The following is a 72089-nucleotide window of genomic DNA, read 5'->3' on the forward strand; positions in this document are numbered from 1 at the left end:
GCCACATTGCCACTCAGTCATCGCTTGGCAAACTTCCTGATCATGTATCGCAGTACACCGCACACTGTGACAGGTTGCACACCAGCAGAGTTATTCCTGAAACGTCAGATCCGAACCCGTTTCAGTCTCCTCAAACCTGAACTTGCTCAACACATTAAACAGAAGCAGTTCAAGCAAAAGCGACATCATGATCGCAGAGCTCCATTCTTACGTGTTTTTTCTGAAGGAGAGACTGTTCGTGTCCGAAACTTCAGAGGAGGATTTGTGAAGTGGACTTGTGGAACAGTTCTGAAGAAGTTGGGAAGCGTCACTTATCGGATACAAGACGGACAGAGAACGCGCACCATACATGTTGACCACATGTTACCATGGAAACAAGCTGTGGAGAAATCTCCAGTTATGTTTTCCCCAGTGCTCGTAGAGGAACCTGAAGAGATCAGAGACTGTTTTGTGCCAGGAAGTCCGAGAGGAACACTAACAGAACCACCGTTACCTGCTGCATCACCTGGGCAGACAACAGAAGAACCTTCAGTATCAACCCCTAAAACAACCCAAAGCCCATCAGCGGAGCGCAGATACCCGGTGCGGCACAGAGTTCCTCCAAAGAGACTGAATCTTTGAAAATGTGTATTGTATGATTAGTTACTGCTAGTTGATTTTTGAAGTAATAAGGCAGTAAGTACAGTTAAATTGTTAAATTCTTAGTAAGGCAGTAGGAAATTTTATTTGCTGTTGTTATGCATCTTTCCCTACTATTTAGTTGCAGTAGAAATCTAAAAGGGGAGGAATGTAATAGAGTGGTTTGTTGCCCCTAGTGGTAGAAATGCAGATATACCTGTTCTAGGTATAGTTCTTAGTAGGCCAACTTATTAGCGTTAAGTTAGCAAGAAAGCTGTACTGAGTGGCTGTCTGTTTTCCCTGCGTTCCACCATTAAAAGACTTCGTCTCCACATTCCCTCTGCTAACTTCTTCCAACCCCAGAATATCACAGTTGGCTTCTGTTGTTGCAACACAAACAACTGAGTGGGTTTGTTTCCTTTTTAAAAAATTGCTTTCAGGTGTATTTACGTGTCTAAATCAGAAGTAAATTACAAAACAAATATTTACCAAGGTCACTAAAAACTTGGAGCACAGCAGTACCTTGGAGATTTAGATCTAATGTCAAGTCATTTAAGTAAAACCAGTTGGACAGCAACTGTGGGTCTCATGTTTTGAATAAATGCCAGAAGGGAAAAACACGCACAGAACCATGTTTAATACTTAATATACAGCTTTTCATTTCTGGAAAAAAAGTTTGGAAAAACATAAGTACACTACCATTGAATCTTTAGCTTTTATATGTCAGGACAAAAAAAATCTCTGTGTTGACATTTCATATGTCAGGCGAAGTAAATCCTCCCTGCAAATAGTTCAAAATGCTGCAGCTCGTCTTCTAACTGGTAAAAAAAAAAGCACGTTAATCAAGTTTTAAAAGCCCTCATTTAGCTGGCTCAGTTCTCAAGTTTTAAATGGTCTAATCCCTTCGTAGCTACAAGATCTGGTCAACCAGCCACTTTCTACTCGACATAACAAGATCAAAGATTAAAAACCCAGCGGTGACTGAGCATTCGCCGTACAGAGCATATCACACAATTTAACACCTAAGAGATCACAGTGTTGTGCCATTACACACTGTTTTAAAGGCATACTATGCAACATTTTTCAGTTAATTAATGTGTTCCATACCGTTTTGGATGAATAAATGAGTCATTTCAGGTCGAACAAAGGTTTTCTCGGCCGTCCTGGTGGTCTGTAGCGGAAATACCGTACTTGCAATTGCAGGAGCCCTCGGCTCGCACCCACAGGCTCAGAAGTCTGGTGCATCACGAGAGTCGGTCTTGCTTTACAGCGAGAACTGCTACACGCCCCCAGTGAAAGGCATGCTCGTTGCTAGCGCAGTGGCGATATTTGTGCAGTTATCATGGCGGAACCAGCGAGAAAACAGCGAAAGCCCATGTCGGAGCAGGCAAGAAAGAGGAAAAGGGCTCTGGACAGAGAGAGGAGTCGTACACGGGTGAACATCGGGCAAGCTTTTTCCAAATGGCGAGAGCTAAAAGATAAAGAAGGCTGCAAGGCTGACGCGGACCTCGCGTTTCTGCTGATGCGATTGTAAGTAACATTGGAATGGTTTCTCTCTCTCTCTGTGCATGTTCATACTTTCACTGTGTTAGTCATTGTTTGTACTGCCGTTCTTTCGATTTTTCGTTGCGTTCGCCTGTCTGCTAAGCTCAAAACAACCGCGCCTGGCTTGACGGAGAAACCAGGAGAACAGCTGAGCATCTTTACGACAGTGCACTTTTACTTTCGCCCTCTGAGGGGAGCCTCGCTGGAAAAATCAACCCCGGTTGCATAGTATACCTTTAAGATATCTAATGTTTAATGAATAACTCTCGGCCTGTTAGGTATTGTCCTGTGAATATTAGCCCAAACAGCTGATAATTAGAACAACAGTTGAAAGAGTGATTCGAGCGCTGGTGTTCTTTTAACAGCAAACTCCAGTCGGATCCTCCGCTCTACAGAGGAAGATGAGCGGGTTCTCCCGATGCTGCTACGAGGGCAGCGGGTGAAAGAGGTTGATAAACGTGGCCAGCAAGTCTTTATACAGTGAGCTCCTGCTGTGAAAGGCAGTCTCCTGTGTGCCTGTAAAAGTCTCATGTTTCATGTGACTTTCAACTCAGTCTGATTTATCCCACATGGCTTGATTGCACAACAACTGACTGTTTGGAGCAAGCGCAAAATCTTCTAGGGAATGCAGTGGTGGTTTATTAACTTGATAGCAGCATGTTGGGGTCCTGGGTGAGGCATAAGCTGGTTTGGTGGCAGTAGAGCCAAGTTTATCTATACATAGGGATGTCATTCACCTGGACAGCTTGTGAAAAATAATTAGAATAATACCAATAGTTTTCTGAAGGTGCTACATTGTCACACCTACAGGCCTGGCAGGGCTCCAAACAAGTCAATATACCGCCCTTGGCAGTTCAGCTGCAGTTTGCATCCAGTTTAGTCATTGCTCTTGTTTTCTTTTTTCTTTTTTTTCTCCTAGTGTCCTGTCTAGCAATGTGGCAATAGGAATTGATGTCTCAATGCCAGATAGAGCTCGGCAGATTTTACTTTCACAAGTGGAGCGAACAGCTTTCGCTATAGTGCTCCGCTTGATTTATGCATGTAAATAGCTTTATTGTGATTCCTGCAGGGAGAATTTCAAATTATATGGACACTACAATGGGGGAGTAAAGGAAGAACAAGAAGAGGAAAAAAAAGAAACAGAAGAGGTGAAAGAAAGAAGAGATAAAAGGGAGAGAGTGATAAAACGTTCTCCATCCGCTCCATCACCTGGAAAGAGAGATGCAAAAAGAACAGCACAACCAACAGACATAAAGCAACAGATACAATCGAATAACACCTAGATGCCATTGCTAAATCATATGTACTATTATTTAAGCTGACATGTGTAAAGTGAAACCTGAAAAAAGAAAGTGAAAGAACATAAATAAATAAATAAATAAATTACAGGCTTTCTGTATATAAGTGAACACTTAATACCTGGAACCCTGCCCCTGTGGGAGTTTGTGAGAGTGCACTAGTTTAGGTGAAAATTATCCAGAAGGAAATAGCTCGATAGTGGTTGTGGAGAACCAAAGGCCCGCCTTCCCCGAGCACAGAGGCAGGAGTCAGGGGACTCATAACCCCGGACTCCCAAAGGGGCCCCCAAAGCAGGGCACCCAGGAGGGGCCGACACAGGATATCTGCAACCCCCCCCCCCCCCCAAGGAAAGACGAGAGATGACCCTGAGGAAATCCCCCAGCCACCGCAATGCCGACGCTTCGCCGGCAGCCAGCCGCGTTGAAGTGGTCCTGGCTATGGGCCCTGAGGGCCAGAGGCCGCCCCCCCGTGGGGCCAGGCCCCGCGAAGCAGCCGCCGGGAATTGGCCGGCACACACCCGGGAACCCGCCCCAAATCCGAGGCCCACCAATGCGCCAGAGGGCCAAGGCGCCTGCCAGCGCAGCGGAGGAGGGCAGGACGTAGGGGGATGGGCTCCGCACCTAGCGGAGACTTGAGATGTTCTTGGGAGAGGGAGCGGGAGAGGGAGAATGAAAACTCATTCACACCATCCCTCCCTAGTGCCCCACTCACCACACACAGATTTACAATAATAAAAAAAAGGACGCTGTACACACATTCCCACATAACACTCGCATCCAACACTCACAAGAGGGGGGGGGGGTCACCCCAATTCAACTATACAACTACTTGCGCCCGACCCTGCCCCCGGACCAGACGCCCCCCGGACCAGGCCCCCCAAAGAGGGGGGGCCAACACGACCAGTACGGGCCACCCAGCCAGAACCCCCCTCACCCCCTAAATACCTAATAAACCCCCTCCCTCTTCTTGCAAGCAAGAGCTTTCAAGAAGAATAAAGTCACTGTAGAGAACTACCAACACTTCCCATACCAAAATGTAAAACACAGCACACAAGACCCCCAGCTGTGTGAAGCTCCCACACCTCCAAATTGTGCCCAAGCTCAGCTGTGCTTGTTGCTGGGACACTGAGGGAATCTGATAGTTTCGACAGTACACCTGTCAGAGTGTCAAAGACAACGGCATGCTATTTTACAAGATTTGAAAAACGAATAGGTAGAGAAGCAGCGGAGGATTGGATTTTTAACCTCCTAAAATAGACTCTTAAACTCAAGTTCAGTAATATATATATATATATATATATATATATATATATATATATATATATATATATATATATATATATATTTTTTTTTTTTTTTTAAGTCTCCCTAAGCGCACAATTCCAAAACTATTTTCACTGGTGCTTCAATCCCTAATTTACCCATGTTATTTAGTAGAATAAGTCATTATTCTAATCTTGCGGTTTTATCCATTTAGGTCCTTAACCTTTGTGGTACTTTATTAATGTCTGCTGGAGTGGCAGATTTTACAGGCGTCCTAATTATTTGGTTTTTATTTGCACCTCTACCTACTTCAAGATACCCAGTAAGTGCGATGTTCGCAATTTCTCCATCACTTCAACAGGTAGCTTAAAGGTTCAGGTTTATTCTGCTTATATTGAAAAATGTATCTGCTCACTCGTTCATTCATTGATTGGTTTATCAAATTAACTGTTGGTGTAATGCCTACTTCAACTTTTTCGCCCACTAGTTTTCTCTTGTTCATAATTATCGCTCATTGATGTAAATTTACTTTTCCCATATCGTCTTAATTGCATACATTTTTCTTTAACGCTTAAAACGGCCCCCCTATGTATCCCACTTGTTGTTTTAATTACCAATATTCATACGTTGTCAAACCTGGTTATGTTTGGCATAATTTATTAAGTTGCTCTATGCTTTCATCACGTAAATTAACATTTTGGTGCAAAATGATTTTCTTTTAGCGGTGTCCCCTATTTCTTTTCATGCATGTTATATTTTACGAAAGCTTATTGTATCTTAAAGGTGCCTCCTTGAATCTTATTCAAACCCCTTGTGGGATTAATAATTAATATATATATATATACATACAGAGAGAGAGAGAGAGAGAGAGAGAGAGAGAGAGAGATTAGATGATTTCAATAAAAACCTTGTTAGGAAAGTAAAAGAAAATCCCTCATATTAGGAGCGCTAATACTCATTTTGATTGGGCCAGAACCTCTCTCCTGAATGCGTTTGACCTTCTTATAGCTCACTAATAACAGCTCGGACTTAAAACTATTAACATCCTAGGGATTTAATAATAGTAATCTTGATTTGTTTTAATTTGAACGTTTTCTCCTATGCTCATCCACCAATGTATTTTGCTAATGTGTGTTTTGTTTTTTAATTGTGTACAGGAAAACCTGAAGTGAAATGCAGAAGGGGCCATTACCATTTTGTCTGTTTGTATCTTGAAGTCCCACAGGATCTTAGCTCTGTCATTCTCCACCACCTTGGGAGGTGATTCCCATTTTGACCTGGGGGTCTCTAGTTGGTTTTCTGAACAGATGTTTCTGTACGCTATACTAGCCACCTGGTCATGGCGTTCTATGTATTCCTTCCCTGCTAGTAGAAGAAGATGGTATGTTTACCCGTTGTGCACAGAAAGAAATGAGGACGTGAAGGTGGGGAAAACAGCCTGTCTATGAAGTCCATATGGATCTTTTTTTTTAATAAAAGATTAAAAAATGTTGCTGTATTAAATAAAAACTGAATGCTTTACATAAAGTGGCTAGTGGTTTTAGACTTTATTTATGCTGCAGGTAACAGAAACCAGATTCTGGAAACAGAAACCAGAATCTGTATTTGTACCCACAGGCTTGACCAATAAACTCACCCTTGAAAGGCTGCCAGTATCGGCGAGGGCTATTATGAATCCCCCCATTTTGAATGAGGCACGGGCCAGGGACAGCATGATTGTGTCACTTTTGGTGCTCGCACCCAGTGTTGTAAAAAGTACTGAAATCTCTGAGTCAAGTAAAAGTATAGGTACCTCTCCAAAATATGACTTTGGTAAAAGTCCAAGTCACTGACTGAAATGTTACTTGAGTAAAAGTCTTAAAGTATCTGAAATGTCTTGTACTTAAGTATGAAAATTACTGTAAAAATAGATGTACTCAAGTAATGTAATAAAAAAGTAAAACAAAGCAAATGCAGTTTGAATGAAATTTTTTTAGATTTTGGTAAACTTTGAAAGTCAAATTCCCTTAGAATAATTTAAACAACCAAGTGCAGGAGAAATTTAGACCAAGTTTAGACAGAAAATACAACTTTTTGTAAGCTTTCAGTTTTCCTTCTTCAAGTAAGGTCAGTGCTATACATTTCGAAATTGTACACAACCAAGTGCGGGCAAAATTTAGACTAGGGGTTGTATACTAAGAACATGGTTAAGTGATAAAAAAACAGGCTTAGTTAACCTACAAGAAGTGGTAAACCTGCTAGTAGATACACCTGCAGGCCGGCCAGACGACAGCTTTGCTAGGACAATACAGTCTTTTTGGCCCCCCCCCTCTACACCTGCCGCCACCACACACACACACACACACACACACACACACACACACACACAAAAAAAAATAAAAAATTCAACTTAACTGTATACTTCATTCCCGGGAAATCTCTGCAATTTATATTGGATATTTTCAACCCATCTATTGAATTCAGTGCACTAGTTGATTTTTTCTTCATAAGAGAACAAGAAGCGCTGCAGCCAAAATATGGCTTTTTTTTACCTGCTGTATATCAGCCAGTCCCTAACAAATTTTTCCCTTTCATTGCAGGAGGTAATTCTCTGCCCTCTGAATTCGCTGGCGGTTCATTTGCCATCTCTGAGAAAGGCTTCCTTTTTGCCATTAAACGCATAACATTCATTCAATCAGAATCATTTTTGTTGGCCATAACGCGGTGTTACGGCCCCTGGCCTCTTGAGACTGTGGACTTCCTGATTGGCTGCCGAAGAGCTGCGACCTTATTGGACCAGCAGAGGATTGCCATGCCAATCAGACCGCTGATGAGGCCCACCTGCACCATTTACTCTGACTCTTGGGCCGTTTCTCAATATGCGTTCTTGAGCGTTCTCGTGTACTCGTGTACTCGTGACACGTCATCAGCCTCAGCCCGAGCACTGTTCCAATGCTGAGAACGCCAAATCGAGAACGCGCCGAATTCCCCGGATGTTGTTCTCGCCCGCCCTCTTTATCGAGCATGCATCAGAGCAGACTTGTGCGTTCTTCAGACTGACCGCTTGCCCAGAATGCACCGCGGCCGCAGCTTGACTCGAGACAGCGCAAACAGAGCTCACAGCGGTAAGTTAAAAATTCCCTTTTCTGCTGCTGTTGTTCTTCAAAAGTACCTTTTCAGATCGTTTGAGGCGAGAACATTATACTTTTAAGCTTCCCTATGTGTCCTGTTTACAGAGTTAGTGCGTAATTAAAAAAAGTAGTGTGCATAATATCGCTGGTTATGATTTATTTGTTTTGTGTTTATCTGACTGACATGTGTTGCTTTATTAACTCAATACTTGCTGGAATAAATTGTAATTGTCTCCCTTGGACGGCAGCAGCATATAAAATAAATAAATAAATACATTCTACAAATGTTTTTCCTATCTAGGTGAGTTTATTCTGAGTCAGGACACGGATAATTGAGAGGAGAAAGAGGGAAAGAAAATAATAGTAATAATAGTATATGAAAAACCAGACATTTATTTTATACAAATGCTTAATCTTTGGAAAAGAATGAAGGTGTAATATATTCAACAAATTATTAACAGTTACTAACATGGTTTAAAACAAAGAAATAACTCATTAAGATCTTATACAAATAGACAATGCCTATAAACTTACAATTAAAAATAGTTGGAATAGAAATTAATTTATGCATTATTTTATGTATTTTTCCAGGTGGTGAAAAAAAAAGAAATGAAGCAGCATGTGAACATGACTCCAACTGATCTACATTAGGTCAGGTGTAGTCATGTTCACTTAAACATGCAGCCAGCTGGAGCCGCTGGATGGTCATCCTCCTCTGGATCAACCTCCTCCTCCTCCACGTCAAGCTGGTCCCCTGCCTCTATACTAATATTGTGAAGGATGCAGCAGGCGGCGATTACTTTTGGGGCAAACGTCGGCCAGCCAGCAGAGGGTCACCAGCACCTCTATCTCCTGTGGCCATCCATGGACCTTCTGGATGGGCAGCAGCTGAAGGAGGAGGACGATGGTGGCCCTGTTTAGCCTGAAGGCTGGTTTCAGGTCCCCTTCATTAAAAAATATTTGGAGGATCGGCACAGAAGTGTTTATCCTCACATATTTTGTTTCTGTTTCTTCCTGTAAATAAAAAATGCCAAATGTTACCATCATTGTTTTTTGTCACGTTTTCTATGCATAAAACTATACCTGTTTAACATGCAGATTATTATAGTTCTCAAGAAAGAAAAGATAAAATGTATAGTGTTGTAAAACTAGTCAAGTATAGTAAATGTAACAAATGGCTTCCCTTCTCTGGTCCCTTCCCTTCCACAAAGAAATTCCCGCTATTGCTGGTTTTATACCCACAGTTCTGTAATTATTTTAGATATTTTTTATACTTTTTAGAAATTAATTTAAATAAAAAACGTTTTCAATAAGATATGATGGTGTAGTGTATAAATAGTTTTGAACGTTAAAGGAATGCTCAAGCGCTGTGGGTGTGATGACGTCACGAGTATACTTCTGTTCCAATGCACAATACGTGCTGCGTGCTCGCATTCTCGTCAAGTCCGATCTTCCTGTGTTCTTACCGAGAACAGACTTGACGAGAACGCGAGTATGGACTCGCGTTCTCGTGAATTGAGAAACGGCCTTGGACTCATTCCTTCAGGGGGAAGATGGCTAGTAGGAAGCTGCTTGTGAAGTTGCCTCCCCCCCCCTCTGGTGCTTGCTGTTGCATTGGGTTGTATAAACCAGTTGTGCTTGCTTTGTTTGTTAAGCTGTTTTGCTTTGGTTGAAGCTTGACTTTGTAGTGGCTCATAGCTCATGTTTGGGAGGTTATGAGGCTCTCTTTGTGTGTACTTTTATTTTCTCTATTAGTCCTCTTGGGTGGTTTGAGTTATCTTTAACCTGACCCGTTGAACCTTATGTATTTTCTTTTGTATTCAAACATCCCTGAAATCATTAGCCCTTTTCTTTGGGTCTATTAATTGAGTTAAGAGTATTGTGTTTTGGTTATTGTAAAACCCTTTTTTGTTGTAAATAAACCCTTTCACATGCCACCCCACTTCTCTGGACACATTTTTATGTTACCTCCTCTGAATCCCTAGACAGAGGAGGCGTAACATGTGGGATCATTGAAATTAACGCTGTGATCCATCTCTGATGGATAGTCAGTATCCCTGACTATGCTCAGACGATCCGATCGGGCAGTAAGCCCCTCCACCTGCGCTGTCTCTGTTATCGCTAGGGATGGTTCTCTCTGTCTCCACCTCAAACACACGCTGCGTCCCACCCAGCTCCCCGCCTCAGCTGGCTCTCCTGCTCCGCTCTGTCTTTCAGATTGTACCTGGACCTCTGCCATCTCTCTGTTTTCTGCTCTTTTGGCGCCAAGCTTAAGTATTTCTGTAAAAGAAAAGGTGTTTTCCCCCTTACACTAGCTAGCGGATGCTATACTTTAAAATCATTGCTTCTTACCTGGCTCTGGATGGGCATCATTCATCTGCATTTCTGTCCCTAGACCTGCTCCTGACTCATCCTCAGTTTTTTTTTTAAAAATATTTACTAATAGAATCCCTCAAGCCTTTGGTGTCATCTTCTCTTTTTCTCTTTTCTGTGCACCAGTGATTCTTAGTTTGCAGTGGAACGAACTTTCAAAGTTGCAGCAAGCCGTTGTCCTAATGGTCAAACCATTTTATGTTGGGGTGAGGGGAGTTCTAATAGCCCCTTATTTAAAGAAAACATATACATATACCTAATGCAGAAAAAAAAAATATATATAGTTACTCTAATATTAAATACTTTTCACACAAACATTTTCAGAAAAATTACTTCTCCCTGTATTTTAATGGTCAGTCCTAGGCCTGGAACAATTGACCCGTTTGTTCCCCCCTGTCAGCGGGCGTGCCTGCAGGTATCATTTTGTTATGAAAATTAGGTCTCTGCTATTAGATGCTTTACCACAAGGTTAATTTAATCTGCTTTACTACTAAACCAGCTTCTTATCCTGTTGGTGGTGATGAACAAGCCCAGGCAAATCCCGACTTTGTTGCAGTCAAAACACTTGCATGCGGGCGTCTCTCTCTCTCTTTCTCAGTAGCTCTCGTCATGACAGACACGGATTGGTTTCTGTTTAACTGGCATTTATTTTGTCTTTTCTCTCATGTCGTTCAACATGACACTCTATTTACGCCATTTATGACGTTCATACTTTCATGCCGTGAGAACTGTACAAACACAAATATATAAATCAGCTCAAACAAAGAGTGTACAAGTACAAATAAGTGCTAAATGCTGTGCTGCATAAGTATAAACAAATGCATCACTAAAACAAATAATAATACCTCATTAGCCGCTTGTCATAAAGAGAGGTTCTTGACATGCTTGGATCAGGCTTCGCAATCTAGTTTCATAGTGTACCACTATGGTAAAATTAGTGGTGCACTAATTTTACCATAGTGGTACACTGTGGCTGAAACATAACAGCGCCGATAAGAATAAACTTGTATAACACGCACATGAATTTACTCATTTAAAGTTTTTACCTAAACTATTTAACAACATAAATTATGAATTATGAATTTTAATATGAATTCAACAGCTCTCTCTCTCAACTAAACCAAACATTAAAAAAATGTATTGGAGTGTGCAATTAAATTCGAAAATATAGTGAGGTGAAAGTAAAAGTTATCAAAAAATTTTATACTCCAGAAAAGTATAAAGTACTCCAAAATATACTTAAGTACAGTAGTGAAGTATTTTTACTTTGTTACTATACAACACTGCGCAAGATCGTAGGTCACATGTTGTCATAGTCGCCATCTTTGAAAAGGGCAAAGTAACACTAGGCTGTCAGCTTAGTTTGTTGTGGAATATAAGAGGTCTTCCATCTAGCAGGTCTGTTTTCCCAAAGCTGCAACGTCAAAGTGCCAACGCCATGAATGTGATGTTTAAACAACTGAGTTGAACTAAGAATTGCTACCTCTTAATTAATCCATTTTGACTTTTTTTGATTTTCATTTATTTTATTTAGCATTTTTATTGTTAGTAGCGAGTAGTGTTTACTAGCTTTATTGAATTAGAATAATTATTGTAACAGGGAATTGTTTTGTGTTTAATAAATAATAACATGTGGAATAGTAATTGTTTGTGTTTATTTTGATCCAGAAGTTAGATGGTTTCTAAGAGTACAGAATTACCTGTTTTTGAGTTAACTGAAATCAACTGAGACATTTTCATTGGTTTGTGATAACAAAGCAAGGGTTAAACTCCAATTGCAGTTATAATTTGTGTTATCAGCGTTTGCTGGATAAGTCTGATTGGTGTTGACCGATCAGATCACACTTTTCCCAGTATAAATAAGTTAATAAGAGCTAATTAATAAAGGCATTGTTAGTGTTAGTCATTACAAGCTTGTAGCCCTTGGATCGCAACCATTTTAATTACATTTGTTATAGCTGCCATTTGAGTTTGAATGATCTATTATTAAAATTATAATAGCAAATTATAATTGATAATAATACTCATAATCAAACAGGTTTCTGGCACAACGATAAACATCAACCCTTTTACAATGCTTAACAGACAGAGAGTTATTTAATAAAGATTAAGTAACTTTAAACAGTGTATAATTGTACACTGCATTAATATTGAATATTAATGTCAATTTAAAGGTAATCGGGATAACTTTATGCTTTAACCGATTTAGCAACCGATCGCTACAGCGACCCCTAGCGCCCGAAGGAAAATCGCATTAATAAGATCGGCTGTTCATAAGGTTTAAATGATTTTACTGAGCAAATCAGTCTTTAGAATGTTATTTACTTAAAATAATTTTCTGGTTAACTTGTTATTTGCATTGTGAATGGGTTGAAACACGTCAAATGTTGTTCTGAATCAGATAAGCTAATTTAACCTCAATTCACACTGTTTAAGATGAACCTTGTTTCTTTAACTTAAACGAAATATTATTTCATTAAATAATGTTTTGTTTAACTCAGGATTTACATTGTGAATGGATTGAAAACATTCCAAAGGTTTTTCTAAATTAGTTAAGATAATTTAACTCCATTCCATGCTTTGAATCAGATCTGCAGTGAACAGGATTCACTGAATTATTCTGATTATGACAAACCACTTTTGTTGTGTCTTTTGTTTGTTTGTTTTGCATTTAAATAGTTCCTTAGCTTAGCTTTTTTTTTATCTTTATTTTGCTTAGTAGTTTAGTTAAGTTTCACTAGCCTAGTAGAAAGGATTTGTTAATCGAAATATAGTGTTAATTCAGATAAACAGTATTATATAGTGATGTTTTCTGGATGTTAATTTTCTTTCTGTTAATAAATTTTGGAACTTGAAAGAAGTTGTCACTCCTTCATTCTATGTGTGTGCAGGGTTTGCTGTTAAAAGATCGCTAGGGCTCGAATTCATCCCTTTCAACCATTGTCTTGATATCACCTTAACAGTTGATTATCACCAGACAATACTTAACAGAGTTATTTAATAAAGATTAAGTAACTTTAAACAGTGCATAATTGCACAACAGTACAATGTAACATGACACATGGCCCGAAATTAAATCAAATTAGACTTGTCTAGTTCAATGGATTCTTATGGTCCAGCTATATCTTACAAAGCATAAATTTGGGGTCAGATGTTTTGGGTATCCTTCCACAAGCTTTTCACAATAGTTTGTTTGATTTTTTTTAGCTCAGCCCTGCAGTAGTACTTGTGTATCCAATCCACAAGTGCTTGTGTTTTCCTTTCTGTGGGTATTTTTGATAATTTCCTTGTTGTTTATGTTCTATGTGGTCTTGCCAAACTTAGTTCTTTCTCTTGTGCCCATTAGTGTCAAAAAGAGCTTGCCATACTAGTTAATTCCTTTAGGTTTAGTTATTTATTTCTTAATTTGTTGAGTTATTTTCCTGTGTATTCTGTTTATTCTCTCAGGTCAGTATAAAGGATGCTTAACGCACTTACATTTATGTTCCGCACGGAAATGAGACATGCAGACACATTAAGATATTTCAAGTCAGTTAAACTTGCAAATGAAAGTTCAGCTGCCTTAAGGACGCATGCTAACTCAACTAGTGTTTTATCGTTGTTTCAACTTAGAAATTAAAGTTTAAAAATTGTATTGTTGTTGTTGTCTTAATGTTGTTCTTTAAGTTGTCAAAGTAGATTTAACTTCTTATCACTTGCTGTCTCATCTTGATGCTTTGAGTTAAATCAAAGATTATTATACATTATGAATACACTTTTTAACTCTTGTTTCAGCCTAATATTGTATGTCAAAACAATAAAATCTTAAACATCATCAATATAATACACTTTCTTTACCTAGTTGAACAAACAGACATTTCTACACAGTTGTACCTGTTTGATTTAACTAATTGTTTTGAGTTGAAATAACGTACTATATGAAATACAACGTTCGATTTCAAGTTAAAAAATTAGTTTTAACTTAGATGATACTCGACAGAAAACACTGAATGCTTGCATTTATCTAAAATGTATTAATAAATGGCTTGTATTTGTATAGTGCTTTATCAACCCAAAGCACTACAGTTACTCATTCACCCACAGGAAAACTACATAGTAGCCACAGCTGCCCTGATGCAGACTGACAGAAGCGAGGCTGTTATACATCGGCACCACCGGGCCCTCTGACCGCTGCCAGCAGGCAATACGGATGAAGAGTCTTTCCCAAGGACACGACTGAGATGGCTGGAGCAGGGGAGTGTCCTTGTTTACATAAACTTAAAGGAACAATAAGTAATAATTACACCTAAGACCTGATTTTTAAATACTCCAAATAATGGACCGCTAAATTGCGTAGCCTGAAAAAGAACTGTCAGAGCAAATTAATTTAAAAATGTATATAAATTAGGGCTGACAGTTTTAACGCGTAAAACCACAACGCCAACATTTTTTTGTCGCCGTTAATTGCGCGTCAAAACACACACACCGTTCCCTAATGTTTTTCCCCGCCGCGCTCTCCGGACTGAGGTTTCTTTTACCCTCGGCGCCTTCCGTAGTTTCAAGAGCGCTAGAGAACTGTAGCAAAAAACAGACCCACGCTCACTGTTGAACAGGCTGTTCATTTCATGCGACTTTGGGCTTGTTTTTTTCTAAAGGCGCTTGTAAATTTTACAAGTCACGGGTTGCGGTTTTTTTGGGCACGTTTCTGAAAGTGAAATCGCTTATTTGGGCTCTAAAATAAGTGACGAAACAGCGGTTATTAAGAGACCTGCCTCCACTAGACAGTTTGTATCCAGCTGAAATATCCCTCCGCCATAGGAGCCGACGGTAGTAAAGGCAGACAGAGCAACGTATTTTCTGCAGTTTACTGTGCAATAACCGGTGATAACTGTTCTGAAGATACATTTTTAACGTTGCCAAACGAAGGACCTGGAGTTACTAAACAGTTGCTAAACTATTAATGCCTAATACCATGTCTATCTTTGTTTAAGAGGCAAAAAAATATATCGGCATGGTATTTATTTACAAATTGTGTAAACATCAGGGCGTCATGATTAGTCATTTAGCCATCATAGTCCAGAGTTTAACATTTGGCACTAGGATGTCTTCATTCCAATTCTCAAAAGTGCTTGAAAAATAACAAAATAGAAATATTTTTTGTACAAGCATGTATTTTATTAGTGTCATTTATTGCAAATTGCATATTAAAATGCCCAAACAGGCTATTACACTTTCAGAAATAAAAGGATAAAACATACAATTAATTTGCAATCAATCTCGAGTTACCTATCGACATTATGTGATTAATCGAGGAAATTATCCCCCCCCCTGTTTTTTTTTTGCAAATCGCACATTGTTTCTCAGGGAATTTTTGTTTTCACATCCATGCAAATTGCACAATTCTTTACCTTGGAGATTACAATTTTTGCTAATGAGTATTTACACACCTTTAACTTCTATGGGATTGTTTGTCAAATACATGCATTCAGTTGTACAAGAATCACATCATCTGTAAAGCAACTGTTTTTTTTACTTGAGCATAAATTAACTTGAAATTTTCAATCTTACTAATGACTATTTGCACACTTTTCAACCTCTCAGGGAGTCGATGTCGGATACATTTGTGCAAGTGCACAATAATTTACATAGTCTGTAAACTGACAGGTATTTGTCTTTTATGACTTGAACATTTGTCATGTTTAGGGGTTAGGTTGTGGTAGGACCCAAACGCAGAAAGACCAGGGCAGGGAACGGTTATGGGTGAGTTTAATATAAAAGATCCAAAAACACCGGAGAACTCAGCAGCGCAACACAAAACGTAGACCTGGGAGTCAGAGGTAGAAGCGATGACGCATGGTGAGTAGTGAAAGCAGTAGTGGTGAAAGCAGTAGAAACCAGCAGAGAGTGGACAAATGAGAGGAGCTTAAATACAGGGAGAAAGGGAGCTGGAACAAAGGCAGGGGTAGATTGGTAAATGGGACACAGGTGTGGAGAAGGAGCTGGGAGAGAAACCGAGGAGAGAACTAGTGGCAACAGGGGGCGAGAGAGAGCAACAAGAAAAGACACACTGTAAATAAATAAATACATACAAAACCCCAGAAATGAGTAACGGTAACCTCTGACAATATTCAAACATTTAAATCTTTATATCAGTTGCTAAGGACCATTAGCATGTTTTCAGCTTCTCAGGATGTGTTGTCTGTGCATGCAACTATTTGAACATTGTTGTGTTTTTGTGTTGTTATCTGTGAATTTGTGTAAATCTGAGCCCGTGTCTCACCAGAATTTCATAATTGTGACATGATGACAATAAAGATCCTTGATACTTGGGTGTTTTTAAAGGTTAAAAAAAGTGGATTTTGCATGACATGTCCCCTTGATTGAAAGACAATATTTATATGTGTGAAGTAATGTCTGTGTGTGTCTAAATTTTTATGCCTGCATTTGTCTATATATGTGTGTGTCAGTCACAATATATATCTATATGAATATTTATGTCTGTGTGTCTATACGTGCAATATAATTGGTATGTCTATAAATGTATATAAATTGTCAATGATTGTGTGCATCTGAGTGTGTGTGTGTGGTTGTGGGGGGGGGGGGGGTTATAATAATTGTACATACGGCCAAAAGCCTAAAATGGCATACGGCAAAAAATAAAAAAAAATAAAAATTCATATTTATGAATCCATATTTATTTGCTGGTGTGCATGCACACCAGCAAGCAATTTTGGCTTTATGAATCACATCTCTCACCCTCTCTAACCCTACCCCTACCCCTACGCCACCAGCAGGCTCTAATTGTTACTTTTAAATACATAAATTATGATTATGACTAATTCCATGACTACACTTTTTAAAATCATAATTTATGTATTTAACAGTAACACTTAGGTATGGGGGGCCGTTTAGGACAGAAACTATTTTTCCTCTCACATACACCTATAAAACCATGCACACACCTCAAAAGACACACACACACACTCAAAAAGACAGTTTTTTCCTCTCATACATAGTGCACATAGTGGTATTTCTGATTTAGTTAAAGCAGTTCTGTCAAAAGGACATGGCCAAAATTTAAGCAATGTACTCGGGGACTCTTGTGGAAAGATACCTAGTTCGATTCTAGTTATATAATATAAAAAGTTATTAATAAAGGATACTACTACATTTACTATATTAGAAAAGGAAAAAGCACAATATTACTTTACCTGTATTTCCTGTTGACACCGCTGAGCTTCGGCCAGCTGCTCCAGTACGAAACAAAGATGTTAATTCTGTCTCAACAGAATCAGTATGGGCCACTGGAGGAGCTCTTTCTTTTAAGGCATTGGTCACACTGTTTGTTGCATCTGGTGATGATAAAATGCTATTTAAAATTGCGGCTGCTTGACCTATTCTCTCCTTACTTACACTGCCGTTAGCCATGCTCCGGCTTCTTCTCGGAAGCTCATTGTTGTTGGCTCAGCAGGTAATTGGCTGACCTGCTGCCCCCTACTGGCCAATCCATATATAACTAATATTGCACAATTTGGGTTCCACGCATGCGCCAGCCAATCTTTAAAATATGCCCCGCCTCTTCCGTGACAGGTTTAACTCTCACACACAACTACAGGCCTCTCATTCAGTCTACTACTATTTCAGTCACACACACAAATGCACACAGACACACAGACACACAAACATATGTATAGCCTCTTATTCAGTCTAGTATTAGTTCACACACACACACACACACACACACACACACACACACACACACACACACACACACACACACACGTGTATATATATATATATATATATATATATATATATATATATATATATATATATATCTCCTCTCACACAGTCAAATATCATTTAAACATGTGCACACAAACATGTATAGCCTCTCATTCAGTCTAGTATTAGTTCACACGCACGCACACACACACACACACACACACACACACACATACCTTCTCAGACACAGACTACTATTAGTTAAACGCACACACACATGTATATCCTCTCACACAGTCTAATATCAGTTAAACACGCACAGACAAACATGTATAGCCTCTCATTCAGTCTAGTATTAGTGCACACGTATACACACATATACACACGCACACATATGTATACACTCTCATTCAGTGTAGTACCAGATCACACACACACATAAAACATATATTCAATTTTAGTTTTGTGAGTGTGTGTGACTGCGGTACTGTGGTGTGTGCATGTCGTAGTAGTGTGTATGAGAGGAAAAAACTGTTTTTTTGAGTGTGTGTGTGTGTCTTTTGAGGTGTGTGCATGGTTTTATTGGTGTATGTGAGAGGAAAAATAGTTTCTGTCCTAAACGGCCCCCCATACTTAGAGCATGCTGGCTGCACAGGGGGAGCACTCGCTGCCCAACATATGGAGCCCTCAGTCCTCGGCTTGGCTGACCCAGGTTCAGTTCCGGTCTGCTGTCCTTTGTCTTCCCCCTCTTTCTGTCAGCCCCTCTTCCTGGCAGCGTTCAACAATAAGGGCCACTAGTGTAACAAAAAAATATTATAAAAATTGCTGTTAAATATACATTGAAAATGTAAACAAGCCATCCACAGTGTATAATGTAAAATATACAAGTGGTTCTGTAAATTGGTTTACATTTTCACTGTACAAAATACAGGTGGGTTGGTAAACTGGTTTACATTTTTACTGAAATATTCTGGTAACCACAGCTGCCACAGTTTTTCAGTAAAAACAAAGGATTTTTTTCACACTTTACTGTATTATATATAAAATGACCCATTCACATCTACCCAAATTGTCGCATTTCTTCCGGCAGCAGCGCACAGAAACAACCATCTCTTCACAAAAGCCTTCCACTTCACCCAAATAATGAGCCACTGCTGAAAGTCTTAAAGTCTGCTAACATATGGAGAACAGCCAGAACAAGACATGCAACTCTTTATAGACGAGGTAAATAAAAAAACATTGTCCAGGGCAGACAGACTAGAAACATTAAATGCTGAACAATGCTACATGCTAAGCAAACAGTACAACACGGATATTTTTAGAGCAACATAAAAGAGTCAGTAAAGCTCCTGTATCTGCATCAGTAAAGTTGTAAACCTTCTTGACAACATAAGCTAATGCTACCTTTTATCAGCTTAATGGACATTGTACAACCCACTGACCGGGTCCTGCAGTTCTGAGCTACCCCTCCGAGTTGCACTGCCGGGTAGTTAAGTAAATGAATACTGAAGCAACTGAAAGACAAACGGTGTAAGATCCTAAACTACTAAAATCTGAAATAAATTCTTGAAATATACAAAACATTCTGTCATTCTAAGGATGCCTTTTTTTCCCCAAAAATTAGATAATATATAACAGTGAACTGAATATTATTACCCCCATTGATATAAAAGAGAAAACCAGTTGTTCAAGTTCTGGAAGAACAGCACACACATCAAAAGTGCTGCAGATACTATTTGTCAGTATGCCAATATAAAGTTAAACAGAAAAGAAGACAGGTTGCTTGACTCTTTGCAAAAACGAGTACTGTGTTGTATTTCACCTTCATAGCTGATGAAGCTCACAGCAGCGCATATCTTTCTTTATCTACATGTCTCACTGAGAATTTGCAATGGAAATTTACATAGACTCAGGTAACCGTCGGATTCTGCCAGTCATTCCACTTTTTACCTTGTGACTGGTGGGATAACCTTCACTTAACTACATCTGCCTTCTTTCTCCAACAAAAGAAAATAAACCCAGGAGCCAAATCAGATTCTATTCTCACAGGGCACAGGTTTGCACAATCAAACATGTCTGCATTCTAAAAGTAAAAGAAAAAAATGTGATGAGTGATTAGTCGTCTCTCGAAAACTGGAAACAGGTGTCTTGTTACATCATGCACCAGAGGCAAGTTGAATTTTATTTCAGGTCAGATGGGGCAGGGAAATCCCATCTCTGTCATATAGACAGTGTGTTGGGGAAAAAAAAGATTTCAGTTGTGAATGAACATATAGCTTCTACGATAACTCACCACTATATTGCTATTGTAGAAAGTATGATAGCAAATGTCTCTGCAAATATTATTCTGTTTTGTTTATGTAGGATCAAGGCAGTAGATGAACAAAGTAAACAAATGATCTGCTGTATAGAAAAAAAATCATCCTGATGTGGCATTATTTAATTATGTATTCTTTGTTTTAAGGTGTTGTAAAAATTATACTCACTGAAGGAAGCTTTACCAACAGGTAGCTCCACCCCTCTGATCGTTTAATGTTGGGTGTAGACAGTGATGTGGATGTTCCTGTCTTCCGCCTTCCAAAAGACAAACCTTTCCAACGGCTGGAAAATTACTATGAATTCAGACGGCCCTCTTATACGCTATCTTCCTCTTCCTTATCTGCCATTGAAGGTAAGACAATTTTTTTTTTACACAATCCATCTCTGCAGACCTGCACATCTTCACTACATTATATATATATATATATATATATATATATATATATATATATATATATATATATATATATATATATATATATATATATATACATACACACACACTTCAGGGACGTTAGTATTTTGGTGTAAACTGCCTTATGTGTGTTCATCAGTATTGGATACAATGGATAGAAATACATTTTCCTGTAAGTTACTTAAAAAAAAACATCTTGCTGAATAGATAGTTCACACTTTTATTGTTGCAACACTAGCAATTAACTGGATTTACTTTCTTTTGGGGGAAAAAAAACGTTGATTTTGGTGTCTAAATCAGAAGTGATTAAATTACAAAATTTATTTTTACCAAGGTGCCTAAAAACTTGAAGGACAACAGTTACTTGGAAATTTAGATCTAACATCAAATCATTTCAGTTAAACCAGTTGGACTGTAAATATGGGTCCCATATCATTTTTACTCAAGATAATGTTTTGCATAAATGCCAGAATGGAACAGCATGTACAGAACAGAATACAATATTTAATAAAGCCCTTTCAATTTGCGAGAAATGATCACTAATTTTTGCAAAAAACACAAGTACACAAATTTTGAATCTTTAGGTTTTATGTGTCTGGACATAAAGATTTATGTAGTCTTCACCACATGTAGACATTGCTTTAATATTAACACAGACAAATTACATTTTACACTGTGTTGACATTTTATATGTCAGGCTGGATCAGTCATCCTTGCAAACCGTTCAAAACACTGCAGCTAGTTTTTTTTTACCTAGTACTAAGAAGAATGAACACATCAATCCAACTTCAAAGGTTCTTCTTTAGCTTTCTGTCCATCATCGCGTTGATCTTAAAATTCTGTTGCACACTTTTAAAGTTTTAACTGGTGTTGTCCCTTCGTCGCTACATGATCCGGGCAAGCAGCCACTTCCTTCTTGATGTTCCAAGATCAGAGATGAATAACCCGAAGTTGCTGTAGCTGCTCTAACCCTACACGTCAGCACTGTGTAGAACAAAGAATCATTTAAATGTCTTTTAAAAACTCATATTTTTTCCTGTTCTTTGTGTGATATATATTATAAGACACTAACATTTTTAGAAAATCTTAATTCTCTGTGTTTCATTCATCCTTATTACAACTCCTGTTTTTTGTTTGTTTTTTACAAGCAAAAAAACAGACAATAAACAAAGGTTAAGCCAAAATAAAAAGGATTTGGTCAAATACAATGACATTCCATAATTCCAATCAAAGCAAGTGAATCATCTTATATATATATCCTTTCATTTTTAGTGTAGTAAGGTCTGGTAGGGTTGATTTATCCACTGCTCTCTCTATCGAGGGTTAAACTTAATCTTCACAAAATCTGGCCTCTGGATTGTACTCATTCTGTTTTGTTGCTATTCTGGGGATACTTCAGATCTTCTGGTCCACATTAAGAGAGTGAAGGTTAATTATCACGCATTCTAGCACTTAAGAGTTCACTGACGGTTTTGGGGATGCACAAAACCTTGACAATCTCATGGTTTATTATCTTGGGTGAGGCATTAACAGATGTGGTGTGTGGCAGCAGAGATAGTGGATCTATGCATAAGGCTATCAAAGAGCTATATAAAATATTTTGATGCAGGCAAAAAGTGCAACATCGTCACATGCACAGGTCTGGCAGAGATCTCAGTAAATCATTGTTTACATGATAACAACTTTTGGCAGATCAGTTACAAAGTACATCTTGTTTGGTCACCTACCTAGCTTAAAAAAACAATAAAGCCACTGTGGAGAACAACCTACATGGTTCAAACCAATAAATACAGCACAAATACAACACACAAGCCCATACTGGGCGAAGCTCACACACCTTGAAATTGTGCCTAGACTCAGCTATGCTGCTTGCTGGGAGGGAAGCTGTTAGTTTTCCAGGTTTAAAAGACAAAAGATTGCCATATTTATGAGAATTAATAAGGGGGAAGGAGGAAAAGCAGTGGTGCATTGTTTTTTTGGTATATATATATATATATATATATATATATATATATATATATATATATATATATATATATATATATATATATATATATTTTACTGTAGACTTCAACTCAAGAACTTGGAAGCCTGGATCTGGTCGACATTTTATGGGCATGATTCCCTTCAGACGCTTCAAAGATAGAAGTGTCCATCATGTGTGTAAAATGAGAGACAGCCTAAGTAAATCTACGTATCTGGTACAGCATGTATGCACATAGAAAGCTGATTGTATCCTTTTTCTTTTCGTATTTTTCCTTGAGGGGTCGTAAATAGTAAAATTATCTTCCTCGGAGAAACCCTTCTCTTTCTCATCACCCCTTGGCCAATCACTGAAAAGCCATGTGTCAAAACTCCTCTTGAGTCAGCTCAGCTTGACCCTGCTTCCTGTAGGCCAGGAAGAACCCAGGCTGCCGCTGAAAAAAAAAAAAAACTGCTCCTGAACCACTTGTAACCAGGCGGAGACGTGCGGTGCGCGGCCAAACCAAGCCGGTGGAACTGCGCCTTATGTGCTTCAAAAGAGCAGCACTCCAGCTACAGGTTGCAGAACTGACAAAGACTCCTGGATAGGTGTCGAAACATTTTCAGAAAAGCTGAGCGAAAGTCCAATCGCCTCAGATTTAAGCCTGTTTACTGTTGCTATGTCCTGGATAACTGAGAATCTGCACAGGCATAATTATTAGTGATTAATCCCAAGATCACCATGAGCTCATTGTCTTTGGCTAACTGTTTATAATTGTTTAGTTTCACATCTCTGTCTGCTCATTATTTATCAATTGATCAATTTTGACCTTAATTCTGTTATTATTTTACTCTTTCAGCAGTTTAGTGAGTAGGTGGAATTTGTAAGGTGATTACTGTCTAAAGGCTCATGCTTTTATCATCCTTTTTTGGTTAACTGTCTGATAATACAGTTTCAAGATTTTTTTTTAGTTATTCATTATTAATGAGGATTATGAATCAACAAATACTAGCTGCACAAGTGCCAAGGGATCCGGAAGTGTGGTACTTTTAGATTTAAATGTTTTTGTATTGGTTCCTGCTGACACGACCTTACCGGTACGACAGAATACAGCACAGGTCTTGGCCTGTGTCCAACATAAACTTTAGCTTACCATTCTTTCTCCTGGATGAAAACAATGCTTTGTGGCCCAATGCGTTGGGTAACGTTGATGAGGAAATATTTTTTTATTTTATGAATATTGTTTTACACTTCCTTGTCTCTCTTGTTTTTTGTACAAGATGCAGACACATGATACATTTAGGCCCTTATATGTGTTCATGCTGCGAGGATGTGACAGGATTGGCGAACAAATCTATATTTATTTTATCTGGTTGCATTTTAACCAGGTGCTGACCCGGCTGGTTCTTATAACTCTTTTACAGAGTTGCTTCTTCAGAAAATACAAACATTCTACTTATTTATTGAGACAATAATTTAGTCAGAACAAGTTTTTGTAAAATCATTATATTGGGCCAAATTTATTTTGTCTAATAGTATATTAGACTAAATAAATGTATTGTTAAATGAAAAACATGAATGTGTGAGGCCTGTTTTATTTTTCAGATCAAAGATATGTTTCAGAATGTACACCTGGTGACTTGAAGTTCATTAACCCAAGACCGAAACCAGATATAATATTACACCGTATAACTATATGACTTCTTTTCCCACTGCTCAACAATTAATCATTATAAACCTTTCCTGTTGTAGGTCAGTTAGGATAGCGAGAATATTAATGTTTGCGTAATACAGTTTTGCTCAGGGACTCAGAGTGAAGGACTGAGTTTGAGTCTTTGTGCGGTCTAACACCAAGAGCTGCTTCATTACAGCATAAAGAAAGATTTCCAACTCCACACAAAAAATCCAGGAACTTGGAAGTTTGTTGGGCGTGATAGGTAAATAATTTGTCCATCAAATCCAGCTACAGCATGCTCCTAGTTACAGCCATTGTCTTACAACAAGGTAGTGTAAATAATGAGTACAGTTCTCTTCTAGAATCTAGTCCCTAGAATCCATAATGAGCATAAATGCAGCAAACCCAGGCTGTCACCCAAGAAAATCAGTGCAATGATGAGCCACCTTCTCTGATTAAGGAAAGACATTGTGTGGGGTGTATATATTTTTATAGTTCAAATGATTTTGTAACACCACTATGGAGACGAATAAACGTCTGCTGTATATCTGTGGCTGAAGTTTTGAGAAATTGAAATAAAATAAATCATTTGATGTGAAAACAGATCAGTTACAATGCTTGTAGTGCTGGAGAATAGGGCCATGTGGTATTTTCACATTCAAAGGTTTTTGTATTAGGTGGTATTCTCGTTGGCATGGTCTAACTGACAAAATGTGTACATAAATGTGGTACAGATCTATAACTTATAATTTTTAAAGTTTTGTGACTATTTGCTTTTGGTTTGTTTTAAATGGACACAGCAAAGTATTTTTTTTACTCTAATGTTATAGCCAACACCCTAAAACCTGAGTCCAGGTTAAAATCTCATAGCAAAATAGAGGCTACATAGTAGTGCTGCTGTTAGCAGTGTCACCTTGCAGCAAGGATGCTCTCTGTTTAAATACTGGCCAGGGTATTTCTGTGCAGAGGTTGGATGTTCTCCGTGTATTCTTGGGTTTTCTTTCTTCTTTTAACATGACCTGTCTGGCAGTGTAGCATTAAGAATTTTTGTCTTAATGCCAAAGAGAGCCCAACAGATTTACTCTCACTAGTGGAGCATTACTGCTTTCGCCATAGTGCTTCGCTTGATTTATATATGCAAATTGCTTTATTAGATTTTTTTTCTGGGACTACTCCATGTCCAATGGACACAAAAATGGGAAAGTAGAAGAGAAAAAAGAAAGAGAAAAATCTTAGACAAAATGCTAAAAGGGAGAAAAGGTTAAAGACAGAGGAGAGGAAAAGGAGAGAGCAAGATAACATCCTCGGAGTCTGCTTCTACGCCTGCAAAGACAGATTTAAAAAGAAGAGCAAAACTAACCGATAAAGTATTACAGGTACAAACAACTAACGCCTTGGTACCATCACTGAAGAATACACAGTATTATTTACTACGAAATGTATAAAGTGACAGCTAAAGATAATCATAGTTATTCTGTACAGAAGTTAATCTGTAAGCACCTGAATCCAAGCACCTGTGATTGTGAGAGTGTACATGTGTATGTAAGGTTTATCCTTACATACACATGTACATGGTAAATAGCTTGTACTTGTACAGCGCTTTAACTAGTCTGACGACCACAAAGCGCTTTACTTTACAATCAGTCATTCACCCATTCACACACACACATTCACACCCTGACGGTGGTGAGCTATGTTAGTAGCTACAGCTGCCCTGGGGCAGGCTGACAGAGGCGAGGCTGACATTCAGCAGTGCCACCGGGCCCTCTGACCACCGCCAGCAGGGAATTCGGGTGAATTGTCTTGCCCAAGGAGACAACGACTGAGACGGTCTGAGCGGGGAATCAAATCAGCAACCCAACTGCAAGACTAACTCCCTAACTCCTGTGCCACTCAAAAGTGGTTGTGAGGAGCCAAAGACCCGCCCTCAGAGTGCCGAGACAAACACCGGGGAAACCAGAAGCCCAAAGTGACCCCCAGAGTAAAGGTGCCCAAGAGGGACCAACACGGGATGGCTGTCTCCCCCATCCCAGGGAAGAGCAGAGAGGAGCCCCAGGAAACCCCACAACAGCCACAGTGCCGAAGCCCCCGGGAGCTGTGGCGATGAGCCCGTGGGCACCACCGGCAGCCAGCTACGCTTGAGCGGATACAGCCACGGGCACAGAAACCCAAGGTCCAGGGAGGATGGGCTCCACACTTAGTGGAGACCTGAGAAGGACAGGAGAGGGAGCAGCCCAAACCCAACCTGATAAAAAGACAAAAAGAAAACCAGGTCCACAGTCACATTCACACGTTCCCACCCTAGTGCCCCCACAGGCAAACACTCATACCCATAAAAAGAAAGGGATGCAGTACACACACTTGCACTAACTTGTTTTTTTTTTTTACTGGGACTACTATTGTGTAACATAGTCCAACAACAAGCTTGTTTGCTTAACTTTCCAAATTGCTTTCAGGTATCACTATGCATGTTGTTTGTCTCATTTGTTATGGACTGGAAACCTGTCCAGGATGTACCAAATATCTCGCCCATTAACCACTGGAGATAGGCATCAGACCCTAGGGAAAAAGTGGTAATTAACACGCACTTCTAGTTTTAAAAGAGGAATATATCAGCAGTTTTGATTGTGATTATATGTTGTAAACCTTAAAAGCTGTTATCTTATAACAAACAGAAATTGTTTTTCAGTCAGGGCACAAGCAGGCTAGATAGAAGGCAATTTAACCTTGACACCAGAACAAAAACAGAATGCACACTGTTGCTGATGTTGTTTCAGATGCTTTTTATAAAAAATTTTGTATAAGATTTACTCTATTTTCTAGCAAAACAGCACACTAACAAAGTGGCTTGGTAAAGTTGTTAGACGAGAAAGCATAGACTGATTGAATGAGATAAACTATTCTTGGTGCCCCAGACCAGCAGGGGAAATGAAGCAGCTACTCAATCTGCTTCTCCCTTTTCATACTCTACCGCACTTTTCGACCTGATGCTATGCTCAACCTTTCAACTTTTATTGATCAAATACAACTGCTGCATAAAACCACAAAGAGAAGGAAGAGTATGTGAGCAGATCAGTTTTAGAGGCATCTGTATGAATCATTAAGATTGAGGGACGTAATTCGAATGGCAATCTCATAAAAACACAAGCTGCTTTAAAGTAAAACTTTAAAGCCAAAGCTGGTGTAGAAAAAAAAATGACATTGTCTCATTGTTTGACAATAATGTGTGTATGATCTTTAACTACTGTAGGTAGCTAATTGGTTCTAAAAGCTTACACAAATTCCTTTTCAATTGAATAGTTATGGAAATTGTCTGTAGTTTCAAATTTGCACATTTCTAATCACTTCAAGGTCACCATCAACTGCCCAAGAGGCAGAGTAACTCAGCATTTCTTACCACAAAGCCCATTCAGATTCATTCACCCTCTTACTTCCCTTTTCTCGTAGGAGGTTGAAAACTCCGATGCAAAAATAAAGACCGAAATCTTTTTTTCAAGCCATATAATTTTAATTGAAGGAACTCTGTACCACTGCTTTGCTACTGTCATTCCGCTGCTACGTTGTCAATGATTACTTATGGGGGTTATAATTTTACATTTTGGTGCCTTTCAAGGTTCAACGTTCTGTTTTTTTGCGACATTGCAAAATTAAATGTTTATGTATTTTTATTGTTTGTTTGTTTTTTAGTAGTAACACAGTGTAGCAACATAGCAACACAGTGTAGTGCAAAACTGTGAACTGAAGGGACGGGTATATTTCAAACATTCATCAAACATAACAAAAAGAAGATTTGAAACAAAAGATCTGAAAAATGTGTCGTGAATTTGTATTTTTAAATACTTTGGTTAAATATTCTGTAGAGCCATCTTTTGCTGTCATTACAGCCAAAAGCTCAGATAGACTTGATAGAATTGCAGATCCATCAAACCCTTTTTCTTTCCACATGGTGGATTAAACAGTGCCTTATGAGAGATTGATAATTTGTTTTTTACAGAACAGCTGGGACTTTACCAAGACATGCACCAGATTGTATTTAAGGGTTTGTTTTCAAGTGCAAACCTTTCAGATTTTACTTTATAAAAATGTTATCTATTAATTATCTGGCTTGAGGTTGATTATTTTTCTCGTTATATCATAAAAATCCAAATAATGTACAGTGAACCTTTTGTTGTATAATAACAGAAAATGAAAAAAGGAAGCCACATTCTTTCTTAGGGACTGTAAAAAGTTGAAAGGCCTAAAAAAAAATCTTTTAATTTTCGTTTTTTTATTTATCAGATATTACACTAAGCATTTAAGACTCTTTTAGTCTTTTGTGTCACATCTGAAATCAGGTCACTATCTTACACAGTAACAATCTATGAGATTAAAATCTTAACATTTCGACACATTAATTTTACAGATTACGTACCTGAAACAAATGTGCTGTTTTAATTCAGTGCGTAATTGCTTTTGTCAAATGAGACAGTTATATTCTTTATTAGTCATGGCTAGGTAGGAATCATAACCAGAAAGCAGTCCAAGTCTTGACCAGAGTTAGTAGGCTGTTGGCTCACCAGAGCGGGTAAAGTGAGCAGCAGAATCACACAGAGGAAAAAATGATGAGCTCACAGTCATTGGAACAACCATCAGTAAGGACAGGTCACGCAGAAGAACACAAGGTCTGACAGGCTGAGCCAAAGTGCACTGGGAGCACCATATAGGCACCGCAAACGGGACAATCTGGGGGAGAAAGACCGTGGAAGGCAGGATTAAATAGCTGCAGTGCCAGGTGAAAGGACGTGGGCCTAATTAGCAGAAACAGGTGTGATTAGGGAGAATGAGCGATGGCAGAGAAGGGTGTAGTGGAGCAGAAAACACAAACAAGCTTTACGTATATATGAAACTGAGCCCATTCATTAAGGACTTAAAGGGATTTTTTCTTCTAAATCTAACTGGAGCTAAGCAACAACACTCCAATTAAAAGCTCCTGTAAACCAGTGAGAGGGAAGAAACGAAGATGGACTGGCTCCCCTGCATTGAATTCAAATCTCTTTTGAATAGTGTTCAAGATCAAGTAAATATCTAGATGTTTTTATCTAAAAATGGCTTCCCACACTATCTTAAGTTGATCTATCTGACGATAGTACTCCTGTCTGAACCTCCTGATCCTCAACTTTCCTTAAGTCAACAAATGTTATGCCAAATGTAATTATAAGAAATCTGTCAAGGCAACTTACCAAGAACCCTCTAAATTGATAAGATGTACTAAATTAACACAAAAAGTCGAACTATTGTTATTCCTAAAATCATCACGGCTGTCATCAGAGGGCATGGTGACAAAAAGCCCTACATCTTAATCCCTGATGCAGTGTCAGATCTATAGTTTAGTGCAGATGTTATATTTCTGGCCACGCCCCACTGGAAGGAGACCCCAGAGAAGACCCAGATTTTGTAGGCGTTACTATCCCATCTGGATCCCCCAGAGTGAGCTGGAGGATATTGCTGGGGAAAGGGATGTTAGAGTTTTTTCTGCTGGACTGGTTGCCCCCCTGACCTGATTCTGGATGGATGGATGGATGGACGGATGGATGGATGGATGGATGGATGGACGGACGCAAAATCATTGATTCCTAGAAAGATAATTTTTCAACAGCATCATTAGAAGCTAAAAATCAATATTCATGGCTACGATAAGTGTATGTAATCCTCTAACCATAACTGCCTTTGCATGTTGATTACGTACAATCTACTGACATGAGAGTTTTATTCTCTCTAATTCTTAATCAGATAATTCTTCTTGTATTTTTCTATGCTCTCAACAAGGAGGACTCCTTAGGAAGACCCGCTGATTTAAGATCAGCCAACCCTCATTAAGCCATCAAGGACCTGTTCTCCTGAAGAGCAAAGAAGCGGCTCTCCCTACGGACCATATAATTAGTTAAAGGAGCATCGAATCATAAAGGGCTTTGAGTCTGGCTCAGCATGCTGCCGACAGGTCTGTAACTCAAAATGATGGCGGAAGTACCACTGTTTAGGGTTAATTCAAAGGATTTAATGGGTTGAAGAAGGATGGCTCAAATGTGTACCCTGTGCACATTCGAGGCAGCTTTCTTCCGATATAGACAGTGAAAATTAATGATATTGTAGAAGAACCAGAGAAAATGAAAAAAGTAATGTGACTGTGATTATGAAAAGGATTGTGACTTTTCATGTTTCTGTGCCGTTCCCAGGAGAGAGCAAGCCATCTGGAACTTTTTACAAAATCCTTCGACCGCTCCTGTTCTGTGTTTTTATTTTTGGATGTTTTGCGACTGCCTTTTTGATGTATTTTAAGCCATCCGCCAACTGGTTATATGCTCAGTTAGACTTGCCCGTTTCCACAACGCATATAAAGCATATCGTCACAAAGAGTGACAAAAACATGACCACTGTACTTGTCTGGCTGAAGCCCTTCGGACAAAACTATGAAATGAACATCTGCAGCTCCACCTTTAACATCGAGGGCTGCTTCATCACAGCGGACAGAAACTTCTACAACAAATCAGACGGGGTTGTGATGCACCACAGAGACATTGCTCGGGACCTGTCCAACTTGCCGAAACTGCAGCGACCCCCATTCCAGAAATGGATCTGGATGAACTTGGAGTCACCATCAAATTCAGCCCAGCTGCCCGGGATTAATAACTTGTTCAATCTGACTCTCAATTACCGTGAGGATTCTAACATCCATGTGCCTTATGGGTCGATTGTACCAGCAGAGACTGTGGAGGACTTTGTACCACCAAGCAAAAACAAATTGGTCTGCTGGGTTGTCAGCAACTGGAATCCTGGGCATGTGCGGTCAAAATATTACAATGAATTAAAAAACCACATTAACGTTGATATATATGGGCGCGCATTTGGGAAGTATATCTCTGACAAAGATTACATTCCCACTATGGAAAGCTGTAAGTTCTATTTGTCCTTTGAGAACTCAGTCCACAAGGACTACATCACTGAAAAATTCTTCATCCCCCTCTCTGTGGGTACAGTGCCAGTGGTTCTTGGCACAACCAGGCAAAACTATGAGAACATTCTTCAAGGAGACGCCTTCATCCATGTGGATGATTTCAAATCCCCCAAAGAGCTGGCTGACTACCTGCGTCTCCTGGACAAGAATGAAGACCTGTACCGAGGGTACTTTAAATGGAGACGCCACTTTAAAGTAACCAGAGCGCATTTCTGGGCAGAGCACACATGCAAGGCTTGTGATCATCTGAGAAGGCACAAAGAATACAGGGCATTTAATAACCTTAACAAGTGGTACTGGGGTTGATGGTGCTGAGATGGACTATATAACACTCATCACCGCTTCATGAAGCGGCACACAGAAAAGGCAGTAACTCACCGAGACAAACATTAGGATGTAGGATTTAGATGTAATATTTAATTGAAGCATTGTAGAAAGACCATCTCATTTGTGATAGTGAAGAAGTTACCTATGCAGAGCATTGAAGTTAAATGTGAAGGTAGTAGTGCACTGATATTCATAATTTTGGAAATCTGTTGCTGTCTTTAAAAATATTTTTGTAAGTTTACATTTACATTGCAAATCTAAAAAGACACTTCTCTTTACATTTTTTAAAGAAATATTGATGATCATTGTAATAAAGAGGCCATATAAGAGCTTGGCCTCTGGGGTTTAGTTGCCCCCTAAAAAAAGATGTGAGTTGAATTTTCAAAGTTCCTAGACAGTCTAAACAACTGGAATTAGATTCCAGTATCCAAACATTGATAGGTATAAATTAAGAAAATAAGATTACCTGGAGTATCCTTCCTTTCTTTTTCCATCTTTCCTTTAACTTTTTAACCATTTTTCATTTAATCCTTTCTTCCTTGTAGATCAAGCCTTGTCCTTCCTTCCTCCTGCTTTACTGTCTTCTGTAATTTTTCTGTTGTGCCCTTCCTCCTTTGATTGTATTCTTCCTTTCATTGATTTCTTGTGGTCTTTCCTATTCTTTTGTCTCCCACCTTTTCTTTTCTTCTTTTCTTCCTTCCCTTTTTCCTTCCTTCCTTCCTTTGAACATTAATCAAACCACTGCACTCAGGAAAATAGAAACAAACAAACAAACATGAAAAAACAACTCCCTAGAAAACCCACAAAATAATTTTAACAAAAATATTACCTATCAATTCATCATGAACTCGGTAATGTATGAGCACATGAGCATATTTTCCGAAACAAATGTGACAAACTACGAGACAGCTGTGCAGAGGTCAGCATACAATGCACATGATTGGCCATGTTAATCACAAAAATGATGATGTCATGACATAATGAAAGCAGCAGTTGTCTTTGTTTTATCTATTTAAAAAACGTATGTTCGGTCAGTTTATCTCTACTTAAGGCCATCGCTGTTCGGTTCTATGTCGGACGTCTTCAACTCCTTGAGGTCCAGCGTCCTGCGACTTTTATGTGTTACCTAGCAACAGAGCCGGATGCATTCAAACAAACCTGGATATATTAACACTCACCTACAAGTTATTTCACTTGCTGTTTCTTTTGAAAAAACTGAAACTACAAATATAGTACACATATGAATGCAGTTTTATTTCTTATTATCAGGTCCATTACAATTGTACGTATTTATTAATTTATTTTTACTTTTATGTTAGAGGCTCAGGCTTATTATGCTTTGAGAGAGACCCTGCCTCTTGTAATGAGATGCACTGAAGATTATGATGCACTCACTCTTAACTAATGCCAGGTGCATTAGTAGTTCACGAACCACTTAAAATGGAAAAGGTGAAAGAGGATAAAATAAAGTCATAACTGAGTAATTATATAATTATGTATCTGTGCTATGGGTTCTCAAAATATTACCTCAAATTTGTATTCAGAGATAAAGGTAAATACCAACTTTTGAGCAAAAACAAAGATGCATGCAATTTATTTCCAATTATATATCTTTTTTTGGATTAAAAAGTAATTCTATGATTATCCATCTTACCTTTTGTAATTCAGCAGTCAGCGGTTAGAAGCAGAAGCTTTGGATTTTTTTCTTTTCTCTGTTGTTTGCAGCAGTATAAAACAATCTAGATCACACTATCACGGTATGAAAATTGCATCACTTTTAAATCTCCTGAGAGAAGTTGGAAATTGGATGTAATCACCACTCAGCATTCTCATATGAACATTGTGTTTTTCATTTAAGTTATTTTTTTGTACTAAACATTGAGCAACACCATGTAAACATTTTATGCAAGATCAACTGCCGCTTTTTATAGGGTAAATGCCAAAAGATATATTTTTCTCTGAACTGATACTTTGCTGTCACTGGAGCCAGCATGGAAAGTTTGAGGGTGCTCTTATTTCTAAAAAAATAAATAAATAAATAAATAAATGAATCTGGTCACAAAAATGCATGTGGAAACAGGTGCATAAATGTAATAAATTGAGGCTTCAACTTAATACAATTAGGCTATCAATAAGATTATCAGGCTTATGAAGCTTCAACTGCATTATTGAAAGAAATGCATAGTTTTGTTTATTTGTTTATGTTCAGGCTATCAATAACATTATCATGCTTATGAAGCTTTAACTACATTATTGAAAGAAATGCATAGTTTTGTATATATGTTTATATTCTTAATGGTAAAATGTTGGTGTGAAGGTGAAAGAAATTCTACTGTAACTTGGTGGGTGATATTTTGAAGACTTAAGAGACTTTAAAATGAAAGTAATTAATGAGAAAAATCTGTAAGAGGAATAAAATGATCATGTGATATTTTTACATTCAAATGTTTTGTATGAAGTCGTAATCCTGCTAGCATTGCCTTACTGATAAAGGACATAGCACTTTTAATAATGTGAAGTTCTATAAACCACAGTAGTTATGGGTCGTCTTGAATGGAGCTTTGAGTTTGGAAACAAGACCTCATCATTATGAAGAAAATGGGTTTCTATTGTGAATGTTGTCTGTCCCATTCTTTCTCTCTTCCTATGAGACATGCTACAGGTTATCTGTTCAAGATTTAACTGATAAATTTGCAGGTGCAGAGTTATTGCGTCCAAAAATATCTCACATTGAATGGGATCGAATCTTTGTGAGTGGTTTCTCCTGAAAATATTAAAATTGTTGTATGTTGCCAAATGTGTTCTAACTGTAGTTTTCTAATAGTTTAATGGAGAGAATAAATATTTGGGTAAATAAACAAACTTGAAGGGTGTGGCCTATGGTTATTTTGGAACAAGCACATGCTTAAGCAAGTGCATCTAATTATTTAAAGAGTATAACCCAAAGCTATAAGCAGATATTTACATACAATTTTAAAAAGAAACATACACTGCTTAAAATTAAATCAAACTAGACTTGTCCTAGTTTAGGTCAGTCAGTGCTGTACAATTGTACACTGTTTAAAGTTATTTAATGTTTAATAAATAATTCTCTGTCTTTTAAGGAACTTCTGGTAACTTCCGGAACCGGAAGTTACCAGAAGCTAATAGCCGTTTGGCTAGCGGACTTTCGGCGCTAACTTTAATTATTTTTAGCCATAATGAGGGAGCCGGTTCACATAAACATTAATATACCATCAGTGTATGAAACCCCTGTGGAGATAACATTTGTTATAACCATAAAAACACACTCGAATCACATTGGCAATGACATGGTACCGAATGTTAGCAATGAGCTACGACCGTTAGCTCTTTGTGTTTGAACAACCATGTGTGAGTATTACACAAACATTTCCAATTGATCATGTAACCTTTCCCTGTGGTTTCTCTGCCGAACCTGTCGGTGCCTTAGGTGAGTTCAGTCCACTTCGGCCATCCAAGGAAGGGAGCACTGAAAAGCAGGGAAAATCGTTGGTCTTTTCAGCAGCAGGCTAGCCTGCGGCTCTATGGCCTAGCGGCAGCAGACATGTGGCCATGTTCTCTGGCCCGGTTGCAGTCAAGTCCCCGGCATGCAGCAGGCGATTTCAGTGGATTTTGCCCTCAGCTTGGGGAAGTGGCTCCTGTGCCGGCTTTTCAGCTCTGCGTTCTCTGGAACCAGCTCTGTCTGGAGCCCACTGAGAAAGCAAAACAAAGCTGGCATAGACAGATTCGTTCACTTCAGCATCTGTTTTTAAGCAAAAGTGAGAGACTTATCTTTAAATCAGCTGGCGGTTTCTCCCGATGCCAGGGAGGAACTGAGTTTCAGAGAGGCTCATTTTTACTCAGCTTGTGGCCTCTTTCAGGCCCCATAAATGGCTCCTGCAGGGAGGCCTCTTCTTTAGAATCCCAGGAAAGAGTAGAAAGACTGTGGGCAGACTGGATCTCATGTAGCTTGCAGGGGTGGCTTGCTAGCCCCCTTCTCCTCTCTTACAGCAGGCACCCTGCTGAGAGAGAGGCCATCCCAGCCTGAAAGCGTGAAACTCTTTCACACAACCCTCTTCTGAGTTGTCCTCCGGCTACATGGCCAGAATTCAATCTGACATCAAATTTTCATCATGGCTTTAATATCATGGCATGGCATCAGGGTTACCTTTTGTAAACTGTGAGCAGGCTCGTTATTTTTGGTTTGGGAGAAATGGCTTCCTTAGCTGCAAGAATCATTTCACTGTGGTAATGACAATCTTTCACAAGCTTCGATCATGATCTTCAGAAAGTCTTTGTCTTTTTTTCTGGGAATCATACAAACATGAACCAGACTAGTAAATGTCCAAAATGTTCTTCGTTAACATTGTGCCTGATTTGTTTTGACTTCCCCGTGATGTCATACAAGGAAGCAATGAGTTTAAGTTGTCTATTTGAAATAGGTATATCCACAGCTGTCCCTGACGCAAAGCTGGCTCTGGGGCTCTGAGGCAGTGTGGAGCGGTGAAGGTGGTGACCAGAACCCCCAGTGACCAGACGGGACCATTCTAGAGCTGAGGCTGCTGGTGAAGCTGAGGCTTGGGCACGAACAAAACGTCTGGATTTGCCCCCATCTGCACAGCTGAGTGGCTCACAGTGATGCCAAGGCCATGAACTAAATGTAGCAGATGAATGCAATCTACCTTCAATACTTCTGATTTTCTTATCCAGACAGCGTCGCCCAAGGCTTCAGCTTGCACTATGAGCTTCTCCAGAGTCGGGCGCTCTTTTATGAACCTTGGAAGGATGTCTGACACATTAGACACCAGGCCATAGTTCAAAGAGCTCAGTCACAAAGGATGATAGGTGGAGGGGGCGGCTGTGCTCTTTCTAAAATTCACAATCATTGACACTGTCTTCAGGGTGTTGAGCTCCAGACTGTTCTTACAGCACCAGGTCAGCAGATGGTCAATCTTACACCTGTACACAGACTCGTCACCCCCAGAGAAGAGCCCAATCAGGGTGGTGTCATCCGCAAACCTCTGGAGCTTGACGGACTGGGGTCTTCAGGTGCAACTAATGGTGTACAGGAATTATATTAGTTGCACATTCAGGTTTCTTGTCATTCCGAAAGAACTTAAACATATCTGAGAACAGGAGTTTTGTTCAAATACACCTCCCATTCCATAACAGGGAGAGATATCTAGTTTAGACAGCGACCTGTATAATTTAGAAAAACGTTTTTGGATGATAGATCAAGGAACCCTAATACTTTTTTTGGAATTTTGCAGGGTTTCTGCCTCTTAGACAAGAACGTAAACCTCATAAAGCTCTATCCATTCTAAAACCAGTTTTGATGTATATTTGGGATCTTTGCCTGGTTGGAAAAGAATAGAATAGAATAGAATAGAATAGAATAGAATAGAATAGAATAGAATAGAAATACCTTGATTGTCCCACAATGGTGTAATTTGGGCATATACATGGCAAATACTTAGTTGAATTCATGTTTCAACCATCTCAGCTGAAGTTTATAAATTTCAAAGTAGCCCTTCATCAATATTCAAAGTGTTTGGGTTGTGTATTGTTTTGTGTCCGTGTATTATTTTTCCCCTGATATACTTACTCACCTTTCCCCCTTTTCTTCGTAGACATCTTCCTGCCCACTTGACTGGAACCTGTCAGACCAGGGCATACAATTCATCTCTGTTTTCAATAAACTTGTTTGACTCGTGTGCAAAGAACTTTCAGAAAACACAGAGAACAGTCAGACATTTAGCACGTACCATAACAGGAAGTCTTTCTAAACAACAGGATTTTCAGGCTGAGATATGCTGCAATCTCGTGAGAGTTGTGGGTACGTAAAACATGGCACAGCCCTACTAAAACAAAACAGCCTGGCTCAAGCAAAAACAAGACATTAAAATCAAGCCAAATACTTATGTACATTTTAAGAACTAACCATTGCAAAACATGATAACTTGATGTGGAAAACCTCCAAAGTCTACAAAGCTACATTGATGAGTGTTTCCAGCGTCTCACCATTGGTAAGGCACAAAAGCAGCTGCCACGTCGAGATCAAAAGACAGCCACTTGAAATGTTCCACTAACACCACTACCTTACTTGAGAAAAGCTACAACAACATTATTCACTCATTGACCAGAAGCACACCAGTTTCAACAGCATGATATCCTTTGTAGAGATAAAGACATAAGTTTTAGGCACTGAGGGTCAGTAGTTTAGCCAAGAACAGGAGCAATCACTCACTGCTGAAAATCAGGCTCTGACTGATTGCATGAGAAAGCTGACATGATGCAGCTTTTCAGCAAGGATAAGAAAATTAAGTTGACCATCCTTGACATCAAGATTCACAGCATGCAGGACGGCCCCTTCTTCCAACATCCTCGATCAGGTGGATGAAGACACTGAGGGGTATCTTTTAACCTCATTCCCAATCAGCTAATACATCCACACACCAGTGGAGGTCTTTCTGAGAGGACTTTTACATGTTTCACTGAGAATTTGCACAGACGATTTATATGTTGTCCCAGGGGATACTGCCAGTCATTGTACTTCTCACTTTGTGACTGGTGGGAATTTTCTTTACAGAACCAAAGCATATAGAATCAGGAACAAAATCATATTAGTTTAGTACGGGTTTGTGCGGTCCAACAGGTTTGTGTCCTTAACGACAAAAAAATAAAATAAAATAGTGAAAGGTGTTTTCAGATGTTTCATCATGCACTTGAGCCAAGCTGAATTTCTTGTTAAACTGGAAGGAGCAGGGAATTTCCATTTCTTTAATTGTAGAAAAAGTGTGTTGAAAAAACAACAACTTTTAAAGTAGTGAGTGAACATATTATAAGTTCTGCTGTAACTCACTACTACTATATTAACGATTTGGCTATTTGTTTTGTTTATGTATGATCAAGACAGTAAATAACTAAATAAATGATTTTCTGTACAGAAAAGACTGTACAGACTTCAAAACTACAGGACTTCAAATATGGCATTATTTAATTATGTATTCCATGTTTCAAGAGGTTTTACAAATATTATTCACTTAAGGAAGTTTTTCCATCAGTTAGTTCCACCCCTTCATTCATTTAGTGTTGGGCGTGGACGGGGATGAGGTTGTTCCTGTAAAAATTCAGATAGATAAGTTTCTTCCTCCTTTCAACCGCCGAAATTTTTCAACGGCTGGAAGTATCATAAATTTGGACAGCCCTATTAAAACCTGCCCTTATCATCCATTTCAGCCATTAAAGGTAAGCCAAAAAGTGAGACATCTGCACGATTCACCTTTGCAGAAGTGTAGATGCCTTTCCTTCTTCTTAAAACACAATAACACCATGCAGTAGATGATTATGTTTTTCTGCACTTTATATTGTTGGCTTCTGTTGTAGCAACACAAACAACTGAGTGGGTTTGTTTCCTTAAAAAAAATAGCTTTTAGGTGTCTTGCATTTAGGTGTCTAAATCAGAAGTAAATTACAAAACAAATATTTACCAAGGTCACTAAAAACTTGGAGCACAGCAGTACCTTGGAGATTTAGATCGAATGTCAAGTCATCTAAGTAAAACCAGTTGGACAGAAACTGTGGGTCTCATGTTTTGAATAAATGCCAGAAGGAAACAACACGCACATAACCATGTTCAATACTTAATATACAGCTTTTCATTTCTGGAAAAAAAGTTTGTAAAAACAGAAGTACACTACCATTGAATCTTTAGCTTTTATATGTCTGGACATAAAAATCCCTGTGTTGACATTTCATATGTTAGGCAAAGTAAATCCTTCCTACAAATAGCTCAAAATGCTGCAGCTCATCTTCTAACTGGTAAAAAAAAAAATATGCATAAACATGTTAATCATGTTTTAAAAGCCCTCATTTAACTCGCTCAGTTCTCAAGTTTTAAATGGTCTAATCCCTTCGTAGCTACAAGATCTGGTCAACCAGCCACTTTCTACTCGACATAACAAGATCAAAGATTAAAAACCCAGCGGTGACTGAGCATTCGCCGTACAGAGCATATCACACAATTTAACACCTAAGAGATCACAGTGTTGTGCCATTACACACTGTTTTAAGATATCTAATGTTTAATGAATAACTCTCGGCCTGTTAGGTATTGTCCCGTGAATATTAGCCCAAACAGCTGATAATTAGAACAACAGTTGAAAGAGTGATTCAAGCGCTGGCGTTCTTTTAACAGCAAACTCCAGTCGGATCCTCCGCTCCACAGAGGAAGATGAGCGGGTTCTCCCGATGCTGCTACGAGGGCAGCGGATGAAAGAGAGTGATAAACGTGGCCAGCAAGTCTTTATACAGTGAGCTCCTGCTGTGAGAGGCAGTCTCCTGTGTGCCTGTAAAAGTCTCATGTTTCATGTGACTTTCAACTCAGTCTGATTTATCCCACATGGCTTGATTGCACAACAACTGACTGTTTGGAGCAAGCGCAAAATCTTCTAGGGTATGCAGTGGTGGTTTATTAACTTGATAGCAGCATGTTGGGGTCCTGGGTGAGGCATAAGCTGGTTTGGTGGCAGTAGAGCCAAGTTTATCTATACATAGGGAGGGATGTCACTCACCTGGACAGCTTGTGAAAAAGAATTAGAATAATACTAATAGCTGTCTGAAGGTGCTACATTGTCACACCTACAGGCCTGGCAGGGCTCCAAGCAAGTCAATATACCGCCCTTGGCAGTTCAGCTGCAATTTGCATCCTGTTTAGTCATTGCTCTTGCTTTCAAAAAGAATAAAGTCACTGTAGAGAACTACAACACTCCCCATATGTAAAAGACAGCATACAATATATATATTAAAAGAAAACCAAAAAAACTGCTCTCTCAACCACCTCCATACTCCTGAGCAGGGTGGGTAGCTCTCCATTTCTCCGGCTCGGGTCCTCTACCAGAGGCCTGGGAGCTTGAAGGTACTTCTTAGGATCTTAGCTGTTCCTCAGATTGTGCTGTTCTGGACTGAGATGTCTGAGGTTTCTTCAGGTATCTGTTGGAGCCACTTCTCCAGAGTGGGGGTTACTGCCCCGAGTGCTCCGATGACGACGGGCACCACTGTTGTCTTCATCTTCCAGACTCTTTTTAGTTCTTCCCTGAGCCCTTGGTATTTCTCCAGCTTTTTGTGTTCTGTCATTCTCCACCACCTTGGGAGGTGATTCCCATTTTGACCTGGTGGTCTCCAGTTGGTTATCTGAACAGATGTTTCTGTACGCTACACCAGCCACCTGGTTATGGCGTTCCATGTATTCCTTCCCTGCAAGTAGAAGAAGATGGTATGTTTACCCGTTGCGCACAGAAAGACATGAGGACGTGAAGGTGGGGAAAACAGCCTGTCTGTGAAGTCCATATGGATCTTTTTTTTAAATGAAAGATTAAAAAACGTTGCTGTATTAAAAAAAAACTGAATGCTTTACATACAGTGGGCAGTGGTTTTAGACTTTATTTATGCTGCAGGTGACGGAAACAGAAACCAGAATCCTTGTTTGCACCCACAGGCTTGACCAATAAACTCACCCTTGAAAGACTGCCAGTAATTTGAGCATGCTGTTTTCAGTCATAGAACAAAAACAGTAACAACATAACATTTAACAAAACTGTGCCGCTTGAAACTTCTGGGCCATTTTATGTCAGTACAGGCAAACTTGTTCGATCATGCGAGGACAGCATGATTGTGTCACTTTTGATGCTTGCACCCTTGTGTCCTGTTCAATGCGGCAAGTATAAACCTACCTTTTGCATCCATGTACTGAAAGTGGCTGCTAGAGGCCCCATTTCTGAGTTGGTATCCGTAGCCAGACTTGTTGAGTATTTGGCTGAGAGGGTTCAGGCCTATGCAGAACAGCAGAGGGGACATAACATCTCCTTGATATATTCAACATTTGGTAGAGATTTGTGCAATTGGCTTGAGGTTGGTCTCAGCATCATGGAGTTTACAATGAAGGCTCTCAAAGTGCTGTTCACCTTCAGCTTCAGGCATTCCAGGATCCATTTGTGTGGCATTGAATCATAGGCTTTCTTGGAATCAATCCAGGCAGTGCACAGGTTTGTTTGCCTGCTTTTGCCGTCTAGGGTGACTGTTCTGTCAACGAGCAGCAGCTGTTTATTCATCCGGCTTCTATCTCCTTTGTGTACCTCTTCAGTTTTTTTTGTCTATATATATATATATATATATATATATATATATATATATATATATATATATATATATATAAATTTCTTCACCGGTATTACTGCATGCATGTGTACAGAGCTAGTTGTACAGCACGCGTGTGTTGGTGTATGTGCTTAGATGACCTTCAGTAGTTATGAGGAATACTAGTCTGATTTTTTTTAACTTGATTATAGTTGTCCATTGTTGATTTATCCTACTGTATTGGGTCTTATTTCTGTTGTTTTGTCATCACTGATTTTCTCTCCCTTTCCCCCCTCTGTGCTGTCTGGTAACCCTCCAAAATCTTAAATAATAATGACTGCAACATGATTCCAAAGTATTTTAGACTACTCCTTTACAGAGAAAAATCAGTCAGTGCAATGGGAAGGATATTATTTACACAAGTAGGCACATTCATTGACGTAGGCAACACACCTTCACCTGCATGTCTTCCTGCTGCTGATAAGCTAATGCCACTACTTGTGTTGCAGTAGGAAACTACAGTCATATTCAATAAATTACAATATGCATTTTTAAAAGCCTTGTTTGTCAGATTAAACGTACCTTTAGAGAAAAACATCCTTTAAGCCAGTATTAAACATACTTTTCTTTATGCCCCCTTTTCTGCATGAAAAATTTAGCTTTTTATTGATTTGATGCAATATTCTAATCTTAAATGGCATACTTTTATTAACTTAATGTGGAAAAAAATCTTTATTAGCAAAAACAAAGGTCTGTGTTAATCTATATCATGTTCCCTTAGTGAAATTAAATTATCTTTTCAATAATATTCTAATTTATCTTATACTGTATGACTATATGTGTCATGGTTTAGTTTTGGCCTGGCTGTTTTCCCAGTTATTTTCCAGTACCTCTCACTCACCTTCCACTCCCTCAGCAATTAGTCACACCTGTTAGGCACTAATCTGTAATCCCCAGTCAGTCGAGGCAGATGACCGTTCACACTGAGCCTGGTTCTGCTGGAGGTTTTTCCTTCCAGTTAATGGGGAGTTTTTTCTTTCCACTGTCGCTTCATGCTTGCTCAGTATGATGGATTGCTGCAAAGTCATGGAAAATGCAGACAACTCTCCTTGTAGCTCTACACTTCTCCAGGAGTGAAAGTCTTCTCTTCCCCGCCGGTTCATCATCAGTCTCCACTCACTCTACATCTGTCAGCCTGTTTCTCTCTGCTAGCAGCTGGATTTCCTGCTGCCCCAGTGCTCCAAGTAAGCCTCTCCTTTGTTGTTGGATCTCCTGCTACCCCTGTATTTCAAGAACTCTCTCTTCTGCTGCACCTCCGAACCCACACCAGCCCTGCACCTCCAAGAACCCTCTCCGGTCCTTTAGCTCCAGCACCCATCCACAACCTCCTGCTCCTGCTCAGTCGAGACTCTGGTTTTTTCACTCCACTACTCATCCTCTCTTCAATAAAACTCTTATAAAACTAGCTCAGTGTGTGGCTGAATTCGGGCTCATCAGATAAATTGTGACAATGTGTAACTAGAGAAATTCACCAGAGTATGAGTTTAAAAAAAACTGATTCATATAGAAATCCTTGAAAAGCAGCAATGTGATAAGATGGTTTGGGAACGCAGCTAAGACAAAAATTCTTCGGTTAGCTGATAAACTGGCCCATAAGGCAATCATAAATGCTGTACATGCAATGTTCCCACTCATTTTAGATGCAGTCCTTACTTATGTCTAGCAGGGACAAAGGCAAGGTAACAGTAACCTGGAAAAAACGTTTTTTTCTCTTACAATAATTATCTTTTGCCTATACAAGTAAGTTTTCTTAAAATGTCACCAAGAAAGACGTTTCAACCGAAGAAAATTTCTACATTGTTATGAACCACATAACCCGATCTTCAACCAGACATGGTGTTATGCTTTAAAAGGTTTGTTGTTAAGGAAGCACAGAGACTTGCTGCAGACAGGAAAATCTCTGCTGTAGAATGCAGAGGAGCAGCAGGTGATGGGCTGAGGCTAAAATCATATGGCATGCCGTTTAAACATAAATTCGGTTTTACCGCCCTTACATTCAAGATATCTCAAATTGTTTTATGACTAGACGTTTTAGCAATGTAAGATATCTCTAATTGTATTCTGACTAGTCAAAATTACATCAGATTTTCCATTGTGTTGTATGGAGACGTCAATTCAAGATATCTCGAATGAATTACTGACTATCTGAAATACCCATTTCAGATATCTACAATTAAATTACGACTAGTCAAAATTACAATTCAAGATTTCTTAAATTTAGTTTTGACTAGTCAGAATTCTAATTAAAGATATCTTAAATGCCACCATAATTCAAGACATCTTAAATGTATTTTTGGATAGGCGAAATGCAGTTTTGACTAGTACAAACTAAATTTAAGATATCTTGAATTGTAATTTTGACTAGTCAAAATTCCTTTTACAACATCTCTAAATGAATTAGAGATATCTTGAATTATTCAGCTTTTAAATTGACATTCTGACAAGTCAAAATGACGTTACTGATTTCTTGAATTACGAAACGGCTTGCCATATGTCATCACACATGAACCGGAGGCGTGCGCTTTTGTTTTCAGAGGAGCTAAAGGAGAGTGCTGTAATGCCTTGTGCCGTCTAGCGTGTCAAAATCAAGAGCCAGCTGGTTTTACCATTATTTCCGAAGAGGCTGATAGCTTTACCACAGTATAAAAACTGCATCTGGTTATTAACTGAACTGGCCCGGGCTGAAGAATATTCCTTATTTCCAGCTTGGACATGAGTCGATAGTAGCGCTTTCAGCTAGCCGTTTTTCAGTGCATTGTGTGTGTCGGCAGTAAATCCGAAATTCTTTGCAAATTTCTTAAGCATTCTTCATGTATACTATTTTCGCGCACTCTGCATATCCCATACTGAAAAAGCTATTTCTATATTGTGGCATTTTCTTACAATTTTGTCGAAAACTGCCAGCGCCATTGAATGCCAATTTTGTCGAAAACTGCCAGCGCCATTCAACAGCTCCAACAGTGACGTCAGTCACTGTTGGAGCTGTTGAAAGTAGTTATTGGGGAAAATAACAGATAATTCACAGGCACTGTGGACTTCATGGATGAACCATACATAGATTTGGACAATGGGACTGATATAAGATACGGTCAGTTATTTCGGGGCAGCGTGTACACATGGATAAACTTGGGCTCCATGCTATTCCACGGTCTGACAAATAATACCCGAGTGAGGACCAGTTTCTGCTGATGACAACGGAAGGAGCGTGGCGGAGGAACTTGGCCTCTATAAAGACTCATGTGACCGGCATTCGGGGCTCGCTTGCTCTTCCTCATTCCTTTCCCTCGTGTCAATACCTGTTTAGAGCCTCACTACTGATCTGTACCATTTATCTAGCTTGTTTGGATTAAAAGTGTTAAAGTAAAGTTTCTGTTTCGAGAGTCATCATCTACAAAATAAGTTATTCAACGTGTGTCCCAAAGGGTTCCAGGTAAATTAAGTCAGTTATTCAACTTACACCACCATTGGCCATGAATGAATAAAAAGAAAAAAATTGTATTTCAAGTTAAAGTGTGCAAGACAAGGTGCTCAGTAACATGCAGTTCCGTATTTCAGTAAAGTGTTACATAATATATTTGTTTTTCTTTTCTTTATTTGATTTTAACCTTGACAGGTGGAATGTGGAGTAATTATGCAGTAAGTACAGAGGGAAACCCAGTTAAAAACTCAATCTTGTTCTTTTAAATTTTTACAATTTTATTGTGGCTGCTGAGGAAACGTCAGACCTATGTCTACTGATATGGTGGGAGCCTGTTTTCTGATAGGATGCAACACAAGCTGTGCTTGCCAAGGGCTGGAATATTTGCTAAGTCAACCCTTTTAATAACTGATTAACCACGCTTGAAAGAAGAGTCTGTGCAAATTGATGACTATAATAAATATATTGTTTTTATGCAACTTAAGTGACATTCATCCTAATATGTATCATATTTGAACCTTTTTGTCTAATGTTTACATTGTATAGATTAAAAAAAAATTCAGTAATTTTGCTTTTTAGCACTTCTTTGTTTTATATTATGTAACTTTTGTACAACTAGTTCAAATACATGATTGCAGGATTTACAGGTTTGAATTGAAAACATACTCATACCCATGATCACTGTAGTTAGACTTCTGTCCAGAACTTTATCTCTGCATATTTTTTACACAAATCCTGCAGAAATGCCTTTTTTTAAAGTGAAGGAGCCATTCTTAGAATGCCCTGCTAATTCAACATCAGCAATACTGATCAGTATATATTGTATATATATTGTATTGAAGGGAAAAGAGACATCTCTATGTGCTCTTATATCACAGACTCATAAAGAGCTTTGTGTGGACCTCAGCACGCAGCTTAAAGGTCTGTAAAGGAAAGTGATTGTGGAAGCATCAGTTTTTATCAAGTATTGTCATTGTTGTGCTTAGCAGGGTACACAGTCAAGGTAACATTTTTTCAATTAGTTTAAATGTCATTGGATATGAATGTTCAACAATCAGCCATGATGAACACAATTAGGTGACTAATCTTGAAATGTGATCCTTTATGATTGTGTATTTTCTTGTGTCTGTGCCCTCCTCAGGACAGAGCATGTCATCTGGAACTTTTCACAAAATACTTCGACCGCTTCTATTCAGTATTTTTATTCTTGGATGTTTTGTGGCTGCCTTTCTGGTGTATCTTAAGCCACCCAGCAGCTGGTTAGATGGTCCATCAAAGTCATCCAATTCTACAAACCAAGTCCAGCATGTGTTTACTGCAAAGAGTAAAGACATGCTCGGTGACGAAAAGACGATCACGATTCTTGTCTGGCTGTGGCCCTTTGGGAAAGCCTATGAAACAAACATCTGCAGCTCCGCCTTCAACATCGAGGGCTGCTTCGTCACAGCGAACAGAAACTTCTACAACAAATCAGACGGGGTTGTGATCCACCACAGAAACATTAATAGGGATCTATCCAACTTGCCGAAACTGCAGCGGCCACCGTTCCAGAAATGGATCTGGATGAACTTGGAGTCACCGTCAAATTCAGGCAAGCTGCCCGGTATTAATAACTTGTTCAATCTGACTCTCAATTATCGTCAGGATTCAGACATCCAAATCCCTTATGGGTCGATTGAAATAGCAGAGACTGTGGAGGACTTTGTACCACCCAGAAAAAACAAACTGGTCTGCTGGATTGTCAGCAACTGGAGTCCAAGGCATGTGCGGTCAAAGTATTACAATGAGTTAAAAAAACACATTAAGGTTGACGTATATGGACGTGCCTTTGGGAAGTACATAGCTAAAAAAGATTACATCCCTATTGTTTCTAGCTGTAAGTTCTATTTGTCCTTTGAGAACTCAATCCACAAAGACTACATCACTGAAAAATTCTACAACCCCCTCTCTGTGGGTACAGTGCCAGTGGTTCTTGGCACAACCAGGCAAAACTATGAGAACTTTATTCAAGGAGACGCCTTCATCCACGTAGATGATTTCAACTCGCCCAAAGAGCTGGCTGACTACCTGCTTCTCCTGGACAAGAATGAAGACCTGTACCGAGGGTACTTTAAATGGCAGCAACACTTTAAATTAAAAAAAATCAATTCCTGGGCAGAGCGCACGTGCCAGGCTTGTGATTATCTGAGACAGCACAAGGAATACAGGGCATTTAATAACCTTAACAAGTGGTACTGGGGCTGATGGTGCTTAGATGGACTATACAGCATTCATTACCTCTTCATAAAGGACACAAAAAAAGGTTACTTTTGGATAAAGTGAATATTTAGATGCAATATTTAATTGGAGCGTTACAAAAAGACAATCTAATGTGAGATAGTGAGGAAGCCACATCTATGCAGAGCATTGAAAAATGTGACGGTCATGTAGTTTTGGATATGTATGAGAAAAAAGGGTAGACAATAAATAAAATAGACTTTATTCCCGTTCCTTTGTGTCCTTCCCTCCTTCATTCTTGCTTTCCTTCCTTTCTTACCTTGTGCTTTCTCTCATTGTGCCTTTTCGCTCTGCCTTGCGTCCTCACTCTCTTTCCTTCATCTTCCCTTCCTTCCCTACGGTCCTGCAGTCCTTTTTTCCTGCTCCCTGTTCTGCCCTTCTTTCATGTGCTTTTCTTTTCTTTCCTTGCACTTCTATTTCCGTCGCTTCTACATTTTATGCAAGATGAACAGGCAGGAATTATTTTCAGTGAGTTTTACTTCTTTACTGCCTCTGGAGCCATCATGTAAGATACAGGATTATGAGTCCAGTATTTTTTTTTTTACTACAGCATTGTCCCTAATAATATTAGGGATAAGGCTGTCATTACAAATATTATTTGTAATGAACATGTGAATAAATGCAGTGAAGTGAGGTTTCATCTGCATACAATCAGGCTGTTAGCCAACCTTGTGGTCCAGTTTATAACAGTAGTATGAAGGTGGTTGCAATTCTTCTGCTTGTAATGCCAAGGGATGGTGTGTGGTATTTTTTAGATTTAAATGTTTTCGTATGAGACAACAGAACTGATAGCATGGATTTACAGAGACAGAATGAAGCACAGGCCTCTGTTTGTCCAACAGAAACTTTTGCTTACAGTTTCACTGTGTCTGGTTCTTTCTCCCGTATGAAAACAAAAGATTGTTGTGCAATGCGTTGGGTAATATTGATCAGGAAAAGGTTTTTATTCTGTGAATTTTGTTTGTCTCTAAGTTTGCTCTCTTGATTGTACAACACACACAGACACCTGATAAGCTAAAGTCATTTTGTGACTCTGCTGTGAGGATGTTGCCGGACAGGAGAACAAATCAGTTTTTTATTGCATATAGCTACATTTTAATAAAAGGTGCTGACTGAGTTGGTTCCTTAAACTCTTTGATTAAATCTATTTGGGTGGTTTCTCCAGGGAAAAAAATGGCCTATTTAGTGAGACGCTCAGTTAGTCAGAACAACTTTTTGCCAAGTCACTGTATTTTGCCAATTGTATTCTAACTGTGGATGTCTGATAAAATAAAGACATGGGTATATGAAAAACTTGAATGAGTGAGGCTTGTGGTTCTTTAAGTATAAAGACATGTTTAAGCTTGTATGCTTGTTAAGGCTGAAACCAGTTATACCCATACACTGTATGAAAAGATTACCTTTTCCCCACTTCTTGACATTTAATCATACTAAATCTTTTTTGTTGCAGGTCAGTTAGCATAACTTAAATATTTTTAGTTGTGAAATACAATTTAGTAAATACATTTTTTTAACTTTCTTTAAAATTAAGTAGTTTAAGCCAATTTTACCCGTATTTCATAGAATTATCTTAAAAACTGTGCTACTTGGGTCAAACGTTTTGGGTGTCCTGGAACATGTTTCTTGCAGTAGTTTGCTGTAATTTGGGTCCATTCTTACCAATGGAGCTAGTGTAACTAGTCAGGTTTGTGGGCCGTATTTCTCACACACACCTTTGCAGTTCTGCTGACAAATTTTCTATGGAGCCTAGATCAGGGCTTATTAATGACCACTTGGGGCTTTTTGTATCACATTTGCCAGTATCCATAGGGTCGTTGTCCATTGGTTAGAAACAACATTTGTGCCCAAGTTTTAGTTTCCTGGATAATGTGCAAAAGAGAACAAGCGCTTGGAGGTCAGGTGTTTTGAAACAACTCTCCCTCCCAATATGGAGGGACTATGTGGTTGTTGCATTACACTGCCCCCTATGTGTCTGGCATGTTTAAAGCAATGCTCAGTGGTGTGTTTGTGCAGATTTGTGTGTATGAAAACCTGACTGAAAACAATTCTGTTTGATATTATTAAAAGCAACGTGGGGGCACATTTTTCTTTCATAAAGACCCGGCACATGTGTACTGGGCCTGAGAGGCAGCAAAAGCTGTTTTGCTCGGAAGATTTTTTTGTCACAGGTAACATTTATTCATCAAATAAAAAAAGAAAATGCAGCTTAAGTAAAACTAGAACAGAAAATATGTGGAAATGACGTTTGCTACATCCTAAAAAAGAAATTTGTTAAATGAAATAAGAAAAACTAAAAATAGAACTTAATAAAATACTAGAGGCAATAATGCAATCCAAAATGCTGAGATTGTAGGACATTGAACGTACTGATGAATCTAGCAAGCCTCTTATGGTAACAATATATCAATGATGTATCCTAAAGAAATTAATACAATTTCTAAAAAAATTTCACAAAACTCAAAGCGCCTTCCAGTTCAGACGTGGATGAATTTTAAAATCAAGGTTATCTTCAAACGAAGAACTGAAAAGGGTTCTAGAGCTACCTCTAGCTGCAAGTGATCCCCATTAAACTGTTAAAAAATATGCCTGATGACAAATCCCCAGGATCTGAAGGCTTCCCTACAGAATTAAAAAAAATTATTCTGGCCACTGCTGGCCTCAACCCCCCAATGGATGGTCCTAGAAATTCAGGAAACAAAATACTCTCACCAAACAATAATCGTGCTAACAGAAATCTCTACTTTGATTCTAGACTGGGTCCGCTCAGTTACTCGATTCGGAAACCATCTTGAGATATCATCCTCTTTGTAGTGAAAAACTCCCCTGGCATATGAAGGCAACCAGGTTCGCTATATGGTATACCTGAAATGCTGCAAAAGGACACATGAGAAAAAAGAATGAATTGAACTATTTACCTTGTGCTCACCAGGGCACACATTCAATACACCTATTTTTCTAATAGCTTTTCTAGCACTGAAAATTAATGGGTTTGTATAAGAAGGAGACATAAATAAAAATATCAGGTGGCAAATCTTGACATTGAATCCATTAATTGTGGCTTTTCTCTTTTCTGTGCCCTTCTCAGGACAGAGCATGTCATCTGGATCTTTTCACAAAATCCTGCGACCGCTCCTGTTCAGTATTTTTATTCTGGGATGTTTTGTCACTGCCTTTTTGATGTATTTTAAGCCTGCTGCCAGCTGGTTAAATGGTCCGTTAGGATCATCCTATTCCGCAAACCTCTTTCAACGTGTCTGTGCTACAAAGAGTGACAAAGACGTGACCGTTGTTCTTGTCTGGCTACGACCCTATGGAAAAACCTTTGATATGAACATCTGCAGCTCAGCCTTTAACATCGAGGGCTGCTTCATCACAGCAGACAGAAAGTTTTATAACAAATCAGACGGAGTTGTCATCCATCACAAGAGCATCGCCCCTGACCTGTCAAACTTGCCAAAAACACAGTGCCCGCCATTCCAGCAGTGGATTTGGATGAACATGGAGTCACCATCAAACTCACCTAAGCTGCCTGGGCTTGATAACTTGTTCAATCTGACTCTCAATTACCGTCAGGATTCTGACATCCATGTGCCTTATGGGTCTATTGAAATAGCAGAGACTGTGGAGGACTTTGTACCACCAAGCAAAAACAAATGCGTCTGCTGGATTGTCAGCAACTGGAGTCCAAGGCATGTGCGGTCAAAATATTACAATGAGTTAAAAAAACACATTAAGGTTGACGTATATGGACGTGCCTTTGGGAAGTACATAGCTAAAAAAGATTACAACTCTATTATGGCAAGCTGTAAGTTCTATTTGTCCTTTAAGAATTCAATCCACAAGGACTACATCACTGAAAAATTCTACAACCCCCTCTCTGTGGGCACGGTGCCAGTGGTTCTTGGCACAACCAGGCAAAACTATGAGAATTTTGTTCAAGGAGACGCCTTCATCCATGTGAATGATTTCAAATCCCCCAAAGAGCTGGCTGACTACCTGCTTCTCCTGGACAAGAATGAAGACCTATACCGTGGGTACTTTAAATGGAGACGCCACTTTAAAATAATCAAAGCGTCTTTCTATGGAAAACTCACATGCCAGGCTTGTGGTTACCTGAGACAGCATAAAGAATACAGGGCAATCAATAACCTTATCAAGTGGTACTGGGACTGATGGTGCTTACACAGATGGTACAGCATTCAGCAAACAGAAAAAGTGGTTTCTCTTGGAGCCAAACATTGAAATAAGGAACACATTGTAATATTTAAATAGGAAGTTGCAGAATGTATTCCCTTTTTTTATTTTTACTGTGTGTAGGGTACCAGACTATTGTTTTTACTATCCTTTGAAACTTTTTTAAAGTTCAAATCATTCACTGCTAATCTATCAGATTCTTGCCTTGAATTTCCTGTCATAGTTGCTCATAATAGGAGCTCTTTAAACAAGCTGTGAATTATATTTACAATGATGAAAATTGGAAAGCTATGAATTTTGATTTGACTAAGTCCTTATTCTGGATAAGTATGGAAAACATAATGCATAATAGGGTAAGGGGAGTGTTTTTATTTCCAGATTTTGTCCCTTTCCATTATCTGAAAGTTTCACTGTTCCTTCCTTTGTTTTTTTCTTTTCTTTCCTCCTTAAGACGGCTCTTATGCACAGTTAAATTGTTTCTTTTTGTCCTCATTTCTTTTCTTACTCATCTCCTTACTTGTGTCCTTCCTTCCTTCCTTCCTTCCTTCCTTCCTTCCTTCCTTCCTTCCTTCCTTCCTTCCTTCCTTCCTTCCTTCCTTCCACTCTCTTGCCTCTTATAATCAATCCCACTCAAAGGAAAAAAAAAACTGACAGCTCTAATAGATTAAATCTAATAAAGAACAAACATCTGTGGTAAAGCACTTGGCCCTTAATCAATCCCCTTCATTCAGGAATTGCTTGGTCTATCACAAAATTATTACCAAGTAACTACATAATAATAAATCCACACAAACAAACCTGGAGCCTGATAGCTAGGTGGAAAAGATAGGCAAATCACTGATCCAACAAATCCAGCTACAACATCCCAGAGCAAAAGAAAACGGAGTAAGATCTGTTTCCTGTTTGTCTCTTGAGACTTAACACAGCAACATTGGAGCAACATTTTTTTTCCCTCTGCGATGCTCTTCTCTGTAGCTATTGTCTTAGAACATGGTTGTGTAAATCATGATGAACTCTGTTTTCTACTAGGATCTGGTAGCTAAAATCCATAGATAGAAGAGATGAAGTAAACTGGGGCTGGTGAGTAAAAAGCTGTTGCCAGAGAATATCAGTCTGATGAAGCCCTAACTGCTTTTATTAAGGAAAGGCATTCTGTGTTGTATATATATATATATATATATATATATATATATATATTTATAGTTCAAATGTCTTTATAGCAGTGCTGTGAAGGTGAATAAAATTCTATTTTATCTTTGTGGGGATTGTTCTGAGCAATTTAGAAACTTGTGATCAGTTGCAATGCTAGTACTGCCAACAGAATGTGTTGTTTTTACATTTAAATGGCTTTTTTTTAATTAAACTTTATTTTTCAAGGAAAGAAATACATTGAGATTGTTAATCTCTCTTACAAGGATGTCCTGGCCATCATGTATCAGGTTACAATCTTACTGGCATGGTCTAATTATGAAAAGTGTGCAATATGCATTATATGCGTGATAGATCTATGCAGTTTTTAGAAGCTTTGTGACTCTGTGAGCATCTGGTTAGCCTCAGTTGGAGAGTTAGTGAAATTGACTCCGCCTTCGAAGGGTCCTGCATCGTCGACTCCGCCCCCAAAGGGTCCTGCTTAGTGACCGGCCTCAGAGGGCTCTGCTCCGTCGTCCACCGGGACGCCCTCCGGACATCCTGACACACCGAAATTTCCTTACTTTTTCTATTTTTTCTCCATACATTTTTAAATCAATTTCCTCAATTTTCTTCCTCCTGAATACAACAGTCTTTGTTTTATCAACTGGAAATTTAACTCCCCGGTTATAAGCCCAATTTTTAACAGATTTAATAGTATTTTGTATTTTACAATACTCTAGTCTTATATTTTCCCTTTTCTCCACAAAGCTCCATCATCAGCAAATAATGACTACATGACATCCTGATCTAATTCTGTAAAAACATTAATCACAACTGAGAATAATAAAGGACTGATAATACTCCCCTGTGGAGTTCCATTATCAATTTTATATTTATCAGATGTTGTTACTCCCATCTGTACTCGTATAACTCTATTAAACAAAAAATCTTTAATCCAATTATAAGCCCTTCCTGTTATCCCCATTTTATATAATTTTATAAGCAACCCATCCTCTGATAGCATGTCATATGCTTTCTCAATATCAAAAAAATATTGCTACTACTACTTCCCAATTAATCTGAGCTTTTCTAATATCTGATTCCAAACACACTACTGGATCCATTGTACTCCTTCCTTTTCTGAATCCACTTTGACATGAAGACAACAGTCCTTTACTTCCTACATAATATGTAATCCTTTCTGTTATCATTCTTTCCATAACCTTTCCTAAACATGAAGTAAGTGCAATTGGTCTAAAACTTGAAGGGTTTGTTGGATCCTTTCCTGGTTTAATAATTGCCACAATAATTGCTTCCTTCCAATTAATTCTCAGGAGCTGCACGTCACTCAACATATAAAGCCCGCCCACGCCTGTGATTGGTCTAAATTAGTCAAGCTAATTTGATCTTATTCCACATTCTTTAAGATGGACTTTGGTTCTTTAAGTCAGATCTGCAGTGAACCAGGATTTATTGAATCATTCTGATGATGGTTTTCAACCATTTTATTTGTCCTCTTGTTTCTTTTGTGTGTAATTAGTTCCTTAGCTTATTTTTATCTTAATTTTGCTTAGTAGTTTAGTTACATTTCACTAGCCTAGTAGAGAGGATTTGTTGATTGAAATATATTTTTAATTCAGATAAAAAGCATTTTATAGTGATGTTCTCCAGATGTTCATCTTTTTCTGTTAATAAATTCTTGATCTTGAAGAGAAGTTGTCACTCCTTTATTCCATATTTGTGTAGAGTTTGCTGTTAAAAGAAAGCCAGTGCTCGAATTACCCTTTTAATTATTGTCCTAGTATCAGCTATTTGGGCTAATATTGACCGGACAATACCTAGGACAAACCAAGAGTTATTTATTAAACATTAAACAACTTAATACCGTGCATATTGTACACTCACCTCCTTAACATTTCTTACTCCTACTGCTGGTGGAGTATTTTACCTTGCTTTACACAACCTCTGCACGTTCAACAAATCCCAGAGAAGGATGAAAAGTCCTACCAGGAAGAACCAGGAATCTGAAATTCACAGTCTAAATTTGTAGTGGAACTTTGAAATGCAATGTAAAAGTGCCCAATAAGGACAACTTACAGGGATATCTCAGGAAGAACAGGACATGGCGCATAGGCAGTCTAAGAAAGGAACCAGCAAATAACAATAAAAAACGCTGTGGGGGGGCTTATCATACATTCAGACTGAGAGAGAGGTGGGAGGTTGCTTCACTTCTGGCACTAAAAAGTGTTATTTCTAACGGAAGAAACCTCCATTTTTTTCTGGCTACATGTGTTGGGGAACATGTCTGACACCAAAAGGAATACTAATCCATGAGCAGCACTGCATAGAGCTCGTCAAAAAGCAAAGAAGCTGCACACAGCTAGCAGAGACTGGCATGGATTATGGTGACAGCGTGTCTTTCAAGAAAAAAAGTGGCTAAAACAGTTTCCATAACCTTTACTGAAAAGATCGATGCTCCCATGGAGCAGAAGTTTACAGAGCTGCACTCTCTCTTGGACAAGCTAAGCAAATAACTGAGACTGACAGCTGCCTCTCTGATGGCAAGGACCTCACAACCACTCTGGAGAACCAGTCAGCAGAACTTAAAAAAAAAAAAAAAAAAAAAAAAAAGTGCAGATTTTAAAAAACCAAGCTGGGGACAGTGAAAACAGAACCCGCAGAGATAACATGAATTACTGACATCAAGTTTTTTGAGACCTGGCATCCAAATATGCTGTAGCTGGACACCAAGTGAGGCTCAATTAAAACTGACTGGGCACACAGAACGTTAGGCATGCCAAAGAGCCTGTTTATGTTAAGTTGCATAATTTTGGTGCTGCAGCCCGAGAGAATGGTGAGGTCTTCTATCTGGGCAACAAGACCTACATCTGCCAGAAGGTAAGGGAAGCCCGACACCAGTTCAACTGGGTATGTGAACGCCTTATCCAGAGAGGACTACAGTTTCAGATACTCTGCCCATCCATCTTATGCTTCTTTAACAGGGAGAAACACTTCTTAAAATCCCACTGGGAGCTGAGGATTTTCTGACTAAAAAGTGTTATTTTTGAGTGCTGAAGAAGAATTACGTTGAATGTTTTTTACACGGTTTACACAGCACACATGGAAACTAAACTTTTGCCAAATGGAAGAGGAGGAATAGTGTAAAGAACCATTTTTTATCATATGGTGCATTTTGATTTGGTAACATTTTCTTCACCATACTCACTGCTAGGTGGAGGACAAGTGGGAACTTTAATTGTTCACCTAACCCAAATATTGATACACCTCCCCACAGCCTACTCTCTCCAAGAAAAGTACAAAAATCTGAGAAATTTGTAAAGAATTTGAATTCTATGATGCTTAGAGTTTGCTTCACCCCCAGATCAGTGGTCTTAAACTCAAATCCAAGAGGGCCAGTGTCCAGCATCTTTTAGATGTGTCCCTTACCCTACACACCTGAATCAAATGGCTAAACTACCTCACCAGTGTACAGTGCAGCTCTGCAGAGCTCTGCTAATGAGCTCATATTGGAGCCAGGTGGGCTGAAGCAGAGATGCATCTAAAAGTTGCAGGACCTCTGCCTTTGAGGACTGGATTTTGAGACCAATGTCCTAAATAAAGACTACACTTTCTTTCAATCCCCACAAGGCCCTGTCCAGAATATACTACTTTTATCTTTGAGAACAGTTTTGCGCAGAATACTGAACTTTGGAACTGATACCAAGTTTCTTTCTGATCACTCCCTTATAAGTGTATCTCTCCCCCTTCTACAGATCCAGCCTGCAGGCCCTGGAGTCTTGATCCTATCCTGATAAGTAACCAGTTTTCTTTTGAATATATTACATCTGAAAATAGAACATAGAAGGTCAGTTTAATGAATCTCACAGCAGGTCTCTGGTGAGACAGCTGGATGCAGCTCGCTCTGCCTTAAATTCAGCTCACAATCAATTACTTCAGCAAGTGATGAAGAAGGGTGATGAAGAAGGGTGACAGGGCAGGCTAACACTCGGAGCCACAAACTGATCAACTTTTACGGGTGATCAGAGTGAGGTGTGACCAAACCTGTTCTGCTTCTTTGCAATGATGACCACTCCAATACCCCCCAAGTGTGGCATTCAGAGAAAGTGCCACTTGGATTGATTAACAGCAGTAAAAGCTTTACTTTAACAGCGTATTATGGTGCCAGTAACTTCTGACACCGCAAAGAAAGAAGACCAACAACAAGATGACATCACTCAAGACTCCAATAAACTCAAACTCTGCATTCAAGATACAGACTTTTAGAACAAATAATTGCTGTTGAACTTCTAATTCCACTAACAATTTTCTTGTTGTTTTGGTTGTTTTACTTTTTCAGCTGACTGTCGTCGAGCCAACATTATCTTCCCTGACGTATGCTGCTTCGATTCAGAAATCTGGATATGAGACGGTGGAAGTTAATAATTATGGTCAGGGTTTGCTTTCAATTAGTTCATAAAACATTTTATTACATTGTATTGTTTAATCAAACAAATCCTTCACTTTGGGTGATTGTGACTGATTGTGATTGATTTGTAGGATTAGTTTATAATCAAAAGAGTGAAACTGTCATGGAAAATGTTACTGTTCTGCTTGTGTGCCCTAAAGGAATCACACCCACTTTTGTCATGCATTATACTTGTATAACTTTTCTTTTGCTGAACAAGTTTTGTTAGAGGAAAGTTTAATCCCCTCTATGAAACAAAATACGTCAGGGGGTCAATCACTGCCATACTCTCATGATTAACAAAAGCCTTTGTGTAACAAGAAGAAACCAGGTCTTTATAACTCATATTTATAACCTATGAGTGTTAATCCCTGATGGAAGCTTGATATTCCGTATCATGCTGTCATGCAAGTTTCAATAAAGTGTTTGAGTGTATTCATTGTTTGGTAATCATACTCTCATGATTAACATATATATATATATATATATATATATATATATATATATATATATATATATATATATATATATATATATATATATATATATATATATATATCCGTCCGTCCGTCTTCTTCCGCTTATCCGGGGTCGCGGGGTAGCAGCTTCAGTAGGGAGGCCCAGACGTCCCTCTCCCCAGCCACTTGGGCCAGCTCCTCAGGAGGAATCTCAAGGCGTTCCCAGGCCAGCCGGGAGACATAGTCCCTCCAGCGTGTCCTGGGTCTTCCCCTGGGCCTCCTCCCGGTGGGACGTGCCCGGAACACCTCACCAGGGAGGCGTCCAGGAGGCATCCTGACCAGATGCCCGAGCCACCTCAACTGGCTCCTCTCGACGTGGAGGAGCAGCGGCTCTACTCTGAGTCCTCCCCGGATGACTGAGCTCCTCACCCTATCTCTAAGGGAGAGCTCACACACACTACGGAGAAAACTCATTTCAGCCGCTTGTATGCGGGATCTCGTTCTTTCGGTCACGACCCAAAGTTCGTGACCATAGATGAGGGTAGGAACGTAGATCGACCGGTAAATCGAGAGCTTCGCCTTTTGGCTCAGCTCTCTCTTCACCACAACGGATCGGTACAGCGCCCGCTTCACAGCAGACGCTGCACCAATCCGCCTGTCGATCTCCCGCTCCATCCTCCCCTCATTCGTGAACAAGACCCCAAGATACTTGAACTCCTCCACTAGGGGCAGGACATTCTCCCCAACCCGGAGAAGGCACTCTACCCTTTTCCGGTTCAAGACCATGGTCTCGGATTTGGAGGCACTGATTTTCATCCCGGCCGCTTCGCACTCGGCTGTGAACCGCTCCAGTGAGAGCTGTAGATCACGCCCTGATGAAGCCAATAGGACCACGTCATCCGCGAATAGCAGAGACGCAATCCTAAGGCCACCAAAACAGATCCCCTCAACACCTTGGCTGCGCCTAGAAATTCTGTCCATAAAAGTTATGAACAGAATCGGTGACAAAGGGCAACCTTGGCGGAGTCCAACTCTCACCGGAAACGAGTCCGACTTACTGCCGGCAATGCGGACCAGACTCTGACACCGGTCGTACAGAGACCTGACAGCCCTTATTAAAGGGTCCGGTACTCCATACTCCCGGAGTACCCCCCACAGGATCCCCCGGGGGACACGGTCGAATGCCTTCTCTAGATCCACAAAACACATGTAGACTGGTTGGGCAAACTCCCATGCCCCCTCAAGAATCCTGCTGAGGGTGTAGAGCTGGTCCAGTGTTCCACGGCCAGGACGAAAACCACACTGCTCTTCCTGAATCCGAGATTCGACTTTTAACAACAACAAGATGACATCACTCAAGACTCCAATAAACTCAAACTCTGCATTCAAGATACAGACTTTTAGAACAAATAATTGCTGTTGAACTTCTAATTCCACTAACAATTTTCTTGTTGTTTTGGTTGTTTTACTTTTTCAGCTGACTGTCGTCGAGCCAACATTATCTTCCCTGACGTATGCTGCTTCGATTCAGAAATCTGGATATGAGACGGTGGAAGTTAATAAGTAGGGTCAGGGTTTGCTTTCAATTAGTTCATAAAACATTTTATTACATTGTATTGTTTAATCAAACAAATCCTTCACTTTGGGTGATTGTGACTGATTGTGATTGATTTGTAGGATTAGTTTATAATCAAAAGAGTGAAACTGTCATGGAAAATGTTACTGTTCTGCTTGTGTGCCCTAAAGGAATCACACCCACTTTTGTCATGCATTACACTTGTAAAAATTTTCTTTTGTTGAACAAGTTTTGTTAGAGGAAAGTTTAATCCCCTCTATGAAACAAAATACGTCAGGGGGTCAATCACTGCCATACTCTCATGATTAACAAAAGCCTTTGTGTAACAAGAAGAAACCAGGTCTTTATAACTCATATTTATAACCTATGAGTGTTAATCCCTGATGGAAGCTTGATATTCCGTATCATGCTGTCATGCAAGTTTCAATAAAGTGTTTGAGTGTATTCATTGTTTGGTAATCATACTCTCATGATTAACATATATATATATATATATATATATATATATATATATATATATATATATATATATATATATCCGTCCGTCCGTCCGTCTTCTTCCGCTTATCCGGGGTCGCGGGGGTAGCAGCTTCAGTAGGGAGGCCCAGACGTCCCTCTCCCCAGCCACTTGGGCCAGCTCCTCAGGAGGAATCTCAAGGCGTTCCCAGGCCAGCCGGGAGACATAGTCCCTCCAGCGTGTCCTGGGTCTTCCCCTGGGCCTCCTCCCGGTGGGACGTGCCCGGAACACCTCACCAGGGAGGCGTCCAGGAGGCATCCTGACCAGATGCCCGAGCCACCTCAACTGGCTCCTCTCGACGTGGAGGAGCAGCGGCTCTACTCTGAGTCCTCCCCGGATGACTGAGCTCCTCACCCTATCTCTAAGGGAGAGCTCACACACACTACGGAGAAAACTCATTTCAGCCGCTTGTATGCGGGATCTCGTTCTTTCGGTCACGACCCAAAGTTCGTGACCATAGATGAGGGTAGGAACGTAGATCGACCGGTAAATCGAGAGCTTCGCCTTTTGGCTCAGCTCTCTCTTCACCACAACGGATTGGTACAGCGCCCGCTTCACAGCAGACGCTGCACCAATCCGCCTGTCGATCTCCCGCTCCATCCTCCCCTCATTCGTGAACAAGACCCCAAGATACTTGAACTCCTCCACTAGGGGCAGGACATTCTCCCCAACCCGGAGAAGGCACTCTACCCTTTTCCGGTTCAAGACCATGGTCTCGGATTTGGAGGCACTGATTTTCATCCCGGCCGCTTCGCACTCGGCTGTGAACCGCTCCAGTGAGAGCTGTAGATCACGCCCTGATGAAGCCAATAGGACCACGTCATCCGCGAATAGCAGAGACGCAATCCTAAGGCCACCAAAACAGATCCCCTCAACACCTTGGCTGCGCCTAGAAATTCTGTCCATAAAAGTTATGAACAGAATCGGTGACAAAGGGCAACCTTGGCGGAGTCCAACTCTCACCGGAAACGAGTCCGACTTACTGCCGGCAATGCGGACCAGACTCTGACACCGGTCGTACAGAGACCTGACAGCCCTTATTAAAGGGTCCGGTACTCCATACTCCCGGAGTACCCCCCACAGGATCCCCCGGGGGACACGGTCGAATGCCTTCTCTAGATCCACAAAACACATGTAGACTGGTTGGGCAAACTCCCATGCCCCCTCAAGAATCCTGCTGAGGGTGTAGAGCTGGTCCAGTGTTCCACGGCCAGGACGAAAACCACACTGCTCTTCCTGAATCCGAGATTCGACTATCAACAACAACAAGATGACATCACTCAAGACTCCAATAAACTCAAACTCTGCATTCAAGATACAGACTTTTAGAACAAATAATTGCTGTTGAACTTCTAATTCCACTAACAATTTTCTTGTTGTTTTGGTTGTTTTACTTTTTCAGCTGACTGTCGTCGAGCCAACATTATCTTCCCTGACGTATGCTGCTTCGATTCAGAAATCTGGATATGAGACGGTGGAAGTTAATAAGTAGGGTCAGGGTTTGCTTTCAATTAGTTCATAAAACATTTTATTACATTGTATTGTTTAATCAAACAAATCCTTCACTTTGGGTGATTGTGACTGATTGTGATTGATTTGTAGGATTAGTTTATAATCAAAAGAGTGAAACTGTCATGGAAAATGTTACTGTTCTGCTTGTGTGCCCTAAAGGAATCACACCCACTTTTGTCATGCATTACACTTGTAAAAATTTTCTTTTGTTGAACAAGTTTTGTTAGAGGAAAGTTTAATCCCCTCTATGAAACAAAATACGTCAGGGGGTCAATCACTGCCATACTCTCATGATTAACAAAAGCCTTTGTGTAACAAGAAGAAACCAGGTCTTTATAACTCATATTTATAACCTATGAGTGTTAATCCCTGATGGAAGCTTGATATTCCGTATCATGCTGTCATGCAAGTTTCAATAAAGTGTTTGAGTGTATTCATCGTTTGGTAAGCAGAATCAAGTTTATTGCCAAGTAGGGTTTGCACTTACAAAGAATTTGATATGGTGTTGATGGTGCAGACAAAACAAAATACATATATATACACAGAATGTTATGTTCTTATTTAAGGTGTTTTTTCCCCCCACAACAATAATTACTTGAAAGGGTATACAGCTAAACTGGACCAAAACCTTCCCACCTAGTGTCACCCTGTTACAGGCAGATATTTAACACCCTCCCTCATGAAAGGTTACAAGCTGTTGTAAAGGGCAATGATGAGATTCTACAGGTATAGGCATTGTTAGAGCTAGAAAGCTCTAACAATGCCTATGGTCTGAGGGTTAAAAACTTTAATATCCTTTGTGTCACGGGGGTGGGGAGGGGTTCAAATGTATTATCCACAAATACAATCTTAAATATGCATTTACACACTCAAAACTTGTGCCACCCAAGGTTGGTGACTAAGTTTATCCATAATGTGTCCAAAATGTCCACGAGAACCAACCAGTCTTGTCACCCGATGCATGGCCCCTTTGCTGAGGACTGCCGGGAATTGGGATGAGTCAGTGATGGCCCTCACAAGGCCTCGTTGAAGGGGTTTATGGTTTTTGTGAGACTGCAGACTGAGATGATTGTACGTTCTTGCCTCCTGCAACCCCCTGTGTGACTATCCTGTTCAGCTGAAAATACCGTGTTGAAAGCAAGCCCTCCACATGGCAGCAGAGCACAGAGGCCTTCAGAAGGACAGGTTTGTGTAACCCCTCTCATTAACTACTAAAGCTGTCCCTCAGTCCAGCCAAATGGGAGCCACTTATGTTATCATCACCATGCCAACCAGCTGTCAGCTTTTGGTGCAGCAAAGCTTTTGCACTTCACAGAGATGCATCTGTGTCATGTGGATCTCTCACCCCGCCACAAAGGAGTCACCACAGTAAATGCTTTTCTTCTCTGCGATGGCCCGACGAGCGGAAAAAGGAGTAACGGACACCTTATTGTAAAGCTTGATTAAATTAAGGGGACATCTGAGTCCAACTCAAATAGAGGTCTATTTACTGGACCTACACAGTCTGCATACAAAATCTTTTGGCAGCTGCATACTGGTTGACTTCAAGGGATTGAGAGGAACAAAAGGAACATGCAAAATCGGCAACCTTTTCGCTCAGTATAGCTAGCAGTGCCAGCTGCCGAGGTTAACAAACAACTGGATTGATTGTTCAGCAGAGGTGGGCCACAAACATTGGCGCAGGCATGTAGGTTAATGTGTCAAAGTTATAACATCATAATCTGCTCTGTCAACATGCCATTTATTCTGCATGACTTTCCGTGATGATTTTGTTTGATGGAAAATATAGGTCACTCCCTCTTTTGCTTGGATGGCACACGATGACAGATGTGCGACAGCGCGACAACAAAGATTAGAAGACACAATGTCACAGTTGTCATGTAGCTGCTCCAGGGTTTATTTAATGTCTCCATGGCGTTTGTGTTTATCAATCACTCATCTAGACCCCAGAAGACGGGAGGATTTTCATGCACTTGTAATTTAATCCAGATCATCACGTAGCTCCGTGCAATACCGAGAATCTAACCACTAAGAAATAATAAAGAAGTGTCAAGTAAGGGATGACTTCAGATCAGATATAGTTATTGTGCTGAAAGTCTTACATAACACGCTTGGTGTGGGTTAAAAATAACTCAACCTCGTCCCTTAGAGGTTGGTAGATGCGACCAACACACACTGCTGAACTGTCTTCCAGCCTTACTGGCTGATCCAAAAATGGGTTACACTCATTACCAGTGGGTAAGTCCACATACATCTCTTTACAAGGGCTTGAAAAGAAGCGAGTGTCAAATAAAGAGGCAGGGGAAGAGAGTTCATCCACAAAGAAATGCATTGCTCTCATCCTTATCACTCGGTCTGACCTTCCTGTGTACATCTGTGAAGGATTAGGTTGGTGGTCTTCCCCAGCTATTTTTGACCCCACGCCCCACCCCCTATGTTTTGCTGGAAAACTGATACAGATGCATGTATCAGGTCTCAACAGAGATTAGTTGTTCATCATCTTTGACGCTATGAATTTAAAGCTTGAGTGAGCCTTACAATAGCTATTGTGCTTTATTGGTACATTTTTTTCCCTCAATAGGCCAAGACATTATAAAGTGGAAAAAAAGGGAAACATGGATTTAAACATTTTTAACAATATACATTTTAAAAGTGTAGCGAACATTTGAGTTCAGTCTTCCTATTCACAACAGTATCAAACCATCATTTTTTTTTCCAGTTGCAGCTCTACCAGCTTTTGACTTGTAAAGCTTAAACTCTTTGCTCATACTTCATGTTAAAGGTTTACGAAAGATCATTCAGACAGAGACCATCTGTGAAATGCAATTTTAACGTCCTGAAACAGATGATCATTTTAACCTATATTTGAACGTTGCCATTCTAACTGAAAACTATTGTAGTTGTGGTGGTGTGTTTTGGGCCGTTGTCCTGCCAGATGTTGAACCTCTTTACCATTCTACAGGTTTCTGCCACCTCTAACAGTTTTTCCCCCCCGGATTGCCCAGTATCTAACCCCCATCCGTCTTTCTGACCAGCTTCCCTGACTTTGCCTATGAAAACCATCTCTTTAACATGATGCAGCTACCATGAAGGGGTGTGTGTGTTTAGGCAAATGTATGGTGTCCACTGTCACACATAAGGTTATGGTTTTGTATGTTAGTTAAAGGATTTATATTTCATCTGACCAGAGTGCCTTCTTAAAAATCCTTAATGTCCTATAGCTTGACTTATGACTTCTTATATAGCTTCCAGTGTTAAGTGTTTTTTTATTTATTTACTACTCCTTTTAACAAGGACAGATCTGCATAGTGCATGACTAGTTGATACCAAGTTATGAGACCCTGCAGCTCTTACAGATTTACCATCGGCCTCTTGGCTGCTTCTTTGATTAAACCTCTCTGTAAATTTAGATAGTTGATGGCGTCTCTGCAGTTTTAGGCACTACATTTCGTTGTCGTATCAAACAAAATTCCAATAAAATACAGTTATGTTTGTAGTTGTGCTTTGTCAAGCTGAAAAAATTGAAAAGGGATGAATACTTTTGCAAGGTGCTGTAAACATTACCATTTGTAATGTTCTACGTGACCGTGTTTTTATTCCTAGAGCTTGGTTTAGTTGATTAAATCAAACATGAACTGCAACCAAAGGAGGAGTGCTATGATTAGCAAGATAGCCAACATTTAAACTGCCTGTTCTACTCCTCCTTGTCTTTATTTTACCGTGGACGGATTAAGCATTCACTAAGCCACAGCTTTCAGTTTGTGAAGTGCTGCCAAGGATCTCCGAGCAAGCAGTGAGAGCTCCTGGCAGCTTGGTTCAGTACCTGGCATCCGCAAAGCTGCTGCTGGCACTTACCTTTCATCAGTCATCCGCAATAGCTTGTGTCTCCTACAACTTCCACAAGTGTGTCCTCACATGTCACAGCATCCAAATGGCCAGCTGTCTCTACTGTGTGACCACTATGTGACAGTAATTGATCACTTCATCACTCACATTGTCAGCTCGTGAATTGACATTTTTCCCAACAAGTAACACATTTGTATCTAGAGTAAAATGTAGCCTTGCAGTTTTCTGGCATTATGGGACTAAATCAGCGATGACGAAACCAGTTCAAACGCCTTCATGATTATTTGTTTGCCATGAGTGGCCTTAAATGGTGAAGAATGATTCAGTGCGGTATGCACATTCTCTCCAGAGATTACCACTAATATGAGCAGGTCTGTATTTATAGAAGAGCCCCACAGTAGATACCCCATAATCCTCCCTGACCCCTGTTTCAATCCCTGCCTCATCCCTGTGTCTGGACCAGCCAACCTCCGCAGTCCTTGACTTCAGCCTTACTCTCGTCCCATTTCAGCTGAGGCAGAGAGCCTTGAGGTCAGCACTGCGTTTTGGGAAGGAGAGGGAACCTTTTATCTACTTCTTCTCTTGCCTGATTAGAGTGAGAAGAAATCCAAGGACAATTGCTCATCTCGTGCAATATTTTCTATTTGTCTTCACTGTCTATTGCTCACCCTGCTGCTCTGTTTGACCCACAGATAAAGAAAGGCAAACCAAAAATGTCCTCCAGTGAGCGGTTCGACTGCCATTACTGCAAAGACTCTCTGCTGGGAAAGAAGTACATCATGAAAGAGGAGACGCAGTACTGCACAAAGTGTTATGAGAACCTATTTGCTAACTGCTGTGAAGCATGCTCTTTACCTATTGGCTGTAACTTTAAGGTAAGAAAGAACAGGGATTCCCTGAAAGAAATCCCTTAATGCTCCGAATGGCGCTGCAACATTAACATGAAACGTTTAATATGAATATATTTCCCTAAATGCATGACAGCTCGATAATCTTAAAGTATACTGTGTTGAATGCGTCTAGGACCTGTCCTATAAGGATCACCACTGGCATGAGCAGTGCTTCAAGTGTGCAAAGTGCAGCCGTTCCCTGGTAGAGAAGGCCTTTGCAGCCAAGGAGGATTTACTACTCTGCACTGAATGCTATGCACATGATTACTCATCCAAGTGCAGCACCTGCAAGAAAACCATCATGCCAGGTACAGGCAGCCTTGAGCATAGACCTGCAGGATGAAGTATACAGTATATAGCATTTAACAACATTTTACATTTAATATATTTGCATGAATCATGTATTTTAAGTAATTACTGAACTTGAAAGTTCAGTGCGGATCTTAGCAACACCTGTCAGTTGCAAACAAAACCATCCTAGCATAATGCCTATTAATAGCTATTCTGCAGTTGTTCCCACATCTACCGTTTCCAAGGGACTCAATGAGCTTTTAATCTCTGCTTTAATTATCCCATATCATGTTTATACAGGGATTTGACAAATGTTTCTGGAACTGAAATGCTCCAATGGCCAAACAAGACATTCTTTTTCTGACCTCACACTTTGAGCAAATGTTTCTCATTTACATAATTCATCCCCTCACTTAAAATGTTTAATATGCTCCAATAGGTATCAGTTATAGCTGTTATAGGAGTTGCCATTTTCAGGCAAAGTGGGGGGGAGGGGGGCTCCAGAAGGACAGGGGACCACTGATAGTCTCCAGGGCTGCCAGTGGCTCTTTGGACCTTCCACAATGATTCTCAATAGCCTAGGCTAAAAACGACTAACACTTTCAAATATTGGTAACAATTGTCGGTTTATGCTGTTTTTCACTTTTTTCATGTAATTGCATTGAATTTCCACAACAAAATGATGATAAAAGGGACATGATCCCAGGCTGTTAAATTTTTGGGTTTGTCTTTTGCCTGATTTCTTAATTTTGTCCTAGTCTTATTATGCAGCTGGTCTTGACAGTTTTCAGCCTTTTTATCTATTCTGGACTTGATGGCATTGTTGGAGAGCAGAACAGTTTTCCCTTTATCCTCTGCTCGTGCACCACAGTTCAGTTCCACAATTTTCAGACAGGCAGGTTTGATGAGCTGTTCTCCCAGGTTGGGAATCACTGATCTAAACTATCCCTCTAATTGTGATCCCCACATGGGTCCTAATGAGCTAGATGTCACTTACATGCACCAAGAAACTGCATTTAAAGACAGTAGACTTTTAATTGGCTACTGTCAAACAGCTTGAGTTAGGTTGTTGGTGTTTAGAGGATCTCTGGTGAGCAGTAGCTGCTCATTGTGTATCTAGGGCCAGAGTTAACACTTGGTTGTGTGTTTATGTAGGCTAATGTAGGCAGTTTTAACTTCAGGTTCAATGGTAACTTCCTGTAGACAAGCAGTGTGCTTTCATTTTAATGTTTAATTTCTAAAAGCAGAAATATAACTCTGATGAAAAAGCTGTTGTTTTAACAAAAAGTGTTTCCCATGTGAGGAAAACAATGAAAGAAAAAAGAACAATGATGACTGGCTTGCCTTTGCAAGCTTTAACTTTTATGTGTTTTCCTTTAACTCAGAATAAAACGAGAACAACTTGCCAAATTAGGGATGTCAGAGCTCGCCTAACACTCCTGAGATTCGTATTCAAAATGGCTCACACATTAACATTAAAGGAAAAATTACCAGTAGAAACTGTTAGTTAATATTTCGGACAGGTTGTTTCTGACAAATCAGTGGAATTTGTATAAGTGTAAAATATTTATCTTTCTATTCAGAAGTCAGTTTTTCTGGGTTCCCGGTCTGAAATATGAGAATGTTCCCTGAAGTTGAAATTCCAACAATTAAAGTCAGAAGCCCTAAATTCAGCGTTCAAGATGAAACATAGAGAAGTTTTCACTTAAAAACTATTTATTAAGACTTTTAATGGTATGTATATATTCAGACCAGGGGCACATTCATAGTAAATGCAAGTACAGTGAAGAAATGTCATATAACAAGGGACTGGAAACAGCAAGAAATATTGTAGTATTCCTATATATGTTCAATAGTTATTAGAAACAATTTTTATATACATTTCATTTTAAAGAGCATTTCCCCAATTTGCATTAAAATCATTTTTTTCTATATCTTTCCATCATGTAATTGCTGGTCCAAACAGAACAAACTGAAAGCTCATCTGGAACCTGGAGTTGGGTTTGATACCAGGAACAGCAGTACATCTGAAGCCATTTTTAATTCCTCGTCTGGATATTTTTGCATGCGATTTCCATTAATTTGTTTTACTTGGAAAACCTATTGTGGCCTGATCAGAACAAAAAATAGTCCAGCAATTATAAGAATTCTTTATGACATTTTATCTTATAAACTATTAAAATCAACCTTATGATGTTACCTAATCCTTATATAAAAAAATTATGCAGATGAATCTATAACCCCTAACCCTACATTACATGGTGCCTGCTGACAAACTAGCACTATTTTAGGAAGTGTGTACTCTGTCACCGAGGCACCATATGCTGACTTAGCTGCTCTCGCCTTGTTTGCCAGGTTCCCGAAAAATGGAGTACAAGGGGAACAGCTGGCACGAGACTTGCTTCCTGTGTCACCGCTGCCAACAGCCAATAGGAACCAAGTCTTTCATCCCCAAAGACTCTAGCTACTTCTGTGTGCCCTGCTTTGAAAAGCAGTTTGCATACCAGTGCTGTGCTTGTAAGAAGGTAGGAACAAAACAGATGTATTTTTTAACATACTCACTACTTCAGTAAATACTATTGACTCTATAAATGACTGCAGCTCAATGTGGGAACGAATACCTATTTGATTCCCCTTTTCCTGCATGTGTTTATTTTATCTCCAGGCCATCACTACGGGGGGTGTGACCTACCAAGACAAGCCCTGGCATCGTGAGTGCTTCCTCTGCATCGGCTGCAGAAGGCAGCTATCAGGGCAGCGCTTCACCTCTAGGGAAAATTACCCCTACTGCCTAGAGTGCTTCAGCAACCTGTATGCCAAGAAGTGTGTGGGTTGCACCAAACCCATTTCCAGTGAGTCAGTCTTCATGTATTATCTTAGAATCAGGGCATTTTTGTGGTTCTTCAATTTTTTGCATACAGTACACTCCCTCAGGGGATAAATGTAGTAATAATCTGGGGCCGTAAAGTACGTGTTTGAACCGTTCTTCTTCAGGGCAGAGAGAGACATTATACCCAATGTCTTTCGAAAAGAAGAACATGTTCACACATGTTACATTTTTAAACATATTTCTAGTCCACACAAAGTCAAACTGAAACTTCCTGACTATAATTTAAAAAAATAATTATTAAAACTAAATTCTATTCAGCAAGTTGCATAGCACACACTTTTTGATCTCAGGGTTAGGGTTAGGGTTCAAGAAAATTCAAATTTAAACCACGGTTAAGTGTTGGTGGTAGCGGGGAGGTAACATTATCGAACATCCTTGCTTCAGATTGTTGATACTTGGATTCAACAGGGTGTTCCAGCAGAACAATGATTCCAAACACGCATCAGAACTGCTTTCAGAAACAAGAAATGTGTGCTCTTCCTATAGCCCCAACTTCAACATACTGAAATTTAATGAAAAATGATTACATATACATATATATATATATATATATATATATATATATATATATATATATATATATATATATATATATATATACAAGGAAACAACCCAATTTAAACTGTTTAATTTCCAAAAAAACTTTATTATGATGAACTGCCAAATATCCAGACCAAATAATGCCAAAAGAAAGTTCTAATCGAATAACAAGTGTATGGTCAAGGTAGATCTGAGGGTGTATATAAATATTTTAGCCTGTATGTGTAGTTTTGACACTGTGTGAATTAGAAAACAAATCTCACAATTAATATGAAGCTGAGCATTCAATTTATTTATTTTTTTTCTTCACTGTATTTGTCTGTCATATTGTCAGTCCACAATGAAAAAGGAAGGTCCAAGTTAATGATTAAAAGTCTCAAATTAATATGTGAATTAATGCCCAAGGTAAATGTATGCAAGCTTTTCGCCCTGGGAGTCTCTGTCTTTGAAGTAAAATGCTTTATATTATTTTTTTTAAACAGATTCAAAGCACATGCAGACACATAAGTATCTTCTTTTTTTTTGTACAGGTCTGGCAGGTGCCAAATATATTTCATTTGAGGAGCGTCAGTGGCATAGTGAGTGTTTCACCTGTATGAGATGCTCTGTGTCACTGGTGGGACGCGGCTTCCTCACCCAGCGAGATGACTTATTATGCACCGACTGCGGCAGGGAGAAATGACCTTCGCAGGACAATTCTTGCCCACGATGCAAGAGCTTGCGTTCTCTTTTATCTGCGGATATTTCTTGTTAGTATACTTGGTGCATAAACCAGGACTTACCGTGGTCACGCAGTAACATCATGACCAGTGATTGGTGATTCAGCTGAAATTTCTCATCTTGCTTTAACTTTGTGTTCTTCTTTAAATGCATTCAATGTTCCTGTGACATTTGCCATTTACGTAAATGTAAAAAAAAAATTACATTTGTTTTCAGTAGTTGCCAATGTGCTTTATGCCACAACAAAAAAAATCTATTAATTTTGACAAAAGTGAAATAGTGTTTGCTTTTCAGACTATAGCCCCAAAAAAAGTGAGAAATAGGGCTGGTGCTGAGAATGACACTATCTGCAGAATTGTATGATGTTTGCATATTTTGCATGGAAATATTTTCGCAAGCAGAAAGTTTTGCATGATTTTGCTTAACAAATAGGAGGTTGCTTCACATTTCAATGGCAGACTTTATAGGTTTGATTTAAATGTGCACACTGACAAAAAAGGACAGGCATTGTGAATTAGCAATATTAAAGTGTTAAATATTTGACAATTGTTCCTATTCAGTTTAACTAATAAATAAGATGAGTTTGAACCTGTGCTAAAGTGTTATGGTTTTTCCTTGTCCAACAGCCATAATGCTTGCTAAGATAATTACTGCGGCTAGAACAACAAGTCCATGTAAATCAAGCCAACTGAACAGAAAAGCTTCAATCCAGCCTTCTTTTTTGTTAAATGACCAAAATGTTTCTTTAGAGATCCCCCAAAAAAACATAATTACATATCTGAGTCCATGTCAAAGCAAAGCTACTGGGGATAAGGCCAATGAAACCCAGAAGCACATCTGAGGACAGAACCACGTTTCAATCATCTGCTTGTCCTGAGAGACCAAAGCATCACCTCAGCATGTTCTCCTTGGTGCTTTTCTATGAACTGGAAAAGGTCAGCTTTTGCTCTCTGTTTGAAGTTTGCAAGGCGTCCGTTTATCCTTGTGATGCTTTTAGCATGATGGGGAATTCTTTTAGGTTCAAAAATGTCTTGGGAGATGTAAAGAAGATCTCCAAGGTCCAGGGTCCTATAGTTGTGTCTGTTAGTGGTCTGAGACAGGGTTGCCAGAATAACAGGTACAGGTTGGGTCAGATGTTTACGTACGCATATTACTGGCATGAATGTAATACTATTGCTGTTTTTAATAAGTGGTTCTTGTTTTTCAGTGATTTTATTTATTTTTGTTTTTACAGGGTCTAAGTCATGCATGTAGGTTCAAATATAAAACCCCACACCCAATTATATTTAGATGAATGTCTCTCAGCAAGTTTCATTTTAACCAACAAGTCCGTCCGTCCGTCCGTCCGTTGTCTTCCGCTTATCCGGGGTCGGGTCGCGGGGGTAGCAGCTTCAGTAGGGAGGCCCAGACGTCCCTCTCCCCAGCCACTTGGGCCAGCTCCTCAGGAGGAATCCCAAGGCGTTCCCAGGCCAGCCGGGAGACATAGTCCCTCCAGCGTGTCCTGGGTCTTCCCCTGGGTCTCCTCCCGGTGGGACGTGCCCGGAACACCTCTCCAGGGAGGCGTCCAGG

At 39.6% G+C, this 72089-nt stretch overlaps 3 protein-coding genes across 7 annotated transcripts; all 3 read left to right on the forward strand.

Moving 5' to 3' along the window:
• The first annotated feature begins 20411 nt into the window (after window positions 1-20411).
• LOC105939030 (4-galactosyl-N-acetylglucosaminide 3-alpha-L-fucosyltransferase 9) lies at window positions 20412-51914 on the forward strand. 3 transcript variants are annotated; one of them, XM_036151143.1, is made up of 2 exons: window positions 20412-20582; window positions 50576-51914. In XM_036151143.1, exons 1-2 carry the CDS (start codon window positions 20444-20446, stop codon window positions 51661-51663), a joined length of 1227 nt encoding a protein of 408 aa, XP_036007036.1. In that variant the 5' UTR covers window positions 20412-20443; the 3' UTR covers window positions 51664-51914. The 3 variants fall into 3 exon arrangements, with proteins under 3 accessions (XP_036007036.1, XP_036007035.1, XP_012736476.3); XM_036151142.1 differs by lacking the exon at window positions 50576-51914 and adding an exon at window positions 46355-48778; XM_012881022.3 differs by lacking the exons at window positions 20412-20582; window positions 50576-51914 and adding exons at window positions 38773-38849; window positions 46355-48778.
• LOC118567071 (4-galactosyl-N-acetylglucosaminide 3-alpha-L-fucosyltransferase 9-like) lies at window positions 20494-34115 on the forward strand. 2 transcript variants are annotated; one of them, XM_036151144.1, is made up of 3 exons: window positions 20494-20582; window positions 30089-30260; window positions 30496-34115. In XM_036151144.1, the coding sequence occupies exons 2-3, from the start codon at window positions 30248-30250 to the stop codon at window positions 31578-31580; spliced, it is 1098 nt and encodes a 365-aa protein (XP_036007037.1). In that variant the 5' UTR covers window positions 20494-20582; window positions 30089-30247; the 3' UTR covers window positions 31581-34115. The 2 variants fall into 2 exon arrangements, with proteins under 2 accessions (XP_036007037.1, XP_036007038.1); XM_036151145.1 differs by having other exon boundaries at window positions 20516-20582; window positions 30092-30260.
• Window positions 51915-65569: 13655 nt separating the features above from the next.
• LOC118556088 (four and a half LIM domains protein 2-like) lies at window positions 65570-71114 on the forward strand. Of its 2 annotated transcripts, none has more exons than XM_036151065.1 (6): window positions 65570-65720; window positions 65882-66064; window positions 66213-66387; window positions 68726-68895; window positions 69036-69222; window positions 70331-71114. In XM_036151065.1, the coding sequence occupies exons 2-6, from the start codon at window positions 65903-65905 to the stop codon at window positions 70480-70482; spliced, it is 846 nt and encodes a 281-aa protein (XP_036006958.1). In that variant the 5' UTR covers window positions 65570-65720; window positions 65882-65902; the 3' UTR covers window positions 70483-71114. The 2 variants fall into 2 exon arrangements, with proteins under 2 accessions (XP_036006958.1, XP_036006957.1); XM_036151064.1 differs by having other exon boundaries at window positions 65571-65784.
• The last annotated feature ends 975 nt before the right edge of the window (window positions 71115-72089 follow it).

This window comes from Fundulus heteroclitus, chromosome 19 (genome assembly GCF_011125445.2).
Source record: "Fundulus heteroclitus isolate FHET01 chromosome 19, MU-UCD_Fhet_4.1, whole genome shotgun sequence".
NCBI lineage: Eukaryota > Metazoa > Chordata > Actinopteri > Cyprinodontiformes > Fundulidae > Fundulus > Fundulus heteroclitus.

Coding starts and splice junctions, on each gene's coding strand:
- LOC105939030 (XM_036151142.1), top strand. CDS start 20,444: ATGTTGGGTGTAGACAGTGATGTGGATGTTCCTGTCTTCCGCCTTCCA. Junction 20,583..46,354: donor TTCCTTATCTGCCATTGAAG/GTAAGACAATTT, acceptor TGCCCTCCTCAG/GACAGAGCATGTCATCTGGA.
- LOC118556088 (XM_036151065.1), top strand. CDS start 65,903: ATGTCCTCCAGTGAGCGGTTCGACTGCCATTACTGCAAAGACTCTCTG. Junction 66,388..68,725: donor CAAGAAAACCATCATGCCAG/GTACAGGCAGCC, acceptor CTTGTTTGCCAG/GTTCCCGAAAAATGGAGTAC. Junction 69,223..70,330: donor TTGCACCAAACCCATTTCCA/GTGAGTCAGTCT, acceptor TTTTTTGTACAG/GTCTGGCAGGTGCCAAATAT.